Below are 72,089 nucleotides of genomic sequence, written 5' to 3' on the forward strand. Positions count from 1 at the left end.
TGGTGTGGTAAAAGAACACTTAGGCCTGAAGACAAATGAAAAAGTTTAGAAACTTGAGCAGGAAATAAGAAAATGAAGTCAAATCTGGAAAATATGCAGGCTGTTGCATCTAGGCAAAAAATAACCTGAAACAGATATTTAGTAGCAGAGGGATTCAAAACACCTCAGGGTGACACCAGGTAGCAAATTACAAGGGAGCTTGCAAAGGAACGCAGCAATAAAAAATGCCAGTGTAAATTTAGGCTGTGCATGTAGAGGCACAATACTGTGGACTAGGGAGAAGATAGCTCCAGTCTATGTAGTATAAAGAAGACCACACCACAATACTGCTTATGGTTACAAGCACCTCTGTGCCAAAAAATTTCAGCAAGCTGGAGGGAGTTCAGACAAAGCAACAGAAATAAACATGTGGTTGTAGGGGTTAATTTATGAGGAAAGCTCAAATGAAATAAATACTTTGGTTTGGCTAAATAGTTACTAGGAGGGGATATGACTACATTCTTCAAACACTTCAGGACTGTTATCATCAAGGAAGAAGATAAATAGGATGCATAGAAGATCTGGCTCTACATCTACTTTCATAATGTCCATATGCTTGAAAAAACTTTCTGTGTTGTCTTCCAGATGACCTCTTTCATCTTACTTCAAATCCCTCTCAGAAATGGATGTGTATTCAGGTCAAACTGGGAAAAAAAAAAAAAAGAAAAAAAAAGCTTGGATACAATTTAAACATTTTATCCATCTTGAAATATTGTTTTAATTTTACTTCCCTTTCAGCTTGGTTTAGAGAAGACATTAGGACATACGTTAGCTGTTTCACAGAAGAATGCCCTTAGAATGAAGTGAGGAGGTATTCTGTACGAGTCCTTCAATTTCTCCTGATTATGTTGTTCCATTTTGAACAAAATACATATATATATTTATTGACAGCAGGACCGAAACTCAGATGTGTCAGTTCCCAGGGGATTGGTTTAACCTATAAACCATGTCACTCAACAGGGAAATATCTAGAGGCAACGGAATTGAAATCAGGGGTAGAATGGATCTGAATCAGGATTTTCACATCTGAATGGTAGGCTAAATAATGGGCATCAAGAAGAAAAAGTCTGTGGGAAGAACTTGCTTCTTATTAATTCGGAAGATGGGGTTTTGGACCCCTTTCTAAGGCTGGCTTGGAAACCTGAAACCGTATGTTCACAAAAAGTCAAAATGAATTTTCTTGAGATCTCCAAAATAATTCTTCTTTCAGTTCAACCTAAACCATTAACTGAATTAGGGCTCAATTTATAAATACCTTTAATGTGGCAAAGTTGACATTTCTCAGCAAAGATGACTATAAAACAAACCAGGAAACAAAATAGATCTCTACCATAGAACTCATTTAGGCTGTAAATACTTCCTGTGCAGATCTATTTATCCAAGTCATATCCACAGCTTAATTGATGCTCATAAAGTCCAAGCCAATTTTGAATTTGATGGAGTTAAATCATTAATGAAGCTGTTCAGTCATGTGCACAGTTAATTGATTAGTATGAAGTTAATGGGCATTCTGAACTTAGCTTCACCACTGGGGACTTAGGCCTGGAAAAATTAATCTTTCTTAGTGGAAAGATCTTCGATCTGGATGTGAGTCATGCAACTAGCCAGAGTTAATTAAGTAGCCAGAGTCATATCAGTAGGACTCCTAATGACCACAATTGAGACAAAATCTTCAAGGTAACTGGGAAGAACAGGCATTTTAGCCCACTTTTTAGAATTCAAGGACTTCGCTGTATGCACCTCATTTGTGCACTTGCTACACATTTCCAGACACAGAGAATTTAAGGTGTTAGTACCTTTCTGCTAAGATATTGGCAATACTTTCTGCTAAGTAGAAAGTGTAACTGTGATGAGCATGTAGTTTCACATTGCTGTTCAGTGCTTTGGGAAACTGGACCACTTCCTTGACTTGCTAAAAGTGACTTTATTTGCCGAGTTTTAGACAATACAGTTTTAAGCTGTTGAACTTTATTTTAGGACAACTTATTCGAGTCAAAGGTAAAGTCTCACTGAATTCAATAGAAGTACTTAAACTGTATCTCATAATGTTGGAAAGAACATCAATATTCATCTATTTCTATTGACAGAGGAGTCGACCAACCATACAAGAGATTCACATTGAAAAATAATTGATTGTAGCTGCATACTCTTTTGAAAGTACTAGGCTACACACTTTCTGTAGAGAAAACATAATTATGAACTTCACACATAGAAATATCTCCAAAAAGCAGTACAAAAATCTCAAGAACACTGCTATGCCAGATTTTTTAAAAGAGGAGGGTATGATAGTTCTGTTTTCACTTCTTTGGCCAAGCAAATTGTGTTTTGTCTGTCTACGCTGATACAGTTAATGATTATCCTACACTTCTGTGAGATGTTGGCCAAAATATTTCTGTGTTCTTCCACAACGATCTAGAAGCCTTTCCTGTGTAATCAAGATGGAATCCCCTGGAGCCATTTTACTACACAGCTTTTCAGAGTGTAAATTGATGTTTTTTCCCTAATGTGATTACAGACATTCCAGCTCTTGTCAGACTAGATCAGGGCCTTGTAAACATTTAGACAATCCTGAAAGAATTTATGCCAGCCATATTTTTTGCCACAAAGTTATTATCATATTTTGACAAGAATAACTGTCACTGTACTGCTTCTTCTTCTCAGTGAAAGCAACAATCAGGTCAGATAATAATTCAAAGGGTTTTTTTTCTATTGTTGGGCTCCAGTGCCTAAACATAGCAAAGCTTCAAAAGCTCAAACACTTGCATGTGCTTATATGCTTATACCCTGGGGATGCAATCTACTGTAATCATTCTTTTTTCGACAGCCATTGATTCCTTCTGCACTGGTCAATACTTATTTAATTTCACAGCCTATTATACAGGTTTCTTGGTTCTTGCATTCTATTTGGTATAATCCATTAAATGTGATCCAGCCAAACATTGTCTGAATGTCCTTGAGTTTCACAGTGAATCAAATGAGCATTCCCTAAACAATCTTGCATTTCCACTGAAAACAAAATAGATGCAGATTCTGGTAAGCATGAATCACCTTTTTGATTAAAATATTAATTATATTAAAGAAATGAGGATTAAATAGCTGGAACTTTCCTTGCAAGATTGTTTTCCATTAAAATAAAACAATCAATGCATAATAGAAATGGATTTGATCTGTAAATTGAGGGTTTGGGTCTCCTTTCTCTTTTGTAATAAGACTGGCAGCTTCAAGTCTACCAACACCTTCTGGATTTACACTAACTAGGTGCTTATGCTCTCAGATTAAGGTATGATTTCCCCTACCAAGTCTATGATTTTTAGAGGTCACAACACACACACGCAAGGAGAAGATAGCATAACAGGTAGAAAACAATAAATTACACTGGTCACAGTTCGTAAGACTAAGCTTTGGTATACTGTGTGCCATTTATTGTCACACACAAGTCATTCTATCAAAGTCCCCAGGACTATTTAGATAAATAAATCTGAGCAAGTGTGTAGCTATTGACAGAAAGAGAGTTAGTCCTCAAGCATTTTTGAAGGAGGTGGTTCATGCTAGGTTCTTATTCACGTATTTTCATTTTAAATGCCAGCTATTTCTATACATTTCTGCTTCCTCATCCTTAAAAATACCAAGTCTACCTATTTTCTGCTTAAAGGGTCTGTGAGAAAGCATGAATATGATTAGGACACATTTAACTTTTCCTCCTTATTTTCAGAGAAAAAAGGAATCTCCTTTTGTTAATCTATACCGTGCTCCAGAGACACTGTATGAAAAGTCCAATAACATGTCTAAACTTCTTGATCACAAGAAACGTATAGTCCTCCACAGTGATACTGCTTCTCTTGTATATCCCTGACTAGAAGGATACCTTCTGCTGCATTCCTCTACCTTTGTCTGTGATTGATAGTCTCACGAATTCATAGGCTCTTTAGGTCTTTCTCCCATGGCTCCCTAGGAGACAATAAAAAAGATTTTGTTGTTTGTTTTGTGTAGATAGACAACATGGAACTCCAGCAGTAAAAGAAGCATTAGCAAAAAAAAAAAAAAAAAAAAAAAGCTTTTGTCTACAGTCTGACCTAAGTCACTATCAGTTGACAATTCATGGAATGAGGATATCAGCAAAAATATTATAGGGACCTAGTAACAGTATCCATACAGAGCAGTTAGAGAAATACAAAGAAAGAGATTTATCCTTCCTTCTCCTGGTCTCATTTTTCTGGATTTTAATGACACATGTAATGTCTTCAGGCGCAGCACTACAATAGGTTAGCACACAATTCACAGGAGTACATGCTAGCAATGTGTAGGACTGTTCTTCAGTGAAAGAACTGACAAGTGCAGTCTTTACTCAGTATGGTGAAACAGCGTTCCTTATGCTTTTTTAAAAAAAAAAAGAAAAAAAAGAAAGCCTTTGATAGGTCATTTTTTCATGGGCTAATTTGAAGATATCTGGCAAGCTTACAAAGAAATTGGAAGTTGTAAACTTCTTAAGCAGGTGCCATGACATAAAGTAGTACCAATTTAGCTATGGCTGAATGATTAACATTTTCCCCTACTCCTGGCTCGATGCATATTTTCCATTTTTTAAGAAAGACTAACTGAAAACTTGGCCTAGATTATCACACCCCTTAAAACAAGTACTAACTCTTAAAAAAGAAAACTAACTCATACTCTGACTAATAACCCCTCTACTTTTTGACTGAACCCTGGTATGGTCACAATTTCAGTGACAGTGTTATCAGAGAATATTGCTACATGATGATCTCTCCAAAGACTAAGAATAAAACAACGGAAAGTTGAACTATCTTCCAGTAATGATTACAGAGGCATTTCAGAGGCAGTGAAAACAATGAACCATGGATACCAAGTGAAGACCGTTTGGCAAAGTTTCATTTGGAAAGATTCAGTGTCTGCATAGAGTTGGCTCTGCGCAGGCTGAAAGGATAACCGGGAAGATTTAGTTCCTGATTCAGCCAGGCATTTAAGGACATGAATAGTCCCATTGAAGTCAACGAGATTACTCACTCACTTGAAGTTAACTGCATACTTAAGTATCTTTCTGAAACGGACGCCTACGCTTGCAGAATGGTAGTAGGAAACTGGTTTGCCAGAGACTGGCTACAAATCAGCTTCGTAATGTTTGTTTGGAAAGTCTGTCAGAGCTTTCCCATGAAAAGGTACATTTCTCCACCCCATTGAACTGCCAGGATAGCTAGGGGCAAGTAGGTAAAATAGATAAAATAGTCCTTTGCCTTGTTCTTTAAGAACATTATGCTGGGGCATAGAGTAACCTCTTTCCACTTTGCCTTATGTGTCAGGAGACCCAACTTTTTTCTGGACTTGATTTTCTCATATTTGAATCTTAATCAGTGAGGTTATTATTGCAGCAAATCCTCCTCCTGGGAAGCACTTCTAAAATGAAATTAAAGAACAAATGCTGATTGAGTTGCAAGATTTCCAAAATGTTATACTTGTTGGTTGTTTTTCAAAAAGGCCAAAATATCCCAACAGCATTATTCCAGGAGTTTGAAAGGAAGTCCCCTGTCACTGTCAATGATCAGCATTCTCAGCTGAAAAGAAGTTGAAGCTGAAAGGGAAGATGGTACTATTATTCTTATTTAACTTCAATTAGTTAGAGCAACAAAAGAGACAAACTGGTGTCCATGCTTTAGCATTATGAAAACAAGATGCTCCAAAAAAATAGATGAGTCATTAATTTAAAATAATTTTAAGCACCAAAAGGACAATGAGCCTGCACACAGAACTAAAACCTGCCTAATTTCCAAAATGAAGCTGGCTTTCCAAGAAATGACTATGACTTGTTCATCTGAAAAAAAAAAAAAAAAATTAAAATATTCTATACATAAAGGATAAAATACTTAGAAAACATGAAGATTTATACAGTACATCACTTTTTTCCCTTGGAGGTTGAAAGTCATAAGCCATGTTAGAAAATGAGATACCTACAGCAGAGAACAGTACTTTGTCAATAGGAAAAGGTAGTACTTGATAAAGTTATGTGACTTCAGGTACTCTGGACTTTATTCCAAACCATACTTTGAACTTCTCTTATTATCAGGGAAAAGTGACAAACCTTTGTACCTTATTGCTCCATATCAAAACCAGATAATTCCTTTAAAAAAAAAAAAATTATTCATGGCAAAGCCTAGTTTTTCTTACCTGCTATTGTCATGTTTTGACACAATAAAGCCCTATTTTGTATACAAGCTGCTGAAACATAAACAGAATATGGATTGTTGCTGAATTAAGGAATTACCAAACCTATAAACTTTGTCCCCTCACCATTACTTTTTGGCTAATAAAGCTCTGTTTACTGTACTGGCTAACACAAATCAGTGGCTGGCAAAGCCTGCAGTGCAGTTCTGAGAAGGGAAGGTGGGTTGAGTAGTGTGGCCAGTCCTTTCTCTTCCAGGATTCCTTCCCTGAGTGTTAAAAGGTACAGGTTAACATTTCTTCTGGCTCTTTCCAAGGTGAAAAAGGAAAGTAGTTTGGGAAAAGACATAGAAAAGGCAAGCAAGCTGTAGCATTTTAAGGGGTTCATGAAATTATCCCCTGTAAGTGTAGAAACAGCCAATGCAGAGGAATGATAGCTTGTAGTCGCCCTACAAGCATACATAGCCATGAGGTCTGCAATCATGGAAAGGAAATAGACTGGACAAATGAGATTGCAATTCTTTTGCTGGTTCCTGTCTTCCATGACTGATAGTGCTTTGTGCTCTTGGTTCTCAATCACCACCTGGAACCTGCACGACACCAGCATCTTTTGTCATTGGCTGTGTTATAATCCTTTTCCCCCTCTCTTTCCAACTCCTAATCTTTCTTGCTAAACAGTTCTTTTCAATATCATATGCATTCCAACAGCCTCTGAAGATTTGCATCAAATAAACTGGCACTGGTGGAAACGTGTGTTCCTTTTCCAGGCCTGGTTGTGAGAAAATGCAGCAAAGCAAGCTGTGAGTTTATATCTGAGAACATGGCTTCTGTCCAATAACTTGTCAAGTTTGTCAAAAGTGTCTGACTGAAGCCCTTTATTATCACACACTGGTGAAATGATTTGCCTGAAGGGGAAACAGAGCGTTAATAAATTGAATGAATTGCACTTTGTTCATGACAGACTGTAATGGTACAGTCTTCTGTATACTGTACATTCCAGATAGAACCCCAGGTCCGCTCTGATTAATATTCAGCTGTATAAAAGCATAAGAGTCAACTTGGGATTGGTAGCACAAATCAGCCATTCCTAGGATGCCTCACTGAAAGCATTTCCCAGGCTAGATCATATGCCACCTAGTCTTAAACCATGGCAATATATCATGTTTACATTGTCAATGGCTCATCAGCCTGATGACAGGGCAAAACTAACAATTCAGGCTTTAAATATTCCTGTCATAATATCAAGATTAACATCCATTTAGAAATGTGGAGTAAACAAAACTTGAACTTTTTATTGCCCTCATTGCCATGGTAAAAGATCTGAGGACATGGATGTTGCCTTGTAAGTCCTGTACAACTTTTGAACTCCTTGAGAAAAATAGTAAATTTCTCTGTCTTTCTAAATGATTTTTACATCTTTATGAAATAACAAGAGCTTAACAGACTTGCTAGAATTTTATTGGCCCAAATGACAAGGGGAAGGGGAAAAGAGGTCTATAATTTCTTGTATTATGGATTTACTGCATTATGGAAAGGAGAGCTACAAAAATAAAAGAATACACATTGTGCAGAAATGTAAGGAAATAAAAGAATACACATTGTGCAGAAATGTAAGGAAACCTTGGTACAAGAATGACTTCTTCAGTAAATCTGCTTCAAGGTGATTTTCTACTGAGGAAATTCAAATATATACTAAATTATTTCATGTATGTTTAAAGGCACGAAATGTCAGCATTTTAACAGAAATTCCAACTACAGTCGTGGTGTCACAGATTAGCATTATTCAGTAAATGCCTTATTGGCTCTGATAGCCAAGCACTTGAAAATACAGACAGAAAAAGGGAAGGTATTTGATTTCCTAAACCATAGATTGGTAGGAATGTAAGGGTTTTACCTTACTATTCAGTAAGGAAAAAAACCAACCAAAACCAACAGCAACAGAACCAAAAAAACCCCTAACCTGAACCCCAAACCCCACAGCCACCAAACCTTTACCCAGAAGGAAATCTCCGTAAATACTGTATCAAATTCCCCATCCTTTGTAAGGTTCATCTCTGGAAATCCATTCAGATTTTAATTGGCTTCCAGGACCATTTCTAGTGCATACTTCACTAGGATCAGTGACCTACTCTGTTTATTCAAATTATTGTCTCCATATTCACTCACTCCCTCATCTGTGTGTCCCAGATCACCAAGAAACTACACTCCCTGGAGAGCTTATGTTCTTTCTCAAAAAAAAAAAAAAAAAAAAAAAAAAAAAAAAAAATTGCCCTCCAGCAAATCCAAGTGTATATGCTGGATTTGAATTTACTTCAGAGGAAAAAGTATTATGAAAGTATTTTCATAACAATTTTGGTGGTATCTTTCTCTTTTACTTATGCTTCCGCATAAAGGCTCATCGATAAATCACAGTTTTCCTGTTACAATCTGAAAGTCACCCTTCAGCTTTCTTCAGTCGCCAAAGGAATTTAAGCTATAGTATGACAAGTGGACCAATAAGACTGAAATCCCTAGGCTTACATGAATTTTTAAAAAAATATAATTATTATCTAAAAGCCTTTCTCAACTCTACCTTTCCTGATGATGGTGTTCTGAAGAAGCAATCTGTTCTATGTGAAGTTTAAAACAAGTTGGTAGCGTCCCATACAGCACTATGATTCATTTTGGAAACCTCTGTGCTGATATCAGCATGTTGAATACCAGAAAGAAAGTGACCCAGCAATGACTTCGGGTAGCTTCATGGACTGAAGCAAATATTTACATTACTTCAGGCAACGGGGAGGTGGGGTGGCACAATGAAAGCCATATTTGTCCTAAGGATTATGTCACTGTTCCAAACACAGCCTCTCTGTGCAAAAAGCGAGGAGGATTTTAATTACCCTTCTCCTCCCCCATCATCCAAATATTTTTAGGATTACTTGACTGTGCAAAGTGTGTGATAGCCAGTTGTCAGGAAACAAAGGGCACTGTATTCCTGAGCGAAAGAGTTGGTCTTCTGAGCAATCAAAATTCTCAGAGATGCACAAAAGTTGAATTGATTTGATCATTTGTGATATCAACTGGGCAGTTAAAAACTTTGCCTAAAGAATTTGATTGCAAAATATATAAACATTGGGAGAATCCTCTCATGTTCACAGGAAAGATCTGCCGTTTAGAAAAAATGGTACCAACTATGAGTTAGATACAGCTCTCAAAAAATGGATAGGGGAAAAGTAACCATGAAATACTCCTGTTAAATAGCTTTTTATATTCATGTACTACTTTAAGACAACTGTAGCAGTTTGTCTTCAAACATTTGAGCAGTCCCCTGGAAATCAGTGTCTCTTAGGGCTAGAACAAGCAATCTAGGCAGCCAGACTACCAAATGCTGGCTCATAATTTTTTTTTTCCCCTGGTTTAACAAACACTTTTAGGTGGAGTTCAGAAAATGGTTTGCAATGGAGAATGCAGAGGAGGCATTCAGATTTGTTTTCTGTGTGTAAAACATTTAGGTTGCTTCCTGCAAGCTTGGTCATATAGTCATATCTGTCCTTAACATATTGAGATCCACTATCCTTTGGATGCACACAGGACTGTTATTGTTTCTCTTTCTTCCCTTCCTAGAGAAATGTTTTGGTTTGGTTTTTTTTTTGTTTGTTTGGTTGGTTGGGTTTTTTTCCCCTAAAAAGGCAGCACAGACACTTTCTTACAAGTACTACTTTATGTTGTATTGTTTAATTCTGATTGCCTGGTAAGTCATATGTTACTGTTTAGACACTCATCTGGTAAGATGATGGGAACATTTCTGACAGTAAAACTTGAACAAAGAATTAACCAAGTCATTTTCTACAAATACTCTCACATATAGCATTTGTTGTTCTTTTTCTGTAGTGTTGGTTCTTGGAATTTGACTTGGAATGCAAATAAAAAAGGACTTGAGAGTCAAAAGTGGGACTTTTTTTCTTTAAAATGGAATTTGTAGTGATAGCCATACTGCCCAACAATAAATAGCTAGTTTACAGTTAATATTTCTAAAGCTTAAAATCTATTTTTTAACTTAGTATTTTAGTGCATTCTTTTAAATAAGGGACTACAACTGTTTGCTCTGACAACAACTTTGAACAGTTGTGACAAACCCTCACATAATGCCATCTGAAAAAATGTAAACTGCTTTATATTTTCAAGTGGTATAACATTGAAGAGAAACATGTCTCCAACAAAATTGAAGAGAAACAGTTTACTACAAGACAGACCTAACACAGAAGATTTTAAATTTGATTGTATACTTTGTCCTTTGAGTTCATAATTCATAGACCAAAACTTGCGCTGTTCTAACAATAACATTTTCCTTGACAAAATCAAAGCAGTAACCTTTCTAAATTAAAAAGGTTTCAGTGGTCTCACAGGTTTCCAGAAGATGATCAATACAGTGATCATATGAAAGGGTTTTAATGTATTATAATGTTATAACTGTTAGCTGTAAAATTTTGGATGCAGCAGTGCTGACAAGTTTGCACTGAATATTAGTGTGCTCTACAGTCCACAGGTAACAGCATGATTTCAGACCTCTGGGCTCAGTCTGCTGCTTTCTCTCCATATGGATGTCAGACAAAAATGGGGTAAAAATAAAGAATTACTCAGGAACATCAACATAGTTTCTGCAGCCAATTTTGGGGGAAAAAAAAAAAAAAAAAAAAAAAAGAAGTGTTACCGATATTTATTCTCCAACATTTGTATCACATGGTGCCCTAACAGTAACTAAAATACATATCTTTTCAAACATGTTTGTTTTGGGATTGAGCCAACAAAACCAAGCAAGACTATAGGGAAATGTCAGTCCTGAAGACCAGACATGTTTGCTGGAAGAGCATGCTTTTAAAAAGACTTCATGAAGATGTTTATCTTATTAGTTCTATGGCATAGCAAAGAAAATTCCATGGGGGAAAAAAGAAATTGTTTTTTTTCACTCTAGATATACTTACTAGGGAAATTTAATCTCTGACCAATGGAAAGGTCAAGTGCAGGCAGCATTAATCTCTTTTTAATTTATATAAGGGAAAAGCTTCTATTTGTTTCAGGGCAGGATACTCTTATACTGTTTCTATAGTATAGTCATAGCGATTCTGAGAAAGACAAACTTGCTGTAACAGAGCACATTTAAAGTGAAACAAAGCCTCCTTTGCTGTAAGGTGATGGATGATTTCTACTGATCTCATGTTTATTGGGAATATGTTAATTCTTTATATCAAAGACACATCTTTTAGGCTTGGTTCAGAAGTGTTGGCAACATGAAAAATACTAGCACAGGTTTTTTAGACAGCTTAGTAACTGCTTAAGACTACTAAACAACACCCCCCCGCCCCGCCCAGTTTCTCAGTGAATTCTATAGAGTTATATGAGATGCAGCTACATGGTGTAACCAGACATTATTTCAGACTGCACTTCACCCACCTTGACTAACCAGTTCTCTTTTTCAAAGGGATATGCAGAGAAAGATTTTTCAAACTTCAAACTTTCAGACATTTTGACAGTACTTCCAGCAGTCTTCCACTCCCTTCAAAAGTCAGGGCTCATTTTAACAAGATAGACCAGATTTCTGCCTTTATTTATCATCCTGTTTGAATTTGCAGGATAATGGTAGTGCACCTTCCAAAGGCAGAGATGTGTTCTGTTTTCAGTGTCCTAGTACATTTCTGGCCTACTGATGGATCCAAGAGCTCCTGCTTGGTTCCTCAACCTCTCATAGCATTTGTGGAGACACAAAGTCATGCAACCTTGAGATCAATACTGGCAGCGAGATTTCAAAGAATTTTAATTGCTCTTCTGAAAGTGCAACAAAACTTCACAGCTAGACTGTCTTATCAGAATCTTTAAAGCATCACGGTTTTCAGATGTGAAAGTTTGAGCTTTTTTTTTTTTCTCCTTCAATAGTTTATGAACCAGAGCACATGCATTTACTAGCTGGTTCCTATTATTAGCAGGGAATAGTTATTTTAGAACAGAAAGCACACTGAATCTATCTTTTTTGACTGTCCCTTATTATCTCTGAATTACACAGCTTACATAGTGGAATGCCTTTCAAAGACAAAATTTCAGCAGTATGGAAATAAGAATGAACTGGCTGTTGCTCGTTGTCTGTGATTTCACAGATTGTCTTGAAATTGTTTGTCATGCCTGGAAGCATGCTAAGTGACAGAAGAACCAAGATGATAGAAGATGACAGATAATTTATGAATTATGTTTGCTATTTTTCCACTTTTAAAAAAAAATTAATTGTTGCTTTTATCCATTTGAAAGAGACATAACTTTGTAAAGTGCTTTCAGACACTGTGCCTTATACTACTGAATATTGTTTTTTAGTTCTGTAAATCAGAAAAATATTACAAGGAAACCCAAGAGGAAAAAGAACCCAGCTTTGCAAAATGCTAAAGAGGGCATCCAGATTCCTTTTTACCGGACAAACATTTTGCAAGATCAAGGCTGACCAAGTCAAGAGGAAGCTGGAAGGAATATGTAAACTGTTTAAAAGCAGAATTAATTACCCAATGGGAATATTTTTTAAGGAGCATTGAACATTTTCCATTGTCTAAATAGTGAAGTTGCAGTTCAATCGTAAGTTACTGGATTCATTTTAGTATATAATCAAATTTCATGGTCTGTTTTAAGCATGAAGTCAGAGTAAATTATTATCTTTTGGCTACGAAGTCCTACTAATGCAATTAAGGAATCTAAGTCAAATCTAAATCTCTGAAGTTTTTATGCTTCAAAACTAAAGCCCAAGGTGTTTGTGTTCCTGGATATGAGAAACACAACACCTGGAAATTCTTATTTCGTTCTAATAGTCTCCTGGCATCTCTATTTCGTCATTTGTACTCTTTCTCCACTTCCAGTCAAGAGACATACAGGAATAACAGCTTCTAGTCACATATAGTTTTTATTTCACCACTTCTAGTAGTAGGCTTTTTTTCTGCCAGCTTTGATTCCCACTTAAATGAACTTTTTAATCATAATAAGATAAATCTATCACTGATGTAATTACTCTTTATTCAGTATTACAGCTGTGAGTGGGTGGGTGACAGCTACAGCCTCTATTTTCCTCAAAGTAATTTCAGCATAACTCTAGGGGATACTTAAGGAGGTATGTTAACAATATTTTTGAATTTCCTTCATAGTAGAAAAATTTTATGTGCATCTTGGCCTACTGCCCAAGATCTCAGTTGGAGAAGAAAAGGCTGCATATATTGCACATTCATTACATTAGAGGGAGTATACATCCTGATGTTTAGCTTCCACACCAAGCAATAAAGAGAGAAAAACTTTCAAGAGAGTCACAGTTTTACACCAGGGAGTTAGCTTTGTTCCCTAGATTCAAATAATTTAAAGTCAAGTAATAAATCCTATTTTGAATCCACAGTTGATGTCCTATTTAATGGTACACTGAGAAATAATTTTTTCAAGATTTTTTCTTCAAACTTTTTTTTTTTCAAACTATGTCTAGCAGTCATAAGCTGGGGAAGGAATTAAAAAACCTAAAAAAGTTAAGTCAGCACAGCATTGTCATTTGAGGGCTTGCTTCTGATTTCCTACAAGCTATCTGCAATACCCTGGTTGATCTCAGAAGTTGGACTGAGAAACCTCAATCTTGGTAACGACACATTTCTTCACTCTCATTCTGTTTGAATAAATCATGATGTCTGAAGCAAAATATACATATCTTGGTTTTAATTTTGAGGGACACAGACATCTACTGTACTGAGATGATTACACCCATTAGGAGCTAACCACAAAGCACAAATTGCCACTTTCAATTTCTTGAGTTTTTACCTTTTCTCCACATTTGATGTTGATCAAGCCTGGACAAGACAGATCCATGGAAACATGGCTTGGAAGAGCAGAATATTACTGGACTATTACTTCATCTCAAAATGAACCAAACCAACATATGTTGACTGCTGCATATACTAGCTTTATTCCTTCAGAATGTGTAAAATATATTTTAAATAGGGAGCCTGTATTATACTTGGCAAACATGAGTTCCTTCAGTGAGGGAATTTCATGCTTTACTGGCAGTAGGAATACAGACTTGGCAAGACAGGATACTTTTAAATGATATGTAAGTATAGACATCTCTTTCATTACCTGTAAGCTGGAAATACACATTCATTAGTCTGTTAAACTGTTCAGTTCAATTCTATTTCTTTATTCTTATTTTTTCTTTACTGTAGAAGGATAAAATCTTGTTTCTTTATGATTCTGAAGCAATTAAAAGAAAAATCTGCCTCCTAATCTTCTGCATGAAAGCATGGGCCAGAGGAGTCTCAAAGCCAGAGACTTTCCAGATAGCAGTTTGTCCCTTTTTTCCTTCTCAGACGCTTCCAATAGGAATGACTAGCCATAGCTCTCAACAGTACCAGTAGGCACAAAAAGCTTAAAGCAAACTCTTATCTGTAAAACAGGAAACTAAAAGACAGAGGGGGAACTCTTCCTCTTAGTAATAGAATTTGGTAATGACAAAGTAAACTTGTAAAAATGAGGGTGTGCATACAAAAGCAAAACAGGCCGTACCTTCTAGCATGTAGTGTCCTGTAAAATATTTCACCAGTGCCCTCTACATCCCTCAAAATTTCAAGGTAAAAATTGTCAAGACTTTACATTACATTTTTAAAATAACTCTGCTGAAGAATTTTGGCTTAGTATCCAAACTATTAGAATTGGATATTTTTAATGTGGGATGCTTCTTTCATTTTTTTACAGATACAGACTGTGCCTATAAAACAACAGGTTCAATGAAAATGAAAGGTATGAAACACAAAAATGTAATATACTCTTATGCAGAGATTCCAGTATTGGAATGCATCAGCGCAAGACAGCAGTGAAGCCCAGAATTTAAAATCATAATTAGACAAGCAGGATGAGAACATTCAAGAAGAAAGAAACCCCACACAGAAAAGTTCAGGATATTTTATATTCCAAGTGAAGACAGTTTAACAGAATTAAATATCATTTCTTACAAAAGGAAAAATATTTTGTAAAGGTATTTTCAAGATTCAGATCTAAGGCTTAATAAGAATAGTGTCTTTGGAAAGGCCAAACTTGGTAGTCAAGAAAATTTACCACAACGTGTATTTATCAGAAGATATTTTATTGCCAACAAATACAAAATTGTTGCTCCCATTCCCTGATGTCTCATTTTAAAGATAAAGCTCTTAGGAAACTCTTCACCACTTTTAAAGACCTGTAAATACAGCACTGTAAAAAATTAAAACAAAAAAAGAAAAATTGCAACAATAAATTAAGAAGAAGAAAATGTCAGGAGAAGGAAAGCCCAATGACCAAGGAAAAAATGTGTTAGAAGCAACAGAAAAGTTATGAAATGGAATCAAAGTATCATATTATGTTTTCCTTCAAAGAGAAGTTTGGGGGTTTTGCACATGAAATAAAATAGCAGCAAAGAAAAAGAGTAAGTACAAGTGCATTTGCGTCCTACTGGAACTTGTTTTTTATTAACCAAAACAGTAGTACTCATCAGAATCAATTTTGGGATGCTTATGCAGAGGCTGTGAGTCCTCCATAATAGAAGAATCACTGAACTGGTCCACATCTGAAGGGGTCTGGTGACCAGGGACATCATCCACTAAGGTGTCCAAATAACTCCCCACTGATATTCCATCCAGTCCATCACTACAGTCTTGTAAACTGTTACAGCTGCCGTGGAGGGATGTCTCCTGACTTTCCAGCAGGCTGCACAGGCTGCCACTCAAACTGCTACCTCTGCTGGCAATGGCCTTCTCTTCAATCATCCACTTGATTGATTCAATACTTTCATTGATGATGAGTAGCTGGCGCATAAGCTTCACATCAGTGGCTCGGAGATTAACCTACAAGGCAAAAGTGATTAAAAAAATTACTCATTTTCTTCAAAATCAAACTCTAAATAGCAGGCTGGAAGCAATAAATCAGTTAAATAAAACACAGAAAAAATCCACTTTTCACATCTAGGACTAATGTATTTAAATAATTATTTAAAAAAAAAAAAAAGTAGAAGTATTGCTATACTAATACTTTCAATGAAGCTCAAGTGGGAACCTGATCAGGCTCCTACATAAGCAGTCCATTAACAGGAACACTAGTCAATAACAAGATTTGTACACACACTAATACAATGCTATTTAGATGAGAAACACAGCTGCTGTGACAACTTCTGGGGATAGCTTTTCATTATTCAGAGAAGCAAGACTGTCCTGGTTTCAGCTGGGATAGAGTTAATTGTCTTCCTAGTAGCTGGTATGGTGCAAACCCATTTCCATTTACAATTACTGTGAGCTACTTAGCAGATCCAGGCAGCTAAGCATTCACCCCAAATTATCCTTATTATGGCTCCCGGGTAACCTAAAATTTTCAGATATGCATCATTTGGAAAAGGGCTTGTGTACTTCTAACTTTTATTCACACTACACCTGAGTTTATGTTGCAAGCTACTGTATAAATGTCTAAGAGTTGAAATATTGAACTTACTGAAACTGTAAATTTCAAGTTATTTAAACCCATATTAGATGAAGGTAATGAGTTCACAGTCAACAACTTATTATAGATTAACATAAAAAGCAACAATTTGCAAAAAATATCTAAATAAATAATACACATTAAGCACAAAGTCCTACTTTCAAACTTAGTTGTGGTGGTTGATGCATACACACGAAGTGCTAATGGTAAAGCACTGGAATATTACAGTGCTGCATTTCACAGATATATTTAGGTTAACGGACTTCATGTTTTCCATAACAAATTAACTTTACAAGCCACTGTTTTACTCAAATTTCCACAATGAGATAACACATAAAGGTGAGGCCTAAGGGTCTTATGTGTTGATTTGTTGCTCCTTTCTTTTAATCTGAGACACCACAAGTGTTGGCAAAAAAAATCTATGTGACTGTCTATTCACCACATGAAACAAGTAAAAATACTGAAAAGGCAATCTGAAAAACTGAAGATGATTCCAGGTTTGACCATAACATCAAGTGTGGAGAGCCAAAAGCTACTTCCATTCATACTGCAAGAAGATAATGCTAGTTTGTGACCTAATCAACTATCTAGCTTTTTCCAACAGCACCTCAGCACTACCAAATGTTTGACATCACAACAGACACACTTCAGTCTCATCACTTCCACAGTAAGACCTCCACCTAGATGAACTTTTGCCATAGTGCCAACACAGGGCATGCATGCTTAAAACCATTGGAAAAAACATGCCATTCATTTCCAATTAACTCATAGGGATACCATGTCTAGCATGTAATTTGTCTCATATTTTATCACATGTTCTTACATCCTTTAATTGTACTAATCAAGCATACTACATGCAGATATGTCACTGCTTTAATACATGCATTTGGAAAATACTTTCCCTTGTATATAATTTGAGTGTACTTCTCTACAGAATTGTGTGTGCTGTAATGTCTGATATATACACATATACTACATGGTTTTCTTCCACAAGGCACTAACATCTTAACTTTCAGGTTATTAACTCAAAAAAGACTATACAGTATATTGAAAATTTGAATGTCTTCACTCAACTGAGAAATAAGGAAGAAAACAAGTAAGATCTGTTATGCAAGACAACAGACATGTTATGCTATTCTCCAAGTCCACAATCATTATACAGAAATATAGCACCTGTATTGTTCACCCACAATGGACTGGAATGGAATCAGTATTCTCAGGAAGCAAAGACTGTTTGTTTTGCCACGAGTACAGTCTGGACATGGTTCTTTCCATACTTAGATGCCAACTTCTCAACATCCTAAATAACACTGACCCGGTACAGTTGTTCAAAAAGTTATTTTAATGTATTTTTATTCTGTTAAGATACTGCAGAAGATTGTACTGGCTCTGGTGAGGGTGCTTCGTAGCAGCCAGTATGATGCTGTGTTCTATACCTGTGACTAAAACAGTGCTGATAGCATACCAGTGTTTCAGCTGTTGCCGAACAGTGATTGCACAGCATGAAGGCCTTTTCTGTTTTTCACTTTGCACCCTCAGCGAGTAGGCTGGGCCTGGGAAAGATGTTTGGAGAGGACAGAGCTGGGACAGTTGACCAGACCTGACCAAAGGGATATTCCCTGCCATGTAATGTGCCCAGCAATAAAACCTGTGGGTTTGGTCTTTCCAATGTAGCCATTGCTTGCAGACTGGCTGGGCATCGGTCTACTGGTGGAAGATGGTGAGTGACTGACCTTGCATCACTTGTTTTTTTCTTTCTTTCCTTTACTTATTAAACTGTCTTTATTACAACCCATGAGTTTTTCTCACTTTTTTTCTTCCAGTTCTCTCCCCCTTCCCACTGGTGGGGGAGAGGGAAGTGAGTGAGCAGCTGGTGGGTGCTTAGTTATCCAACACAAAGATATTTCAAGTTTTGTTAGTAACAGATTGTCTATGTAACTCTCATATGTATTCCCAGAATCCTTCCCCAGTCCCCACATTGACTTCTAAATTATCCTCAATCCAATATCACAGGATTTAACATAGCTAACCCAGTACCGTGCAAAATAGCTTTAACATTCACAGTTTTAACAATACCGCCCATCTATCATTGTTTCAGATGTGAGGTTCTGAAAACAGATTGACCATTTCGTAGCCCTCCTGCTCAAGCCAGTTCCTCTACTCAACTAGGTTGTCATGAAAGCAGTAAATTACCCAACTTCTCAAATGCAACTACAAACTTCAGCAACTTGCTGAATATAAGCAAGCCTGGAGACAGCAAATTTCCCAAAAGGCTGATTAAGGAAATGTTTAACAGAGCTAGCACCAATACACCTCTAATAAAACAGCCCCTTTTAGATAAAGTAGACATCTCATATATTTCAGATTCAGTTCACAGGAAATAATTTTTTGCTCTAAATGCACCCACAGCTTCAGCATTTCTGTGGAACAGCCTTACTGGGAGTAATACTTTGCATTCCTGCATACTTGAGTCCTCCTCCTCCAAGCTACCATATTGTCCCAAGTCTCCCATATTAAGAGTGTGCTTTTCCTAAAGCAAAGATTAAAAAGTAGTCAACCAAGTGTCATCTTTCTTTAATATGGTTTACTTCATCATCTGCTTGATAACACAAAAATGTCACTACGGCATTTCTTGCTTCTTATCTGCTTTAGCCTGGACACAATCACATTAGTTTGTACTCACTTATGTAACTGCAAGCCAAGTAACTGTTGGAGTAAACAAGTCAGTTCCAAGATGGTTCAACTAAAGGGACTAAACACAATAAAATCTCATCATGTTTGACAGCTCCATTTGTTATGCACAGTAACAGGTGCATAGCTAATATAGGTATTTCAGAACAGGTTCTACAGCTGCTCTTTCAGTTAAAGGTAGAGCACAGCACTACCATAGGGAAGGTGTGTGTGAGTATGTATGAGTCCTCACCACAAACTTGTGGTGTTCAGAGGAAACGAATTCTGTCAAAAGAGCAAAAAAGAAATTCTGGTTACAGGCTTTCGTATCTTTTTGCTTAGTTTGTATAATCACAATAGTGCAGACCCCAAGGAAGGATCTTAAATGTTTAACAAACAGCTAGTCATGGCAAGAGAAAACAGTGAAATTAAAGTGACAGCATCTTTCAAGTAATGCAGTCTGGTAGCATAGGTGGACAGAACAGATTAGCATTCAGACACAACCAGATCTCCAGTCTGGAACGGATAACTGGCCTAAGCACCTGTCTGTGCCTCCCTTCCTCTCATACCGGTTGTTCTAACAAGATACTTCTTCCTTAAACAACTAGCCTTGCTTATGCTCTTCCATAATAACATGTGCAACATTGTCATAATTTATTCAACAGAATTTGTGTATACGCAAACATATGGTCATCTGTGTACATATACGTATACACAGATATATATACAAATATTCATCTTATTTTTATATATAAAGTGTTTTTAAAAAATGACTTGACTAGGTTATTGGTTTTAGAATAAAACTCTTAATGACCAGGGCTGTTAACAAAGACAATTATTGCTTCCTGGCAGTCACCCAAAATAGTGCATTAGCTGTCCCTAACCTGATCACCTTGCTTTTGGATCAAAGTTGCACTTGCATTCAGCCTTGTGTTCTCCTGCTCCATGTTCTGCAGACATAGCTTCCAGTTGGCTCCAAACACAGTGGGTCTCCTTCCCCTCCAAAAATGACAAAGCTAAAAATTCTGTTCAATATATCCTTTTAATCTGTCAAAGCTGGCTGCAACTCGAGTTCCTTTCTCCAGATTACTTTTAGATTCCTGGGGTCACATGCTGCTGCTGCTGCTCCTTTTAACTACAGGAAGTCTGCAGGGATATTAATGGTAACCATAAACCGTGGTCTGAGGAAAAGATACTCCTAAGTTTATTTAAAAGATATTAGTTTCATTTTTTCCTCCACACCTTTATGTTGTGTGCTGTAAAGAGCCCACTAGTAAAAGGAAAAGAAATGAGTTAGCCTGAATAACAAAGTATTTCCTTCAAGACAAATCTTTTAGCCAGAGCAGAAGACAAAATCTTAAACGAAGAAGATAATGGATTCAGGGAGCTATTTAAGTCACTCAGCTCAGAAGCTCTGCTCTGCACAGGATCTCAAGCAGGACTCAAGCACTGATCTAGGGTTGGCTACTATGCAATCTGTGTTTCTAAAGCAGTATAATTTTAGACTGATATTCCACAATAAATGGAAGCTGGACAGAAACAGTAGCAAAATACAGTACCTCACTGAAAGCCGCTCAGCGGTTCAGCCTGTGAGCAGTCTTGCAGAAGAGAGTTAGTATGTGAAAAGTTTAGATGAATGAAATGGGCACTGGAGCCAATCCCATCTGTTGTTAAACACTGCCATACCCATCTCTATTGCCCATTTTACAAACAGAATTTCAAAACAGTAGAATCTTTCCATGCCAAACAGGTGTGTGTGACCACCACGGTTTAGGAGTATTAACGCTACTGCTGTTTTCATTTTTCTAGGGTGTGTCAGAGACAGCCTTCCACTTTCCCATTCAATTTCTTCTATTTCCCGTGTCATTCAGGATAAACAGCTTCATGGTTACCCAGCTATGCACCTCCCCTTTATTTTTTTAAAGGCAGATTACCTCAGTTTTCCATGGAATAATGAATTCCATTAATTCATCTGAGATGTAACAAAACAAAACAAAACCAAATCTAACAATCAATGTCCAAATAATAATAATGTTTTGAATTCTGAGAAGTCTCTTGATTCACAAAAGCTAACCTTATTCCACTTTCTCCTGGTGTTACTTTTGCTATTACAAACATTGAGTGACAATTTTTAAAGTGACTAAGAAAATTAATTCCCAAGGAGAAAGGTTAGAGTGTGAAAAATAAAATAAACATTTGCTGGCAATGTTGAATTATTGAGTCTTGTGAAGATACAAATTTAGTAAGCAGTTATAAAAGGATGTAAAACTCATCAGTAAACCCTCATTAACCAATTCTGTGAGAGAATATACATAACAAGCAAAAAAGACCATAAGCAACCTATTCAAAGTCCAAAATTCATAATATGTGAATGCAAGCATCATTTATTTGGAGTCAAGTTTACAACAGGGATGAGCGTGGTCACACACACAGGCTTTGTTTATTAAGCAACCACCATTAAGCATCAAACATGCCACCTGAAGGTTAGCAAGCTCAGAATGGTATTACAATAGCTTCTAAACACGAGTGAGTGAAAGAAATGCTTTTTTTCCATTTAACATGTTTAAAATAAAACCACAAATGACAGATAGGGGACAAATGTCTGCTCCTTAAACACACAAGATGATTAATAGGCTGTGCATGAGCTCCATCTTACTTTAGTTAGTACATATGCATGTGAATGACTTTAAGCCTCTTGCCTCCTTCAAAATTGTCCCACTGAGTCAGGATGTTTGTATTGGTTGCGTCACAGAATTAAGCCACTTTGGGCAATGGTATTTCAGCATCAAGATGAAAAAGCAGAATGCCTAGACTGACTTCTGAATTTGAACGCAACCTCCAGCATCACCTGTCAAAAAGCCAGCGAGCTTTTATGTGACAGAGTGTAAGAACCAGGTTTACTATTCTTAGCTGGAAGGGATCATCAACCCATAGCTGGAACTGCAACTGCTTGTGGGAATGCTCCACATCCACTCTGCCACAAAGTTAACTAGCTTGGATTAATTCAGGAACTACAATAATTCAAGCTAACCCAATCAACCTAACCTGACATTGTATGTGAGCTCTCTCATTTCTTCAATTTCTTCACATGCATAAACAATGGAGGTGGTGACCAAAGTCTGCAGCGATGAGACTGTCAGTGAGTCAAGGTAGGTGTGCCAGTGTTCATCATTATGTCGTGTGTGTCTGACTATGATTTACCTCACACTGATTTTGTTAAATTAAATTTCAGTCAACAGTGACATATGTAGATCAACAGCTTTTTGGGCATCTGATTTCTTTCAGCATGGACTTGTGTTATAATGTATCGCTGGAACATTTTTCCACTTCTTTCCTCATGTTTTTTAGGCTTGTGGTAATCTTCAGTCAATGAGGGAGCACATACAAAAGCTATGTATACAAAAGCTAAATTTACGTAACCCATCATTGATTTGGAGTTGTACTTTGCTGATCTACTTTATTTCTGCCAATTAAGCAAGTTACACTGACTGTTCTCAGCTATACTTCCATAACGAGTCAGAATAAAAACATTGTGGCAGGTTACAGAACAGTCATGATTGCTTAATTTTTGCCTTCTTTTGCAAAAGAGATTATTTATACTCTTGTCTCTCTTGAAGACTCCAAAATTGTTAAAATCCTCATCGTAGATTTTCAGGCAGCATTCATTACAACCACTGAAGTCCTAGCTGTTCAGAAAGTGAGCAGTCATTCAGTCTTCAGTTTCTGTCTGTGCTCTCTACCTTGCTAGTTTAAAAATAAGCTCTAGCCTAGTCATGATCTTGTTTCAACCTGCTGCAGTTCAGTGCAATCCTGCACTAAATGCTTACAATAAATATTTCCAGAGGTCCTTCTGTAAAATTTGGCAGCAACATAACATAGCTTTGTGAACACTGTTTTTTAACTAGGAAGGAGAAAGAGAGTGTGATTCGACCTCAGCCAGAAGAGGATTCTCCTTCTGTAAGCAGAGTTTTCCAAACACCCATTAGCTAAAGCAAGGAAGTAGGCATGTCAGATCTGAGCCACCACCAGCACAATCAGGAGGCAGAGCAACTTCACAAGGGAGCAAGTTAGCTCAGTAAGCAATGAGTGCAAATAATTTAATGAAGAGGTTTCAAGGACATTTCTTGCAAATATATGAACAAAATATTATGCTAGTATTGTTATCATCTGGTATAGGAAATCACAGTATTGGTGATTTACATTTCTTTTACAACACCCTATTTTAATATGTTAATTTTATACATACTAATTGATCTCCTTTAGACTTGATGGGAAAAAACATACCACCAAGTTGTGCAATAGTTTAATTACATTATCTCTATAATAAAAAAGTGGATCTCAAGGCCTTTTTCCACCTCCCTGAAATGTGCATGATCCTTTTCTGTGGAGTATCTGTAGGCAGCCTGCCATTTGCTTTAATACCTAATAAAATCTCAATGATTTGGATGAATCATTCACTCAGTAGGGTACAATTTTTATTCCTTTTTTCAGCATTATACTATTTGAGGCATCTTGTATGCTTAAGCATAACACAAAATTCTCAGGGGAAGAATCTTTTTTTGTTTGTTTGTTTTAGTTTTTTGGCCATCTTTTTATTTTACTGTGAAAAAGAAGAAACAATTTAAATACCTACAAAGTAGCTATGACAAAGATTATCAGAGAGAAACATGCTATACATCACAGAGCAAATAGCAGGGAAAAAAATAAAGGTTAGTTACTTAAGTGCCTATTTCATCACCTCCTGGTCAAATAAAATAAATGCTAAATCAGCTCTTTAAATATGGAAGCACCACAGAATTCAGAGAGAAACATCCAGCCTCAGAAGGATGAATGAATATAAAAGGAAGGTCCTGATTATTTTAAAGCTTAGTTGAATGAACATGAAAGGGAGCAGTGAGGAATTGTAGGGGTTTCAGAAAAGCAAAAAGCTTCTAATGCTATGGGAAGTTTTTACTAAATATTTCCAAATATCCCATACTGCTGTCATAAAAGCAGCGTCTGACCTTAGAAATGTATCTACTATGACAGAGGTGAAAATGTCCAGAAAAATCCATACTATGGACCCACATATGTTGACAGACAAGATAATACCACTGCAAACATTCAGGTCAATATGCAGCAGTAACAATCAGCTGTGGGTGTCAGAAAGTGTTACAGCAGATGGACGATCACAGCATCATTATAACATCTTCTGGACACCAGCTATAACACAGGACTTCATGTGTCTTCCGCACAAACATGAGACAGAACTGGGGCTCAATATAATATCTAGATTTTTTTCCATTGCATTTCACTCTCTGCCTTATTTATGCTTGTCTTGACCAAAACATGCTCTTAAAAATACAGTGCAAAGAACAGACAAAATATCTGTTCATTTCTGAATTACATTTGGTTAAGAAGCACTCCAGACCTGCTTATCCCTTTAAAATTAATTAGTTTTAATACTGGCCTGCGTAAGTATGCTCGAAAGCATAGAACTAAAATTAATTTCACTAAAGTGAAAGAAGATCATGGGTTTTGCTTACAGGTATATCCAAAGTTTGAAAATGTTGCTTTTACGGAGACAACAGTGTTCCTCACTACTATTTTGAAAAAAAAAAAAAAAAAAAAAAAAAAAAAAAAATCAGGATCCCCTCTCCCCCCCAACTTGTTTCATTAAGTCAGAACTGAGACACAACAATATTACTACTGGAGACAAATCTGAACTTTCTTGAAATTCAAGTCTGCTTTCACAACACCACTGCAGAGACACATAAGATTAAAAAAAACCTCAAACCTTTGTCTGAATGTCCCCAGAATTCAACATGGGATTCCATTAGTAATAATTCTCTGGCCCTGGAGATGGGGTAGGTCCTTTTAAAAGCATACTTTTAATCTAACAACCAAATCTTTACTAACGGCAAACTCCCATCCTATTTACTGAAGGTTTATCTGAATAAGAATAAAAAGGAAGTTTAAGATAGCCTTGTAATTATAAGTGATCACATTTCCTCTTAGAACTGCTTTAATAGATTTAGAAAGTAATATGCTAATCACTGGTTTTTTTCCCTATGAAAAAGTTATGAACATCATGTTTCAGTGCTAAATCTTTTCGAACTTATTGAATAAAAATGAGTCAACACCGTATCAAATAAGGTTTGGGTTTTTTTTCCTGGAGTTCAATCTGTTCACTATTTGAAGTTGTGTGTTTTTCAGATTCAGCCTTATTTTTTCTTTTAAATGAAAAACTTCATCCAAATCTCGCCATCAGTGTAATCACCATCCTGCTAAAATACAGTTCATGTACAGGCTTTGTGCCTATCTGAATGTACTAGCAAATTTAAGATCTTTCAGATAAAATGAAACAAAGTTGTCTATTTTGAGTCTTTCAACCAAAAATACCATTCCAAACTTCCAGATATCTATAAATAGTTAACTACTTTAGTTTTTTCTCACCCACTAAGAAGGTATCAAACACCTAGCAGCCAACCTGCATCTGGGATCTCCAAGTTAAAAAGGTAGAAGCGAACAGGAAGCTAGAACCATTTTTAGCAAGCTGAAACACTGAATATGGCCAACACAACTAGCCAAGCAGGCTGCTGCAGGCTGTCCTAGCTGCAGCTTTTGAGCCCTTTTGGCTCAAAAAGCCAAAAGCCCCTTTGGCTCCTACAGAACACACTGCAGTAATCTGTTCTGGATGTCACAAGGCATGATTATCCAGGTAATAAATTGAAAGCATATATTAAATAAACAGAAATCCTATGCTTCTAGCCAAGGACATCTCATGAGAAGGAAGCAGCAGTAATCAGTCATTAACTGTAAACTTTAGGGCAAAACCAGTCACTCTAGGCACCAGTCTTTCCATATTATTCGATCCTGTGTCTGACCAATAACCATCATCCACACCATGTGGTGCCAACCTCAGCTTCTCTTACACCACTCTAGCTGATGTCATATTGCTTTTTTTATATCTAAACCTGCTCTTAGCCAGGATTTCTACATAGCAGACTACTGAGGCAGTGTGGCTTGATCCTAGTTCAGCAAAGAATATTAATCATAACTATCAATGCAGTTACCAGAGGTATGAATAGAGCGGGAAGGAATCACAGTCATTGGTTGTATTTCCCATTTCTCCTTCTACTGAGGGAATATTAGCTACTAAGCTAGTTGGGGAGCAGAAATAAGGTGCAAGACTTGCACCAGATGGCTAGGAAAAGACAAATATGGCTTTGCCAATAATCAAGAGTGACCTCAGAAGTGGGAGAACTAGGCAAGGAAATCTGGGACTCAACAGAGTTGGACTAGACAAGTACAGCTGTATTTGAAAAGGGCTGGTTAGGGCTCTTCTGAAGTAATTTTGTCATTTAACTTCAACAGAGTATAAATTAATAGAAATTAAGGAGAGAAATGACAAAAGCTTAAACATCATATTGTTGTTTGGGTTCCATTTCTTTTTCCTCTGAAATGGGAGGACTGCTGGTCTGCACTGGTGAATGCATAACCAGCTCTATGAATTGATGGTCACTGTGAGCTACCTCATCTGCCTACGGGGAAAAAAGCAACTGTGCCTCCACTCCACTGCTCCAGTCACAGCAACTAGTGCTAGGTGCTAATGAAGGAGTATGTAAATTCCATGGGCATTTGAAGAAAATTACTGTTGCTTTGGCATGCTAGTAGTGCTGCTCTACTCTTGCAAAAAGGCTTTCTCCTCTACTTTTGCAGGATTTGCAGTTTTCTCCCACAAATCCTGTAATACTAGGAACCCGCCACAGGCCACCACTTGAGACTAAAATATTTCAGTGTACAGCACAATTCTTCCACAGCATACGGATAGCCCATTAACGGTTACAGTGGTTGAAGTGGCCCTGTGAATCCCCAATGCACTTGCATCCACAGATCAGGAGAAGTCCTCTAAAAATTACTCCTCTGGCTTCATGTTCGCTCCTCTCATAACTGTATAGTTTTGAGAAGACTAGAACAATAGTCTAAAGTCAGGGTTTACAATGACTCCTTGAATGACATCTCGAAGTTGTCATGTTTTTGCACAGATCCATCCAAATTCTGTTAGTCAGAAAACCTTCCTGCCCATGGAAAGGATTCTTCAGTACCAAACTACACAAAACCACTACATTGCTACTGTTTTATCATCATGTACTTTGTTCTAAACACACATCGTTTGGCTTTGCCCATCAGAGAAAACGGTCTGTATTAGCAGCCAAACTTAGAGACCAAATTCAGGCTTGCAATGTGGCTGGACAGGCTTTCCCCAGGCACCCTTCCAAACTTACCTGTTAGCCTCATCCCAGGAAGGACGCTAGATACTCACTTCACTGGTTTTCTGAAGAGGTGGCAAACCAATGCAGATCCTATTTCTGCCTACACAGAAATGCTTCACAGTTTCCTCCTTGCTCTCAGGACTGTTTTTCCTAGTCATTTATAATTATTGGAAGGGTCAAGGTCAGAATCTGAAGCTTTGTAAATTAAAAAATCTTTTCAGCAAACACTCAGTATTAAGAGACTCATGTCCAATGTTTACTATGTCTCATAAGCACATATCTGAGTTACAAAAAGAAGTACAACCATTTTCAGATAGAACATTTCTTTAAACCAGTGGAAATTCTGTAGGAAGACAGAAAAAATTAACACTCAGAAAAATGCAAAGCAACAGAGCTGTTCTAACTTTGATTCTACCTTGGGGTAAAAATGTGGGAGCTTGGAAACACTCAACACATTTCTTACATTATAATTCCTGTATGTATGCTTCCTTCTGTATCTAGAGAGAGGTAGGTTTCATGGCCAAAGCAGCAATGCAGTAAAATGGCTCTCCTTCTGGAAGCATTTTAGTCATGAATGCAGCTGGTATCTAACAACAGTGAACAAAATTACAAAATAAGCCAGTAAAGTATTTATAAAATCTGAAACTCCCAGTAGTTAAATAGCAATTTAACATTGCTTTACAGGCACTAAATGTTTTCACTTCACCTGGCACTGCACCCAGCAGGGCCATACAGTCTTGCGAGTTTATTTTACAGCATGGCAAACAAAATCTTCAGATAACTTCTCCTAGCAGCTTAGCTAGTTTGTTTCCTGTTAATTAAAAAATGTGCCATACCATTCCCTTGACAAAAGTACTTATTAAGAAATGCCAGGTTGGTGGGGAAGAAGGAGAAGGATTAGATGGCTGAGAGCAGGGTTGCATAGCTATGCCAGTATTGCTCTTCTCCATGTTTATGGAAGCTCTGGGAGAGGTTGCATATTCTGACAAAACAGAGCAGTTAACTTTAACACCTGACATATATACTCTCTAGTGTCCTCTCATCTCCTCTTATGGAAGGAGGGAAACCTCCTTTGGAGCAACTTTGAATGGGAAATCCTCAGGCACATTTTATTTCACATGCTTATCTGCAGGCAGGCAGCCAGAGGGACTTGCCGCTGGAACACATCACAAGATATTTCTGAAATAACTGACCATCCGAATATGCTTCTAGATTTGAAAAAAAATGAGCTGTGTTGTTTATACCTTTCAAAGCTGTAATGCAAGGTGGCTTACAGACCCTCTGGATGTATTTTGGTCACTTATTTTGGTCACCCTCCAGACTAGGGTTCCTTCCGGTTGGTTATCATGAATACCTCCCCAACACAGTCAGGCATCTCTTGAAGCTTGCAAACTGCTCAGGCACGTAGCTGAACAGCTTTGCAGAACTGTTGATGAGAACACCTCAGGATGTACCTACTGGGCCCACTCACTTTGGACACAACCCAGCTCTCACTAGAGACAGACATGGAAAGACATCCATTGACACCTAAGCTGTAAATGACTGACAACAAAGAGAAAGCATGTTAAAAGCTGTGAAAAAGAAGGAAGATGACTTCTGTAAGTATAGTTAAAATCTTTCTCCAAACCACATCCTCCAATACTGGTTACTTTACAAAACAATCTCGACATGTTGCAGGCACAATCCTTAGTAATGTTTTAATTTGACAGAAGCCACTACATAGCTGTGAATTCAACAACTACTGAATTAAGTATCCTAGCCAGACACGTATCTACTACAGGAAAACAAATAGCAATACCATGTGGATTACAATGCAACTGTTTCAACGGACACAGAAAAATATTGTCTCTGTCATTCTAGGTTTTACTCCTAGCACAGCTACAGCTTGCTATAGACTCAAAATAAGAGCATAGGTGGGTCTAGGGATACTAAGGCCATTTGTATACTCACATGGCTCTGTACATCAGGTTACAGAGTAAAATCAAGTTCAGAAAGCAGCTTACCCTTGGGGCGAGGCTTACCAATTCATAATCAGCATTACTACGGTGAGTGCAGGCACAGAAGGCTTCCCAGCCAGATCTGGTTTGTAGCCATTCACCTGATAAAGGAAGAGCCCCTCACAGTCATATCCTTAACTACGAAGTACAGATGTGCAGGAATGTTTTGCCTTCTACATCAAAGAAACTTCATTACTTTAGTTATTATTCTCTTCCTTGGCTTTCATTGCAGCCATATATTTCACAACAAATATTTCAACCTCTTCCTCAAACTCTGTAGCAATCACTCCTATTCAGTTCTCTCTCCAATCCTTCTCTGGTCCTTGAACAACTTATCCCATCTGCAACAAAAAAGTTAATGTTTTCCTAAGTGTCTGAAAAGATCAAGATTCACAGGTTTAAAATTCTTAGTACTGTGATTCCCTTTTGGCATTAACTGAAGTTATCCAATGACAAAGGTGATATTTCAAAACTGTGCTTGTACACAACTACAGAATGTACAAGGCCACAGGACAGCAAAACAGAACAGCTTAAGTGACCAAAATACATCCAGACTTTCCTAGCAAGAAAACCAGATATATGAAAGTCTTACAGTGTTTAGTTTGTTCCCCCACCAACACCGCCCCAAGCATTCAGTAAACTAATCGGGCAAAACTGGGTAATCTTGCTCTTCAGAACTTCTGTGTTGATGGACACCCTCACACTTCAGTCCAAATTCAAGTTTCTCCTGCCTCCTTGTTTAGTTGCTTTAAACAGCTGCAATTAACAGTTTCTTCAGCATTGTAAATAATGTAATAGCTTTCTGAAAAGCCTGCAAAAAGCCATTTTTGTTGCAGTTATTTTAGAGCAGTATTTGGTCAAGCTACTTCTGAGTCACCACAGCTTATAAAGTCATCACTTTCCCATATATCTCCAGTACAGAAGGTTTGCATACACAAAAACTGCTAAAGTTTCAAGCACTGCCTCTTACCTGTGTTTCAATAAGAATTTAAAAATATCTGTACAGAAGTTCACAGACTGTGTAGGGGACAGATCCTCTGATCTGAGGTGGCCTTAGCATTCCTATCCAAATAGTTACAGACTTCTCAAATTAAGAAACTAAATGATACACTGATGCCATCTCAGGCTCCAGTTGCCCTACTAGATACTAGCTCCCATTTCACACCAGTAAGGATAAGTGGGTGGCCGAAGCCAAAATTCAACACAGAGAACTGGCAGGAAGGCAAAAAGTAATCCACCACAGGTAAATGCTTATAACTACCAGGCCCACTTAAGAGAGTGAGGGCTGGAAAACAAAGTCTACAAGTCTGCCTTCGTAACAAAATGTTCCCCTTTTATTATGAGATTACCCATAATTTTCTGTTCAGAGCTCTTAATCTTTACAACAGTAATCTGAGAACCATCTTTTGGAACTGCTTGCATGAAAGGTGCCCAACTTCCATGGTTGTAAATGCAGGTGAAAATCCAAGAGAGAAACTGCGCCCTAATTAAATTCCAATTGTTTTTCAACAGCTCAGATCCTCTGTCTTTTTACTCCTACAACTTCATCCTCATTTGCTCCAGATTCCAGTATCCAGCCTCTCTTCCAGAACATGGACAGAAATTAAACACGCAGGAATTAAACATGTCCACTGTGGAAAGTTTACTAGGTTTTGAGCTTGAAGGCAGAGAACAAAGGACCTTGTAACCTTTAAAAAATTAACTGAAAATGTATTCTTTTTCTTTAACTATTTACTGTTGGAAAAATAAAAGCATCAAAGAGCAGAAATGCACTTGTTGGCCATCACCTCTGCTCAATCTAAGTATTTGGTATTGTGCATTTCAAGTTTTTCCTGCTCACACACAAAAGGTAGTTTTTAATTGTTGTTAGCCATAAGTATCCACAAAAAACAAAGTATCCACACAAAATTATGATGATCAAAAGGCTGGAGAACCTGTCTTATGAGGAAAGGCTGAAGGATTTTGGTCTTTTCTCCCTGGAGAAGAGAAATATCAGGGGGAACCTCATCACAGTATTCAGTACTTAAAAGGCTGCTACACAGAGGATGGAGGCTCTCCCTGCATGAGGAGCCATGTGAAGAAGACAAGAGGCAACAGATAAGTTGTACCATGATAGGTTTCATCTTGATATAAGAAATAACTTTTTTACAGTGAGGACAATCATCCCCTGGAACAACCTCTCCACGGATGTGGTGACGTCCCCATCACTGGAAGTTTTCAAGATGCGATTGGACAGGGTGCTCAATAATCTCATTCAGGCTCCCTTTCCCATGAAAGGTTGAACCAGATGATCTTCTGAGGTCCCTTCCATCCCAGGCTATTCTATGAAAATCATGCTGTTCTGCTGATTTCATCAGAAAGTTTGTAATCTAATTGCTAAAAGCTATTATAAGTCACTAAAACTGTAGAGCTCCACGCAGAAGGGGTTTAGTCTTCATGTCTTTTCATTACAAGTTGTCAGCAATCAGACTTTAAAAAGCAACTTCTAAACCAAAATGCTTCTTCACCCCTTGAAGCAGAGTAATCAGGAAAGAAACACCATGAAATGATAATAAATATTCTTTGAAATAAGGGCTGGCAAGGTCTCACTGTACACAGGCAGTCTAACTGGAAATCTTGAGTGAAGTATCCCTGACACTGCTGTGACGATCCATACATAAGACAGAAGCATGTGTACTGAAGAATTTCACACTGATGCTCCTAGGTAAGGTATCAGCAGTGTTTCACAGACACATATTCATCTGTACTTCCTGGGTACTTAAACCCTACAGCAGCTGCTATAGCTGAATGAGAATGGCCATAAGCACTGACTGAGTGCAACGTGGAGATGTTCTACAATTCAATTCCTTTTGCCAGGCACTGGGTGAGATTTACCAGTCAAAAGATGTGTTTAAATATGCATTAATTTAAATATCCTTGCTCACCTCATCCTTCCAAAGATGGCCTGAAAAGATGGAAAACTTGGCAAAGTTCTGGTACTATAATTAGGTTGCAATTTTTTCTCACTAGATTTGATCATTTTCCCTAAGGATCAATCTACAAATCCCTTTTAACTCGAGTATCATGATATCACTGCCCAAACTTACATTATATGTAAGAATGACAAACTCCTCCACATCACGCAAATTGCAGGGTATAAAGGAGAGAACTCATTAGCAAGAACCAAGATGACCAGCTCTTTCAGTGAACTTCAGGAGGACTTGGGGAAGTAAGTTAATTTCTATTTCTGTATGCCTTCTTTCTACTTCTAAGAGCCTCACTTTAGGGATTCACTGAACAACTTCTCAGTAAGAAACCAAGGTTAATCAAACCCTCCTACACAGACTTGAGGCTTACCCACTAGTAATTTTATATTTAAGATTTTATCTTCAGTCAAGTTTTTAAGCAAAAATTCCCATTAATCTAATAGAAAACCAGCATCTGATACACAGCTTTGCACTGCTGACTAGACACACTGCACCAGAACCTGGCTTCAATTAAGTCAATTGATGTTATCATACAAAACAGAGAATGTAGCAGCCTGTACGTACAGCATGTGTTAAAGCCATGTTTCAAGTCATAGTTGTTGACTTTTTAAAAAAGGTCCTTTCAAGAAACTAATAAAGGCAGAACCCCCACAACTGTGGATCTAGTAAATCTAAGAAAATTTGAAGTTGTTAAAACACTTAAGAGCTGGTAGAATAGAGTTACAGCAGCTCACCCCTCCAACCTGCACCTTCATTTACAGGCTAAGGATATGTTAAAAAACCCTGAAAATAATAAGAGAAGGACTGGCATTGTAATGGTCATATTTGTCCTAATTCCAATCAGTAAAAGTTCTTTCACTTCTGCTTCATTTTGTCAGGGCTCCATGTTAATTAGCCTTTTAAAAATAGTTATACTAAAATAGAACTAGGAGAGCAAAGGGGTAGAAAACTCAACTAATGAGAGAGCATAGGAATATGTCTCTATCTCAAATAGCTTTAGCCTAAATCTGACACATTCCGCTTCTTGGCAATAGGATTGTTTCCATTTCTTTATCTCTTCACCCTAAAAACTGCTGCAGTCAGACTACCCAGTTTGGCCTTCAGACTCATTAACAATATTTGATCCTCAACAGCGTTCACTGGAAGGAATTGCATCTAAAAGTACAAGCACTGCCATTTACCCCTCACTTGCAAGACACAGTTTACCTTTACTGCCTGAAATATTTTTATGCAAAGCATGCTAATTTTTTTATTGCATGTAATGCAGACTATATTCTGTTTAACTTTTTTAGCTTTCAAAGAGGCAATAAAGAGTTGATCTGGGAAATTTTTTAATTAAAAGAAAAAAAAAAACCCCACACTCTTTTTCTTCAGGTGTTAAGAAAATCTCCCTTTGAGTAACCTGAGAACTTATGAAGGAGAAATGAGGCTTTGAAGCAGTATCATTTCAGGCTGCAGAACGAACCTCACTGATTATTTATTGCAGTGTGTAGCTGTTGAAGTCATATGTATTGAATTGTGACCTCAGGAGAAGGACACACCAGAAACAGGGCTGCAGCTATAAAGGGTTATTATTAATCCCCCAATGGAAGATTCCACCTAAAACACCACAGGAGGAAAGGGTTTAACATTAACACTGTGACAAATTTCACGCTGAATCAAGGGCCAACTGGCTACTAGGAAGTACTTATCACATCCTAGAGTGACCAGAGCACAGCATTTTGACCCACACTGGCAATTACGTCTTGCTTCTCCTGTTACTTCATGGCCTTATGCCTCAGAGGTTTTCAGGATCCAACACAGTCTCCAACATGGCCTTGGCGGGGAAAAATGAAGGTAAAGAATGGGAAGGAGGTCTGGCCAAGCAGGTCCGTATTTCAAGAAAGATACTCCATGGTGCTTTGTGTGTGATTCCAGTAACCACCAGCAAAACCAGGCTTGAGGGGAAAAGAACCATACACTACAAACAGCAAAAGGATCTGAAGAAGCAAGAAGCAAGCCTCAAGGCCTTTAGCCAGCAGATGTACAGTTGCCAGACACACACAGCACCCATCTGCCAGGTGCTTTTAACTCACAGTCAAACCCAGCATTTCCAAGTCAAATATTGACATGATAATATGCTTATCTCTTAACATTCCCCTGCAGTAGATGACACAGGAGAAGTAATCACTTCCACCATTTCATTCACGCTCTTCCAGCCCAAGGACATGGCAACTCGATGACAGAGAGTTCTCAAAGTTTCCACCACCTCTCTCTTCCTCAGAACTATGTAGTCCATCAGATATTGCTACTTTGTTCTGAAGCAAGATAAGTACTAGCTTCTCATATATAAGATGGATGGAAGAACAGAAGATCAGCTCCTTTGGAAAGACAAAGTGTGCATTGACAGGAAAGGAGATGGCCCTCCAGTTTTAAATGAATGAAAACTTCCATCTGCTTCCACTCTGTACGTTTGAATTTACTCTGGTCACTGGAAGGATTATATGCTGCCTGAGCTAAGGTCTGGTGTCTATGCCCAAGCATTACAAACAGGTTCAGGTATGCTTCCCTTGTTCTTTACCATCAGGGGACAAACAATAGGATGTCTGGGGAACACAGAGGTATTTTATAGTAGCTATGAACTGGAAAGTGAGACGAAAATATACTTAACAGTAAAATGCATCCTTAGCACAGTCAAGAGCTTTGGGATCAGCATGATTTAAACACAATGGTAAGTCAAAACATATGAAGGCAGTATCTATAAAATTGTTTTGTTTGTCATATTTAGTTGAAATTTGTCAGCACAGGCACAGTAATTGTGACAAACAATAGCTGTGGGAAAGGACAGAGATTGAGCTGCATAATTGCACAATTTATATAAAGCAAAGTTTAAAAAAAAAACCCAACAAACTGAAAATAGCTACATCTGTCCAAAATATCTTCATTTACAGAAACAAGAATACAAGAAGATGAGACAGTACTGCTCAGCATCAAAGATCAAGAGGTCACCAGAGTAACCAGTGTCAAGCTTTTCATACGTGACTAGAAAAGAAGAGCCTGAATAACCTTGTTTTGTAAATGCTTACAAAAAGTTTGTCTCAAGTCTGAAGAAAGCAAGCAAAAAAAGCACAGATGTGTCTGTCCAAAGTTCAGTGAGTGGGCTGCAGAAGCTGCCATCACAGCACAACTAGAAAAAGATAGCTTGACGGATGACACTTGGTTTTCTAAACTTCTAATCTTTTCCATTTTTTGCATCTGTTTACTACTGCAGCAGCTATAAACTACTTTTCTACATGCTCAAGGCTTCTTAGGTCTTGCAACGAAGCCAAAGAATGTTACAAAGAGGTGTGAAATAAGAAGCTAGATAGAAGTTTTGGCTTCATTTTAGGAATGATGTGCATTAAAAAAGAGAAACAAATATAGAAATAGTGCGATTTTTACCTGTTATTGTTCTTAAATTTATCAGATCTGTAAAATGTCACAAAGAAAATTGCAGAGGGGAAAGTGACAGAGTAAGAACCTGAAGAAACCTTACGGATAGAGGAAAATCCTTAAGTCACTAAAGAAAGTAGAGAAAAACCCCAGGAAGATGGTTTACTTTCATACTCTGGATTACAGAAGACAGCTGAGAGCATGAAAAAGATATAGACAGAGTACCAATACTTCACCTTTTACAAATAGTTATATTCGTGGTTTAATGGGCATAAACAGACTAGAAGTCAAATGAGAAGAGGTACGTAACAGAACTCCCCTTACTAGCATGAGCAATGAGTTCAGATGCGAAAGTCAGTTGGTCAGTCATTGAAGTGACAAAGAACAGGAGAGGTCAAGGATGTTGGGACTAAAACATGCTCATGCTGAGGTTGGGGAAGAAAAAGAGGGAAACTGGGTGGCAGGGGGAAGAAGAGACAAACTGAAGATTGTGACATGAAACTTGCAAGTGTAAAGTAGGTGAAGAGACCAACTTGAAAGGAAAAGGTAATGAGGGCAAGTCACTCTCCCCCTCCTACCCCCCTTAATAGGCCTAACTGTCATGACACTTCTAGACAGTCGTCCCAAGAACTCTGGCTACCTTATTTGTTTCCTTTGCAGTCCAACATCCCTAACAGTTTTACATTATAAGCTACCTGCAGGTCACTCTACAACCCTTGTGCAAGCTTAAAATTGAAAAATAAACATGAGATATGCTCACAATGCGGAACTTAGTGTTAAAACTGAAATTCACAGTGGTCATTACACTAAAATACCTTGATAGTTTGACTTGTGAAGATCTCTTAAATCACATGAAGTCATACAATAGCAAGTGTAATTTCTAAATTACCTCTCAAGATTAAGGTCATCATCTTGGCTATTAACTCTCAGAATATCCATTCTTGATTTCCATTTTCCCCTAGCAAGCTTATTCTTTACAAACTCTTAAAAACCCACCCACCTTTTGCATATAGATATATATATATATATGTAAGGTTGCACAGGGACTGATGGCATGGCATTATACTTGTTCACATAGGATGAGACTGCTTTGTTTGCTGAGAATGGCTGAGTTCCAAGATAGTTGCATAAAGTCATCTCAACACGTTGCCAGCAAAATACTCATCCCAACAAGATCAAATTCCATATTGTTTTCAAATAAGCTTAGTGGCAAGAGCTATGGAAAGAACTGCTACCCAAAAGAGTCTTTTGGGACCTCACATAACAATTACACCCTAATAAAAATGGAAGCCAACTATGCTTACACATCTGAAGTACTCTGCATTGTCAGAGTCATATCTGCTGAGTGTTCACTAGTTGCTTGCTCACTTGCTTGCAAAGGGCATTTTTTTGGTTTGCCTTAAAAAAGTGAAGCCAGTTTTACGGCATCATCAAAAAATAAATTTACTGAGATGGTGACATACAAAGTAGGACAAGCACCTGCATTAAGGCTGTAAACAAGTTAGAAGTTCTGAACTAAATACAGCACAGTCCCACCAGAGATGACTGGCAAAAAAACCCCTCTCAGCCAAATAGTTGTTCAAGAACTACTGTGCATCTTCTGCACAGTCTGTTTGGAACTACATAAGTCTCTGAAGACCAATGTCCAGAAATTGAGTCACCGACACCAGGCCAATTTTCAGCCTGAAAACATCCAGCGTCTCTTTAGGTGTTAGTCAACAGCAGGAAACAGGTGTGATGCAGAAAACGCACTTACAACAGAGAGAAAGAGATTCGTGCATTATTTTGTTTATTGATACACCAGCTTTCAGCGCTTTCAACGAGCTGTCGGAGGAAGAGAAGCCAACGGCGAGCGGCCGCTCTGCGAGACAGAGCCCACACGTTACACGCCCCCCACGCCGTTCAGCGGAACGGCCACCACCGCCTCCTCCTCCTCCTCCTCACCGGGGCAGCGGCCTCCCTGCCGCCGCCCCGGCGGCACCGGCCCGCGGCGTGGCCGGACCGGAGGGACGCCAGGCCGCGTCGGCTTCCCGGGGGCGGGCAGCACCACCTGCCTGCGGCGCGGACGGCTCGCAGGGCACTGGGGAAAGCCGCCCCCGTCCCGCTCCGACCCTGCCGGGAGCGCTGCCCACGGAGGGCCGGTGCCGCCGGGAGGGAGGCGGCGGTGCGGGAGGGCTGCGAACGCCCCGAGCGCTGCCGCAGGGCCCCTCGGCCGGCGCCCGGCTACTCACCATCTCCTGCCTCAGGAGGTGAAGCTTCGTCTCCAGCCTGGCCAGAGCGGCGGCGCGGCGGCGGCGGGGGCCGGGGGCCGCGGCGGGGCCGCGGGCGGGCGCGCCGGCGGCGGGGCGTCCCGGGAGCTCCTCCCCGCGCAACGGCCGCGCCAGGCTCTCCGGCACTTTGCGCCCCAGCTTTTGCTCGACGTCGCGGAGGTCTGGCGGGGCGCCGGGCTCCATGGCTTGCCCCGGAGGAGCCCGAGGTGGCGGCGCCGGCTCTACCCGCAGCCGTCCGGCCGCTGCAGAGGCGCGGAGGGGCGGTAATCCGCGGCAGCGCCGGGGCCGGCGGCCCAGCCGCGCAGGTGACCCGCCGCAGACATGGGGATTTCCTGGGCGAACCAGTACCCCCCGCCCCACCCGCGCCCTTCCCCGGCCCTCCTTTGCCACCGGGTGGAAAGACAAAAGCAGGCAGGCGGGGGCGACGGAGAAAAACTCCCCCTAAGCCGAAGGGGGGCGACCCCCGGCCTCGCTCCGGCGGCGGGACCGCGACGCGATGCGCACCGGCAGCAGCTGCCGCCCGCCCCCGGCACCAGGACCCGAGTCATCGCGCGTCTCGGCCGGCTGCAACTTTAAAGTCCGCTGGCAGGTGGAAGAGGCGCGGCGCGGCCCTCCTACCGTAATGCCTGGAGAAGAGGCGCGGCCGGGCGGCGGCGGCGGGGCGCCCCCGCACGGCGGGGAGTGCGCCCCCCGCCCGGGAACTGCCGGGCAGGACTGCGGAACAGCGTGTTCCTTCGCGGGGCGGGGGGGGGGGGGGGCGGAGGAGAGGGAGGGGGAGAGGAGGGAAAGGGGAGAAAAAGAGAAAAGAAAAAGTGAAAAAAAGGGAAAAGAAAAATAGGCTCCAGAGCCCTGTGACCCTAGATCACTTTCTAACAGGGGTAGAATGTTATTCCCACTCGTCAAAAAGGTTTTATCGCAGGCAGGCTGATTCCCCCCCCCCCCCAAATTTTTTATTTTTGTACCCTCTTCCTCCTCTTTAAAAAGCAAAGCTTGCTAGCTGAGCCAGTTGCTGTAACTCTGATAGCAAGGCACGTGCTGGCCGCGCAGATAGCAGTGCTGGAAGTGCCCTGTTGCTCCTTGGCCCGGGGTGTTGCTGCATACACCTGTCGCATTGCTGAAAAACCTTTTAGGCATTAGACTTGGGGTATGGATAGCCCCATCCATGGCGCTGCAGCTGGCACATGTTGGGGGGGGGGGGGGGGGGGGTTGAGAAGCTGAGGCCAGCCACTCAGTTCGGGTGCCAGGTCCTTTATAGGAACTAGAATCACAAAAAATGGTGTGGTGAACTTGGGAAAATAAAATACGGTTACAGCAAACTGGATGTTCTCTGTGAAATAATTTCATCAGTGTTTTAAAATTTGAAAGCTGTTGATCAGAGAACTTTGCAAGGGTTTCATACAGTCAAGCAAAAATCCCACAGACATGTGGTAATCTTATAGGTGCATTGATTTTAGGCCAGGACCCTTACTGCATCAATATAATCAGACCATCTGGAAATCCTTTGCTGGAGACATATGCAAAGACATTTATGTCCCTCATATTTGCTGGGACTGTTTAGTTCAGATGACAAAAAACCCATCAATATTCATGTCAGAAAAGAAAGCCAAAAGCAGCCACACACTCAAAATCAGAAACCTTCTTCTTACTGCCGCCACCCCCAAATGTGTCCTACAGTTCTATTTTAATCTATGGATATTTGGGGAACAGCTTCTATGTAACCTCAAATTAATACTGATTTGTGCCATTCTGTAAATTAGCAAGGATCATCCTGAAGTTCTTACTATGTGAACTATGAACATATTGTTAAGTAAAAGTTTAAGTTATATTACTGTTGCTACAATATTGAACTGTAAAAGGAGGGTTCTTTTTTATACAAGAAGCATCTTGTAAAAAAGGTCATGATTCAACTGTAGTCAAACTTCCTTTTTGAAGGGACTTTTTAAAAAGAAAATCTGAAAGATTAATTTTTTTTAGAGATTTCAGTTTACTTGAATTATCAAGCTTTTTAAAATGAAAATGTAAGAAGAAATAATCCAAAGTTTCATGTTAGTTTAAAATAAGTGTTCCTATTAATAAAAAAGTTCCCTGAACACTACTGTAAATAATCTTAAAATAATGAAAATAAGTTCTTTCTGTTGTTTCAGATGAGCAACATTCAGAAAGTAAACTATATAATGTACCATGTGCATTCATGAATTTATGCTTTACTATCTGATGGCCTGATTCTCACCTCCCACGGGCTTTTTGCATCAGTATAACAGCATGCAAGTCAATGGGTTTACCTTGAATTACAAAGATAAAAAGATATGCCTATATTAAAGCCACCCTGTTAGATCTTCAGGCTTACCAGGTTTGGTAGACTAATCTGCATTTCATGGAAATAGGTTTCTTTTTAAGTAAGCAAAAACATACACATCAAACAGTATCTAAATTGTATTTTCATCCTGTGGGACACATCCTTATCTTCATTTTAGAATCATAGAATATCTCAAGTTGGAAGGGATCCATAAGGATCATCGAGTGCAACTCCCTGCTCCTCACAGGACTACCTAAAAATAAACCATATAACTAAAAGCATCATACAGATGCTTCTTGAACTCTGGCAGGCTTCGTGCTGTGACCACTTCGCTGGGAAGCCTGTTCCAGCGACTGACCACCCTCTCGGTGAAGAACCTTTTCCTAATGTCCAGTCTGAACTTCCCCTGATGGAGCTTCATTCCATTTCCTCATGTCCTGTCGCTGGTCACCAGAAAGAGGAGATTAGCACCTCCACCTCTGCTGCCTTTCTTGAGGAAGCTGTAGGCTGCAATGGGGTCATCCTTCAGCCTTCTCTTCTCCAAGGTGAACAAGCCAAGTGACCTCAGCTGCTCCTTGTAAGCCTTGCCCTTGAGGCATTTCACTGTCTTGGTCACCTTCCTCTGGACACACTCTAATAGTTTGATGTCCTTCTTATGTTGAAACGCCCAAAACTGCCCATAGTACTCAAGGTAGGGCTGCACCAGTGCAGAGGAGAGTGGGACAATCACCTCCCTCGACCGGCTAGCGATGCTGTGCTTGATGCACCCCAGGACATGGTTGGCCTTTTTGGCTGCCAGGGCACACTGTTGACTCATATTGAACTTGCCATCAACCCAAACCCCCAGACCTCTTTCCTTGGCACTTCTCTCCAGCCTGTCATCCCCCAGTTTGCCTGTATAACTAGGATTACCCCATCCCAGGTGGAGAATCAGGCACTTGCTCTTGTTAAATTTCATATGTTTGGTGATTGCCTATCTCTCTAGTCTATGCAGATCTCTCTGTAAGGTCTCTCTACCCTCAAGGGAGTCCACGGCTCCTCCTAGTTTATCATCATTGGCAAACTTATTTAATGTACATTTGATTCTTGTGTCCAGATAATTTATAAAAGCAGTAAAGAACACTAGGCCTAAAATTGAGCCCTGTGGAACCCCACTGGTGACTGGCTGCCAGCCTGATGTATCCCCATTTACCGTAACCCTTTGAGCCTGACCCATGAGCCAATTGCTCACCCAACATATTATGGGCTTGTCTAGCTGTATGCTGGACATTTTGTCCAGAAGGATACAGTGAGAGACAGTATCAAATGCTTTGCTAAAATCAACCCCCCCCACATCTACTGCCTTCCCTTGGTCAACTAGATGGGTGACCTTGTCATAAAAGGAAACTAAGTTAGTTAAGCAGGACTTTCTCCTCATGAGCCCATGCTGGCTATGACCAATGACTGCGTTGTCTCTCAAATGTTTTTCAATAACTCCCAGAATAACCTTCTCCATAATTTTAGCAGGCACTGAAGTGAGACTGACAGGCCTGTAATTACCAGGGTCTTCCTTCTTACCCTTCTTGAAAATTGGGACATTTGCCATGCTTCCTGTTGACTGTGACCTCTCCAGACTCCCAAGACCGTTGAAAAACAATGGGGAGATGTCCTGTGATGATATTGGCCAGCTCTTTCAGTACCCTGGGATGAATCCCATCGGGCCCCATAGGTTTATGTGCATCCAGCTGGAGCAGCAAGTCTCAAAGAAGTTCAGAGTTGGCTGGTAGTTTACCAGTCCTCCAGTCACGGTCTTCCAACACAGGGCTCTGAGGGTCCCAGGGCCCATCACTGGTGTTAAAGACAGAGGTGAAAAAGGCATTAAACCTCTCTGCTTTGTCTATGTCCCTATTTGTGAGGTGACTGACCTCATCGAGTAACGGACCAATGTTATCTCTGGTCCCCCCTTTGCTGTTAACATATTTAAAAAAGCCCTTTTTGTTGTCCTTCACAGTGCTGGCCATCTTGAACTCTGATCGAGCTTTGGCCACACAAATTTGCTCCCTGCAGTGGTGAACAGCATCTCTGTAGTCCTCCCATGTCCCCCTGTTCTCTTCTGCCCTTTGCTGTCCACACTTCGGGTGAGATTCACAGCTTTTTGAAGATCTTACTTTGAATCTCTAAATAAGGCCATTTAAATCAGCCTTTGCTAGCATTTTTTTTTTTTTTTATGTCCAGATAGACATATTCAGTGATTTTAATGCCCTATTAAATCCTCCTGTCAACCACTTCATTCTTTCTGTAGCTGGAAGTCCTGATAGTTCAGACCAGCAAAGTCCAGCAAAGTGTCGATGCTTGTGTAGACAAGAAATGAGGCTATTCAGCCTCTTGTTGGATAGGCTTTTTGTTGTCATACCATCTCATTTGCGTCTCCTACTGGGTATAAGAGCCAAGGAATAAAAGTTTTTCATGTGACTCTACTGAGCACTGCCCTAGACTTGCCTTAAGTTAAACCATGATTTTACATAAGAATTTGGAGAGTGGATGTTATGCTAAACATCTTGACAGTAAACTGGTGATCCTAAAATTATTCCAATGTGTAGTTTTTCTTGACATCCTAAACCTATGAGGTCTGAAACATGGTACTGTCTTTGTCCAGAGTGTGAAAACACTGTAAACAAAACCATAGTGCCATCACGCAACACACCTGCACTTTCCAAAGATCACATTGTCAACTTGATTTTATGAACTTCAGGCATGTAGTTTAACCAGGTAACTACTTTCTAGCCTGTAAGGTCGCATCCTTATTTTAATGGTAGTTCTTTGCAGATTTAGCTCTTGAATGATTGCTGAGGCTAATCACATGGGAGATCAGAGGACAAAAGTCATTAAACAGGACAACAATGGGCAGCTTGAGAACGAAGAGACTTGTTTTCAGTCTATGCTTTCTTTTGCTTTCCATAAAAGATGGTGCTTATCGAGGAGTGCTAGAATTCAAAATGGAAAGGAACAGCAAAGCAAAAGCAAATTTTTTTATAGGGATGTTATACTTAAGGGCTGAGACACAGCAGGTCAGATTATTTATATCATTGATTTTAATAATAATGTATCTCTTTATAATACATTTCTTTAATTTCTATTAAATAAAGTCTTTAAGATGTCTTAGAGGTCAAAAGTAGCTGTAATACGATCCTGCACTGTAGGAATTTTCCTGAAGCCAGATCCAAAGGGGGCACATATAGTCAGGCCCTCCCTCAGCTAGAGTGCAGTCCAAGATGAATTTGACTCAGTGATGTTGGATATATTAGCCCAATCCAGAAACTGCTCAAATTTTCCACTTAACTGGGTGGGCAATCAGACAGATCTTGACCTTTGGCCAACATAAAATGCTTAGCCATAATAAGCCCAGTGCTCAGAGATTGTCATCACTAGTTCCCCTTTATAAAAATTATGCCAGAAGAATATCTTGGAAAGTAGCCAGCAAGTACCTAGGTCCATACAAGTTTTCTATTTCCTTAATCTGTTGACAGTGTCAGACAGGTTCCTACAGTACAGCAAAAAGTTTCGTTGATATTTAACCTGGAGTTATGTCATATCAGACTGTGGATGAGTAAGGGTTTAAAAAAAAGAATTTCCTGGAGGACAGCCAGTTTTGTGAAGGTTATTTTCATGATGTAATAAAATAGCCTTTTTTTAATGAGGAAACTATTCCCAATAATAAAGTATACTTCTTCTTAAGTGTTGGACAAAGACAATACCATATATAATGAAGGGAAAATATTCTTTGCATCACTTATGCCAAGAAGCTGGGGGGTCTGATGAATAAACTGTAAGAGATGAAGTTTTAGTAATCTGGGTCCTGAAGGAATCCCACAGTCTCACTGAAGTAAATAAGCCTTACATAAATAATTGCTGTAAGTGGAGCTTCCCTTGGAAGTACGGGCTACAGAAGTGGGACCTTCGTCTTGTCTTCAAAGGTTACAGGAGCATTAAAAGAGTTCCAGGTACATGACAACACAGGGTGTGAGAGACAGGAGTCCTGCCTTTCCTGCTTTCAACTAGTTACCTTGCTAATGCCAATATTCTTTGTCAGAAGCTTCTAGGAAGCAATCATTATTTGTTTATTCAAACCAACACCCAGATGAGGGTGAGGCGCTTTGAACTGGGTGTTCATTGGTCATGCTTCAGTGTCACATTGCGTGACTCCTACTCGGGCAGGATAATGCTGAACTTCTTAAGTAGGTCCCTTAGGAGTAATGAAGATACTCCAGAACTGAAGAACTACTGCAGATAAGTAAGGCCAGGTGGACTAACAGAAGCCATTAATAATCATCATGAGGGTGACTGTTACTCAAATCCACTAACAAAATAAAGCCTGGTGCATGCTTACAGAGCAGGAGAAGTTTGGGTCATATTAACCAAACTCAGAACTTTCATCTGGGGCAATGCAGTGTGTAGGTAGTTCACCCCAAAACAGGTTTTCCCCAAATTAAGACCGTATCCAGCTATAAGAAAAAGAACTGTGAAAGTCTGAAATGGCTATCAAGGGCACTTTGCACTGACAAACTGTTACCTCAGCAGCAGCAGGAATACTGCTGCGATGCATTGTCCTGTGTCTAAAGGCCCATGAATAGTCGAACATGAACATGATGGTGGGGAAAGGAGCAGAGCATTTTATTTCTGTCAGTTTTGACACTTTGTCTCAGCGATGGCTTCTAGAAGTGATTAATCTCCTTTCCTGAGCTCCTTGCCATGGGTTGGGAAAAGACAGCAGAAAAAGGAACACAGGAACAGCATTTAGGAAAACAGGTTAGTATTTTCTTGGCTTTGTTTAATGGGAGGAGATGATACTGCTGCACTTGCCGTTTCACAGGCTTGTACAAGACCCAGATGAATCAGAACTGAAGGCATACAGAGAAGGACCAGTTTTTCAGTGTGTTCACAGCAACTTTTACTAATGCACCCTACTGACTTCAGAGGCATTAATCACTGCATGTAGAGAACATAGAAGCATAACCAAAGCATTATTATTCTTTCTCTGCTGCTTTGCCCATGTACATACATGATTTCATTAGCCATTACTGCCACTGGGCAAAGATTGTAGATACCAGTTATACAACCCAGCCATTACTTTAAAAAAACAGGGAACAATGAACTGCACCTATGGGTCAAGCTTAATATAAAACCCTTAAAAGTTGTGGTAAGCATCTTTCTCAGAGTTACAGTGGTAACTATACTGATTTATATAAGCTGTAAGCAACACTGGAAACTGTGTGTAGATTTCTGGGCAGCACCCAAGAGCATGCAGCCATCTCAGGAACCCCCAAGTCCAGTGGTTTAACCATTTTTCCCAATTGCAAACTTCATAATACTTTTCTGTAAAAAGATACATCGCTGTACAGTAGCTTTAAATCTACTGACAGTAGTTTTTACAGTCTCCTTAGCAAAACAAGCCTAACAAAGAAACAGTCCACAGATGTCCCAAGGTTTGTGAGCCACTGACTGAAAAATTACTCCAATGAACTGTGTTCCCATTGCACCAACAGAAGAGTTCTTTAGCTGCTGTAGAATTCATAATGTGTATCAATTTTACCGATAAAATAAACAAAAAAACTCTAGTCATTTCAACAGTCTAGATTGAAGCCTTTTTTCACACAGACAAAAAACTTCTAACCATCCAGTTTCCCCTAGAGTTGTGCCAAAACCCTCACATCAGGCCCAAGCATTGGGTTACACCACATGTACAGCAAAGAGCAAACTAAACTTCTAGAAGCAGTCAGATCTGACACATAAGTAAGCAGCAGAATAAAATCCTATGAATCATGCTCATCCTTTGCTGTTTTGACACGTTACAGGAGGAAATGTGAGAGTTGCCTAGGGGAATTTCTAAATCCTTTGATTGTCTTCCCTTCTAATATCACAAATGCATCATAACAAAGCTTGACTATGGGGATTGCTTTTGCTGTGAAATTGAATATTATTATTTTATTGCAACACCATTTCCAGATACCATCACTTTGCTGGAGCCATTTTCATTTTTACTGCTTACAGAGTTGGACATACACACAAGCACCAGTAGTTTTATTCTGTTAAAAATCCCCGCTGGTGCAGTAAGTTGAAAAAACTGCATCCAACATCTACAGTGGAAAGATCAGGTGAAAGATATCTAACACATTAGCTGGAGAAAATCTGTGCGAAAAATTTTTAGTTTGTGCCATACTGGTGTAGAAATGTTAGCTGATGATTACTTCTTGTCCTGAAGAGGGGGAAAAAAACTCAGGGGAAAAAGCTGGGTGCATCAGCATAGCACATACAGTCAAATAATACTGAATTAGCATTCAGGAGACCTTAGTTCAGTGTTCAGGCATTCTGAGGCCTTCAGAAAAATCATTTCAGGTCTGTATATATCATGTCCCTATCTGTAGAGTGCATTAAACTTGGCCTCTGCGTTAGAAACTTTTCAAATTGCATAGTAAGACCTAAGGACATAAATAAATCTTCCATAAGAAATAAGGGTTTCAGAGGAGCCTTATTCTAATTGTGATAGTCCTTGCTTATCTAGATGCAGAATAATGAAGCATCTTATTATTGTCAGAGGTTATCACTACTTCAGTTTCTGGTGCTTTGCTTCCAAAATATAATCTAATTTGTCTATCTCTGTCTACAGAGGTAAGGAGTTTCCATGCTACTGAAAACTCAATCACCTTTGTGAGGCCCAGAACACCAACGTCTTTCCTCACATAATCCTCATGTATCCTCATGAAAGCATAAAATGTATCCCACCACAATGCCAAAAAATACTTTTGTATACAGCAACAGTTGTTGTTCAGTTTTATGAGTACAACTTTCAGTCCTTCTAGCAAGCTATATTGAAGCAATGAAATCCAGCAGGTTTCTCAGAAATCTCCTTAGTAACTTGCAAAGAAGAGGAACAGGTGAGTTGGCTGGCAGTATAGTAGGGTAGGCTCAGAAAGCATACACTTTTTTGTTTACTGCTTACTCTAAAACCCCAAATGAACAAAACAGAAAACATATTGGAGAACTTGTCCTGAGCACTTAGGAACATGCAACCCTTCCACCTTCTCAGACTTTTTCACAATTCCTTTCTTGTCAGAGGTGTGTCAGCAACATTCCATCCTCAAATGCAGCCTTGCTCAGTTGAGTCTTGGCCATGTGAAGTCCTGTGCTTTAACATGTTGTGAAGAACAGCTGCTTTGATTTAACTTTCCTTTCTACATTATCAACTTTCTCCATTATCATGGCTGACAGTGCAATTGCATCTCTTCCTACTATGTATATAAAAAATATTCTCTGTAAAAAGATTTGGGAAGGTAGGTCACGACATAAACATACTCTTGCAAATGATTCCTTCAAGCTTCTCTTACCGTCTCCAAAACTAACATACATGACAAAATGGTAGAACCTTGTAGCATACAATGAAAACATTGAAACCACCCGGACTGTAACAGTGGAACTCAGTGTCTTTACAACTTCCTTCAAGTCTTTGGAGAAAATGTACATTTTCTGCTATAACAACTGCAATTAAAGGGCAGTCACTAGGCAGCATGAGTTTTCAGTTAAGACTTAGCCCTGCTACCTCTTTCCTTGTTAACAAAATTACCTCTTCCTGCAAACAGTATGTATCCACTTCAGTAATGGTCCCAGAAATTAAGCACTTAGAAGTTCAGAAAGTGTTGCAAGAATATATATAACTGTGCAGCTCAACTCAAACTGTCTTGCTGTATACTCTCAATATTACCTTTAATTATGTGATCACAGGCTTTATTTTCACCCACATCTTACCTCTTCCTATTCAATTGCTTCCTGACTCAACATCATTTCTCTCACCCATGTCTTTCAGTTGCTTCCTTCTTCTCAGCTTTCTCATTTCAGTCTTACACTTCTTGCTCTGTTAGTTCTGAGCTCACTGCTGAATGTCTAATTTCCCTTCAGCCAATCAAGTCCCAGTCCAAGTCCAACAATATCGCATTTCTCCTTCTTTATCCTTGTCCACTTACAGCCCAGCCAGCTGTTGTACTCCCCATTATACCTACCAGCCGTTAGGAACTGTCATGTAAGACCAGAAAGCCGTCCATTTCTCTTTGCTTAAACCCAGCTCCTTACCAGATCAGTTTCCAGCACTCATTTTCTTCAGAATCTCCTTCATGTTTTATCTGATAACACTTTCACCCCTCATCTTCCACCTGCCTGCTTCCCTTCCTGTCAGTCTCTCCCAGTCCTTAATCTACACCTGAATTCCAGGTTTGGGTTTTTTTGTTTGTTTGTTTGTTTGTTTTCCTTTTGCAGCATACAGTAGACATTCTTTTCCCTTACTTCCTGAAGATGGGTTCAGTGAAAATGAAGGAGAGAGTAGTTTTCTGCTTTCAGATCTGGCACCTGACTCCACATTTGGACTTGCTGAGAGGGAACATCAGGGTCTGTCCTAGCAGTCAGTGACTGACTTAATGTATGTGCCTTCTCACTGCATTTGGTTGTAAGGGGATAGAGCAAAGCCCCTCTGCTCATTCAGGGAGCATGTCACATGAGGCAGTATAAATCATTGAGGGGTTTAGGAGTTCAGGGTGGAGAAAGCCAGCTGACCTTAGGTAAGGTACCATTTTTAACAACAGGCAGGTCTACAAGCTTTGTGGGTATAATACGTACATTTTACTTGGAAAGCAAAGAGGTGCTAGAAGAGAAGCAACACTTTCTGAGAGGAAAAATTAGTGGACGTATCCAAACATAAAAAAATGGACTTATCAGTTCCTTGATTTTTTTTTTTTTTCCTAGTCCTTCCCCCATTTTGTTCTGTCTGATGAAAAGTGTTGGATAGTTTCTTATACCTCTTCTGTGAATTTTCACATCTCTTCTACCTCTCCTCTGTTAAGGAGAAAAAAACAACCTCACAACTACCCTTATCTTATTTCAGTAGCTGCCTTGAAAATCTACTATTTTACTAGATGTTAGGCTACATAAACTTGCCCAAGGTTGCTGCAGGTGTATTGTGCTCAGCAGGCCAAAAGGGCATGTCAGTGCCATGACTGACTTTCATTGGACGGCCCAGAAGACCCATCAGATTACCTCTTGCAGCTTGCCTCCTTTTTTACTGATGCCAATATTATTCCAGGTTTCAGCCTTGCTATTGGAAATGGCCAGACATCTGGTTATCTCATTGTTTTAGTAATGTGAAACAGTTTAGAGTTTGTAATAGATTTATAGAAATAAAAACCATTCTGTGGCTTTAGGATTCATGGTTTGACCCTGGAAAGAATTACAAATAAAAGGCTGAAGTTATGCTTCTGGGATACAGTGGATTACTGAGAAGTTGAACCAACTAGTTTTCGTAAGAGCTGGCCATTTTTACCAAATTTAAGTGTTGCATATTAATTTCCAGGTATTTGTCCAAGATGGACAGAGGTGAAGAAAGGCTGTATTTTAAGAAAGGGCTATCACTACTGCTAGGCACAGAATTGGACTGCAGACAATGTGAAGCTACTCAGGGCTTCAAGAATTGCTAGAAGGAGCTCATATGCTCAGTAAACTACTCCTGGAAGCACAGCCATTCTAATGTTGTTGAGAAATGCCAAAGGAGCTAGATAGTCTTATGTTTAAGCAGAGGCCAGTTAGGTCCAATTTACTGGGTAAGCTATAGAAACCACACCCTGCTTTCCATCTGAGAGACCTGAATGGAAGCATCTTTTCATATTATATTGAAATGAAGTCTGTTTTCATGGAAAATGGTAGCAAAATAGTTAAATCCTGCCTGAAGCAAGAGATGAAAAGAGAAAGCATGAGAAGCGAGATCACTAATGCGAAGAAGACCCACAATAATAGCACATACAGTTGTACCAATCTAACAAATAAACAGAGAGTAGTGTAAGATTCTTTTTATTAGGCTGATTCATAAGGAACACATGACTTGCAAAGCCATTCAAATTTCTTTTTGTTCAGCTTGGCTGGACAGAGAAGACTTTGTGGCTTTGTAAGCCAATTGTGATGTTTTACTACTCTCTGGCACCATGAAGACATTCAGGATCCTGAGACTTTTGTATCACATGAAACTGAGTAATGTGAAGGTGCATATTCTCAGTTTCAGCAAAAGCACAGGTAACAAACTATTCATTCCTATTTTTGTTGTTGCAGCAGCATAGGTGTAAGGTATTCCACACATTTGTCATGCTAAGAAGTGGAAGATAAGATTGTTCTTAATTTCTAGACTTCAAAATAAAAAGATTCAGGTTAGCTATATTCCTAACAGTAGAAGCTGGTCATGTATTCAAGGCAAAAATAACTCAAAGAAAAAGAATCACAGTTATAAGGGACAAAACTACATCACCAGAGCTTACACAGTCTCAACAGGAGCTAAGGCATATTATACCCAGCCTCCATCAACTCAGTCTCCAGGGAAGGTACTCTTCAATTCTTTTTATATGAACAAACTATTGAGGTCCATGCAGTAAAACTCCTAGCGCAGAGAAACCACAAGAATGTAACTTGATACTGAGACACCCATTAAGACTGTCTAAATACAATCTTAATCAGATTGTTTCCCATCATGCAAAGATCCATGTAAAGTCTTCTACACTCCATAATTTAGGTATTGTCCCCTTGCTTCTTGTTACTTCTCTCTCTACTCCAGGAAACTGCTGATCATTTGCAACACTACTTCCTTCTGCCACTCAGTCCTTCCTCCGGAGTGCCTCCATGCAGTACGATTCAATAGATCTCTTCATTCGTCATCGTACATCCTCAGAACATTTGATTGCTCTTGCAGGGCCATGGGTCCTAGGTAATAGCTGAAAAGTTTGAGAGTTTGTTCTGTTCCAAGTTTAATTTAACTAAAAAGAATTTGTGTATTCTTGGCCATCAGCAAGAAACTGTCTTGCAGGTCAGATTTTCAACAAAAACATTCCTGTGTCCATCCACTGTGCGTGGACTGAGAGGTAGAGGGAGGAAGGAAGACTCAGAAGGGACAAAATGGTTTTGACAGCACCAGAATTTGTACAGCTTCTAAAGGTGTGGTTACTTTTCAATCTGTCTCCAAAAATTTGTATTAAAAAAAATTATTTTAAATTCAAGTACAAAGGATTTTTCCCCTTTGCATTAGAAATGCAAGTGAATGAAAGTGTTTTATTTTTGAGCCACTATATTGGATTCTTTTTTGGTTAAATCATCTGCATTCTGGTATTATATAAGTTCACCTCAGGAACTAAATAGATTTGGGTTGGTAAGTAAGCTAAAATTGTTTCTTGGATATACAGGATTTCATAATGTGTATTAACTGGTGTGGCATGCTGCTAAGACAAACCTTACTTCCTAAGAAATTTCAAGATGATAGCAGAAGGGTTCTGTCATCTGAACTAGGACAGCAGTACTCTTGTTGAGAGCATATTACTAGCTCTTCCACCAGTTCCGAGTTTTGCAAATAAATAGAGTCTCGCAGGGAGATGATAGCAACACAAACCCAGACCTGGCACAAATCTTCTGGGCCCTCCTAGCAAAGGTACCACACTCATTATTCAAAGCACAAGGCTTCTCATCCTCCCCAGGCAGATAGTGGAAGAGCACGGGAGGTCAGGAAGTGCATGCAAAGGAGGTCATGATTGCTGTCCTACCTTTTATCTTGCTGTTGAAAGATTCACTTTTGACATTTTATTGAAGACAGCCCTTGTGCAACCTCTCCCCTTTTTTCCTTTGCACACCACTTGATGTCAGCTAGTCTTTGCTTATTAGATAAAGGGGTCAGATGTTTATTCACTACAGTAGCAGCTATGCAGACAGGCTCAAGACCTGTCACAAACACAGTAAGGTCTGTGTTTAACCTTGCACTGGTAGAAAACATAGTGTAACAAGATAAATGTCAATGAAAGTGGTGCTGAAGGCTGATCCTATTTATTATGGGAAGTGAACAGTGTTATCAAAGCTGCCAGGTGTAGAAGAGTCATTTAGTACGGACAACTTCAGTATCTTTGAAAGGAATAAAATGAAAAGAACCCATTCAATTATTGCCAGGAATGACCCTTTACCCTCCCCCAAGACAATTATTTTAAGTGCTGGAAGGAGAGGAAATAGCTTATTATTTTAAGTGGCTTGAATTCCTTTCCATCCCTCCCAGTTCCACTGGGAAAATATTTAACATGGAATAAATACAGTGGAATCAATAGTCTTCCTGTTGTCAGCTTTTAACAGTAACTTCACTAACATTTATGGGCAGGGATCAAGGGGTAAAAAAAATTCCTAGGCTGATTTATTTCCTGCCTAGATAGGTCAAGCACACCAAAACTCTAGCACATTCCCAACTTGGTTACATGCAATTTTCAGCTGAAGATCTTCATTTTATACCCTTGTTAAGTATAAACAAACTAATGCCAAACACCAGTGTCTATTAACATCAACCAAAATAACCTTCTCCGTCAGTGATGGTCTTTGGTTTCATGTGAAGTGGAGATCTATTCCAACTGTAGTAAGCATGCAGCATGCCTCCAACCTCATTTCAGCCTCAGCACAGTGACTCTGTGACACCATCCAGCCAGCAAGTTCAACCAGGGTAGTCTGTAGGTCTGTCCCAATGACCCCATCAACCTAATTTTGCCTGTTTGTCTCAACCTCAGTCCTTGACTGAACCCTAGCCCCAATAGTCAGCCCTAAAATGCTCTCAGCCATTCTGTTTGCCATTTTGGATGCAGCTCTAGCAGCATGATTTGCTCTGAACCCAAACACATCCAAAAATGTAGATTTAGCTTGTGGGATGTTTTCAGCTGCTAAACCAATTTCTGCTAATCCAAATTCTGCCTGCGCAAACCAGCAGATCAGTCATTGCTGGTTTGAGCCCTAATCTCATAATAAACTAGCGACTCCTGGCAGTCCCTATGGCTTTTATAATTTGATTTATTTCTTTTAATATTGATTTGATTTAATATTTTTTCTTTAGACAGACAACCTTAATCCAGATTAGCAAACCTGTTCCAGACATTATCTATACCCTAGCACCCACTTTTCTACAAAGCATCCCTTAAAGCCATGCACTTTAACAAGTACTCAGCAATCCCAGTCAGGACCACAGTCGCCTATATTTAAATGCCTCTTGATGACCATAGCTACCTACCCTTCCACGTCACCTTCACTAACAGTTATAATACTGTACACAATTACTCGAGTCTGAGCAAAGTCTCTAGTTACAGCACTGGCTGCAGATGTACAGCTCAGGCAAGTAATCCTCATTTCTTGCAGTCCATTACCAGTGTCCACCCCCATACCCTGAGCAGGTGTGACCCTGCTAGACTTAGCCTATCAACAGTAATCTGGAATTACATACACATGCACTGTGAAACCTCCATTGCTTTACGTTAGCTGATGGTGCTTGCATAGCCTAGACCTGGAATTAGGTAGTTAAAACAAGCCACAGTTAGCATTAAACTTATCTAAGCAGCCCCTATGAAGCCTAACTTTCTAATTCCAGCTGATCCCCTCCTACTGGCTTGAATTGGTTAATCCATAGCTTGCCTTAGTAAGGCAAATAAGAAGATTAATAACCTCTGATGACAGCAGTTATCTAGCAGGGACTGTAGCCTAAATCACCTCTCCTGGTGTTTCCTGATCCTAATTAAACTCTGCCTGCTTCCAGAGAAGAGCCAGATTGCAGCCTGATGAGGTGACTAAGCCTAAAGATCAGGTGATCACATTTAGGTTTGATTTCAGGCTAAGGTTAATTGCATCCAGCTGATTGTTATCACCACAGACAGAAATTTTGCGAGGTGACTCTGGGTGGGTCTATGAAATCTTAAATATGGCCAGATATGTTAAGCCTACTTTTCTTATCTTCATGAACCCTAACTGCAGTTCTTGAGAATCTCCTAGCACTAATCTTTCCCCTAGCAGATCTGTTCTATCTTATGCTTGTTTCTCTGATAACCTGTATCTAGCAAGGTGATGTCTGAAAACACTGATTTTAGATGGAAGAACACCATGCCTAGCCGTAGTTGAAGAATGTGTCAGCCCAAATTCTAACCCTAAAATAGATTTAAGAATTTAAATTATCTTTCTGCTTTGTATGGATGCTACCCTCTGTGCTTCATGAAAAGAGGTCCGGAAGCATGGTCTATGCCAATTAATAGCCTGGGGCAGAGAGATGTGGAGGTTATACAGGCTGACTCTATGTGCTGTTTAGACATACAGAAAGTCTTTTGACTTAGGCAGTAATGGCATTTTCCTTATACAATGATAAATTCATTCAAAACCCAGGACCTTTAGGGAAGTATGTCTTCACTTAAAAATACATGGTGTTGTCAAGTAAATAGTTATGCAAGCATTTGGCTTTTGAGGCCACAAAGTATGATTCTGAAATTCTGTTTTATTTTTAACATACAGTCTTTGGTCTATAAACTCTTTTCACTGAAGTAAGTACAAGTCCGGAAGGAAATACAATACCCCATTGACTAGTTTTATGGCATCACAGATATCCTTTCAGACCCTCATTGCTATGGAGGAAGCAAAGCTGCAGTCAAAATGCAGTCATGATCTCGCCCTTTCCCTGCTATCTTGGTCTCATTCCCCAGGCATCAGAATCATGTCTGCGCATATCAGTAGTGTACCCATCTCTCAGGGACTATCAGCAGCGTATCCCCTAAGTAGCTTCAAGTGAAAATGCAGCGTCACCAACACCAAGTGGTAGATCACAAAAATTTCCTTCTTGTCTTCCAGATGATGCATACCTGGCACAGCAAGGCAATTTTACTTGAGAGCTACCGGACTCCAGTTGCTTCTCTGGGGTGGAAACGCAACGCAAGGCAGTTGAGACACCAGAAGCTGCACCTGGAAGTGCCTGAACACAGGAGCTGAAGAGTTAATCCTCTTGTTAAAAGCGGGAAGCCGAATACGCCTCAGAAAGGGTTGGAGGGCTGCACTGGTGCCTGCAAAGCTGAGGATGCAAGGCACCGGCAGCACAGCCCTTCCCCGGCCGCAGGAGCACTCGCTCTGTGATACTGATACCTCACGGCACGGCGGGCCCCGGCCCCAGCCCCGGCCCCGGGCTCGGGCACCCTCGGCCCCTCTCGGCCCCTCCGCAGCCCCGACCCTGAGGGAAGCCCTGGAAACAAGAGCTGCGCTGGCTGCTACGTCCAGCTGCCAGGGGAGGCCCGTGAACATCCACCCAGTGCTGCGCTGTTCTCCTCCTGGGATTTTAGAAGAGGCTATTGCCCACAGAAAGGGGCGATTGGAAGAGGCTGTTTCAGTTAGGGTTTGGAGCTTTTGAGAAAGTTATTAGTAGGCACGGCACACTATTTTTTGCACAAAACACGTGGATGTCAAACAACAGACAAGATTGTTTGCCATCCTGAAAAGAAGGCTGTGCTAGGGTGATAGAGTAAAAGCTACTGAACAGAAAGACCCATGCAGGAGGGAAACTGAAGCTGTTTAAATACAGGCAAATATTTCCATGATGGACTTACTCATTACTCCTTTTTTAAGCGTCTTCCCAAAACTTCATTAAAGCAAGCAAAACTCATTTATGTCTTAGCTCTCATTTCCCTCTCTTTCTTATTATTCTTTTTTTCTTCTTTCTTCCTTTTTTTTTTTTTTTTTTTCCCTTTTTCTTTTGTCAGCAAAGCAATTAATTATCCTACTTTGGATGGAAATTTTCAAGTCAAAACTTTCGATGAAAATATTTTTCCAGAAGGCAAAGTTTCCCCTCAAATAAGTGAAGTTCATCCACATGCAGAGGGCCTGCTTTCAGCAAGACATGATGCCAACCATCACAAGTCCTTTGAAAACTCAGATAGTGAACTGACATGATGCACAAAGGTAAATTTCCCCCTGAATGAACCAGCAATAATTACCGTCTTCCTCTGTCCCCTGTTTATGGAGTTCTCCTCTCCAGCTCTGCAATACTGGCACCACCAGTAACTCTTTGCAGGTTTCCAACCTTCAGGCTGATAACATATTTGAAAAGCAAACTCTCCCTTTTCCTGACCCATTAGCCTCCGTGCTGCTGGGCTGAATCTGAATAAGGGCTGAGAGAGGAGGCAGAACAAGAGAAGTCTTCACTGTAAAAGAGGGTGAACCACTGGACACCAGCCAGTCAGGCCTGGGGATCTCCTACAGCCTCACATGACTTGAGCAAATGTCAGAGCTGAGGCTGCTGCTTCGCAGGATGCAAAATGCAACCCCTGAGGATGATACAGGACATGACCTTGAGATGTCAAGCTTCACAGCATTCGTGCCAGATATCCACTATTGGTTGATTACCAAGAACAATGTTTGAACTTTGCTTTCCATGTCGTTATCCTTCATTGTCCCTCATTTCACTTCATCTCATAGCTAAGAGAACAGACTTTATTTTTCCTGCCACTTCACTAACATCTGAAGGGTAAGAGCTATAATGAACATGTATGGCTATTTGCCTCTAGATCAGAAATAGTTTTGAGGTAATTCTGTGCAGAAACAACACTTGCTGTCTGTGATGACACTGAAATGTGAAGTACTCTTGTCTGACCCCAAATCTTCAGTCCTAGAAAAGACATTTTAAAAAGTCCGTTAAAGGTAATTATAACAAGCCTCAGACTGATGACAGAACATGTAGAAAAGTTACTCAAAAAGGAAACGCCATCAATGAAATACTGTTTCAGCCTCTTTTCTGTAGTTCATGGCCTAATTTTAGCCTGTTTCCAAATTATCATTGATTAATAATTAGCATACAAGTTTTCAAGAATGGGTGAACAGGTCTGTCATGTGGTGCGACTGCAATCTCTTTTGCTCATCCTTGCAGAGAATATCACAGGGGAAAGGCACAGTGGCAAGAGCTGCACAGTGGTCCACAGGGAACCTCATGGAACAGATGTGCTCCAGAGCATTGGGGTTACTCTAGGTTACCGCCAGCACCTACACCCAAACCAAACTGAGGTAAAAATCCAGGGCGGTGTCTGCCCTTGAGTGATGGTGTCCAGCTGAAAAAATTGTATCTGGCCAGTTTTATGCCAGCTTGATCGTTATCAGCATCACTTTTCTGAATTCTTATTCACTTGAAGAAGTGATGTTCTTTTTGCATGCCCTGCTGCTGCAGCTGCTGAGTTATCTTCCCAGACTGCCAGAAGAAAAAACATTAGCAGTGCTAAAAGGACAAATTCTGATCATAAATTGCTACAGTAAAATAACATCAGTGTTTGGTAGGCCCTCATTTTCTTCTTGCTGGTAGATGCAGGGATAAAAAAAGACAATACTACAATCACTTCTCTGTCCCTGCTAAAAATAAATAAATAAATAAATAAATAAATAAATAAATAAATAAATAAATAAATTACCTTCCCCAATGGACAGCATTCACTTGCTGTTGTGAACCAGTAATTGCAGATACGAGACAGTTAGGCATGTATTGTTTCTGTTAAGGATTTGTTTTCAAAATAATGAGCCTGCAACAATTTAAATAGCGTCCCAAAGAAAAAAAGAAGCTAGACTTGTCTTGGAATAGGAAGCTGAGGGAGACAAATTAAAATACCTTTTTTAGAAAACTGCGTTTAGGATTTGAAGTGACTTTTTAGTTAAGCCGTTTTCTATGCCACGTCAGAAAAGAAGCGGGATTGTTGGGTGAAGAGACACCTTGTGGCAAGCAGCAGACCTTGCTTGCGGCAGAAGGCCTTTGTGCACTCCCTGCTTGGGTGTGGGTGCAGCACAAGGCAATTTTACTGCCAGCAATCTTGAAGCCACGGTATAAGTAAAAATATGGTTCCTAAGGAGATGTAAAATGGAAATTTCACCTAATTTTACACGTGAGACTTTTGCTTTATGCTCATATTAAAGGCAATTGCTTAGTAGGTGCTAGCAAGGGTGGTTTTTGTTTTTTTTTTTTTTTTTTCATATAAATTAATAAATAAGAAGTACAGATGATCCCTGTCATCCAAAGTCCAGTTGAAATCAGCATCTTCACTTTTGATTCATGCATGACATAATAATACAATCACTCAATACTATTTAATCTTATTTCTTTCTTTGTCTTTAACTATGCTGCTCATACTAAGAATCTTTCCTACATATTGATTTGTAGAAGGTGTTAAAAAGAGACAAAATTCCACTTGCAGGCCTTAGGTGCAATGATATTGTTTGGAGCTATTTTTTTTCTGGTATATTATCTGGTAATCTGGGGAGAAATATTGTTTTTCCTACAAACTTCGAGCTTAATAGCCTGAGACCATTTCAGTTACAACACAACTTTCAGCTTCTAAACATTTTCTCCCCCTCCTCTCTTCTCCTTTGAGATATTTTCTTCAGAAAAATTTTCTTCAGCACAAGGCCTTTTATCTATATCAGTAGTTTTCTCTCAACCTTTCTAAACTGAAGCAAAATAAAACCTAACACCAGTAGTAAAGAGACAGGTTGTGTGGACAGCTTAAAATCCTCTTAGGCAGTCATTCTATCACCAGTTCAGCCTCAAATTAAGGTTGTTTAATTCTGCAGCATTGCTTCTGCCTTCCTTTGCTTCAAGCAAAGGACCATGGGTCCCTGTTGTACTGAACAGGGGCACTGACTTCATCAAGATACCAGTCCTATTCCTTGAAGAGCTCTTACTAGTTATAAAATCCAAATCCATGTTGGCTGATTGCCAAAGGTCTTAAAGTCAGTTTCTGTGTACATGAAAACCTAACTTACTGTAAAATTACTGTTTACATCCCCTCCTTTGCCCCCAGCATTTGAGGGGTGAAAGGGGAAAACAGAACCACATAACTGGAATTTGCAGTGGCTTACCTTAGATACCTCTGGGCATTAATGGTGGGATTTGCAGGATGACAGAAAACAATGCACACTGTGGTCTATATTTTAAAATCTACACAGAATTCAATCCAAGGTTTATTTTAGTTGGAATTGTGCTATTTTTATTCCCTCCAATGAGCAGCAAGAAGCAAATATTGTGAATGCCGTTTCCCTTTCCCTTTACCATAAACCAGCACCTGAACAAAGCATCTGCTAAAGCGAGCACTTTCGTTCTAAATTGCAGGTTAAATGAGATTTCAAGTTACAGTTCAGTTTTGAGACAGGAGATCCATACATTTTGCTCCAAGTTAGTATTTTGAAAATAAACGTCTCAGTTTCAATCAGGCTTCCTTGCCAAATTATTCTTTTGGTAGTCAAATGTTTAGATGGGAGTCATTTTTTGGACAATAAAAAATATTAAGATGACAAACTGAATACACCTCAGCAATAAATCTTTTTTTAGGAGTCATTCCAATTCTATGTCAAGACAAAGCCATCATTAACCAGTGTTGCTTAGCCCTTGCACACATAAGAGAGGTGAAACTTCTGGGCTTACAAATGCTTCTCTAAGTTACACAAATAGTTCAGCTTTGTGTTCATGCAAGTTATGATTCTACTATCCACCATTAAGAGGAAGTTAACTGGACAGCCTAATTGCCCACCAGCTTCCACTAAGTTCTCCAATCTGGCTTTGAAAATCTTTACTTTCATGTAGAAATACCAGTTTGTAAGGGAAATTTTTCCCTTGATGCTGCCTTTTTTGTAGGCAGCAAACTTACAGAGTCTTTTAAACTTCCAGGATATATAGTACATTTATTGAACAAACTATGCTACATCATATAACCAACTGCCTTTGCTGTTTTCACACTAGTATTCCATTGGTGGCATAAGGTTTTCTGTTATAACCTTGTTTGCAATGCTTTTTTATTCCTTACTGGAAAATTTTGCATGTGGGAATAGAAATTCATGTTATTGGAATGTAGGGGAAGAGGGGAGCTATCATTACTGTGCTGTTTCACTTCCTCTCACCTTTCTTCAAATCTTAAAGTTCACAAGGTATTTCTCCAGGTTATCTTTATCCCTCTGTAGGTTCTCTTCCAGTACTGTCCTAGGGGTGATGACTATCCACGCAGTGTGGTTTTGTGCATCAGCAGCTCTCTTGAAAGAACTATATAAGGCTGATTCAGTCTTCATAATTCTGCTAGTAAAGGCCTACAGGGACCATATAGCCCTGGTACTTCCTTCAATACTGTAGCATCATCTCTCCTCTAGTTAAGTTGCTTCCCAGTCTGCAGATCCTATTCCAATTCCTAACTTTTCAGGCTTAAGCACATGGCACTATATCAAAGGCTTCAGCATCAATATAATTCCTAAATAAAATCTTTGAATTATCTTATCATAGACAGCTATTAAGCTAGCTAGCATGGTCTAACTTTGATAAATCTGTGCCATATATGATTCCAATTGTATTTTCATGGTTTGTTTTGGAGACTGTCATGCTATTGAGTCTAAATTAATAAGCTTGTAGTTGCACAGAACATTTTTACTTTCCCTTCCCCATAAAATATTGCTGCTTTCAATTGCAAAATACTTCAGCTGACCTGATAAAATTATTCAAACACATTACAGATGGACTTACAGTTTTGTATGTAATTTTTAGGTTCTTGGATGGAAATTACCTGCTGTCTTGATGCAGATATATTGTTCAGTTTCTGTCTTGTAAGGCAATTTCTGTCTCATTCCACAAGCCTTTAACCCTTTCTGTACAAGATTAGTGTAGTTCATCTTCCTGAAAATGGAGGTTGACTATCACTGACATAGAAAAATGTGTCTGGATCATGCTAATCTTGACTCTGCATTTGTTGCATTTGCATTTATATGGTCAAAGAACCTTTTCAATATTTCCTTTCCAAGGTCAAATGCAGCTTTGGCAGCTTTCTTTTTATTTCTAAAATTCCTGACCTTAGTTCCATTTCTCTCTTGCATATTCTCAAAGCCTCTATTAATTTAATATTGTCTGGAGAGAACCTGAGTTACTGTTTCATTATTTAAATTCACTAGTTACTGTCTACTAATTTGTTTTTTATAAGAGAAATAAATTTCAAAAGCCAAACTCAGATACTGTTAGAGAACTAAGGCAAATAAACATAAAAAATCATTAACAACACCAGTTGTAGGGCATACCTAAGAGGCCTAATTTTTTTTTTTTTTTTTTTTTTGTGATACAGTAACTGCAATCTAAATCAAAACGATAACAATATGACATTTCATTAGACCAATAACTATTTGTGGAAAAAGGGTCTATCACCAATTACATCCATGCATTTTTGTTCCCTTAGCATCATTATCAATATTTATTCCGCATTCTCCAAATTTTACATAAATTACACAGCTCTAATTTGTGTGAGAGTTTCTGTCTGACAACACTTTAGAGATTTCTGCTCATATTCCAATATGAGGCTCCTTTCAGTTTTTCCTTAATGATGCCAACCCTTTGCTACCTATGCCACAGTTTCTTTTGGCATGGTCATCAGTTCAACATAAACTTAGCTCTATTTTCTCATCATTTCCAGATACCCTTTACAGCTGCCTTATACAACCCTTGTATGAATAAAACTTCATGAGAAGAACAGGGAGGAAAAGTCATAGTGAGAAGTGACATCACATGCTTCATAACTGCTGCACCTAGGACTTCTCAGTGAGCACTTTTTTTCCAGCTTTTCACTTTCTTTCTTCTCCTCGTGACTTCTGCTACCTTTTCTTGCCTCCACATAACAAGTGAAAGCCTGTAGTTATTACACACGCAATTTTCTGGTGTTCATTTATTTTTCCTAATTTTCTCATATGCTGGCCATTTCAGATTTCAAACCTAAAACAGTTTTTCCCCATCAAATAAGCTCAGGAACAGACACCAGGCAGTTTCAATGAATGGCAGGAACTTTTTCTCCACACCCAGACATAGTTCGGAGTACTGCAAATAGTGACCAAAGAAAGAAGGACCTGTGAAACTCTTATCAAGAATGGGTCACACACAGAGTTCTCCACTTTCCCTCCCCCTCTAATTCCTATGCTTCCTGTTCCTTTTCTTTTAATTCTGCTATAAAAATCTACCTTGCTTCCTTCATTTATTTGTGGCAGCTGTAACTAGCAGGCAGTTCTCCTTATTCTCTGACCCACAAGACTTATGGCCTGTTCAAACTTGAGTATGTGCTTTTGCTTTAAGGATTTACTGGCTTTAATGGCTAACGTCCTCTGCTCAAGATCTGGTCTTGTCATGCAGTTTTCCTTCTGCTATCAAGCTTCTGGATGCTACTTTTCATCCACTGAAGTAAAAACACTTAATAAAGGAAGCTCTATTATCTTAATTTTATAAATGAGTTGAATGAGTCACAGAGGTAAAAATATGATAGCTAAGAATATTCAGCAGGTCAGTAACAGAGCTAAGAATAAAATACAGGTCTCTTGACCCCAGTCCAAAGTATACTGGATCACCCTGCTTTAATCCATTGAAATCACTAAAGTGGATGACTTGTTAAGTTGCTACTCAGTACAAGCAAGAATGGCAGAAATAGGCATTTAAGTTGAAATCCAAGCTGCTGCTTGTGTACCTGAAATACTGATTGGCTAGACTGTAAAACCAAAAGTGCAACCCAAAAGACCTTTGTCTAATTTACTTTTGTGCCATGGGTGCCACAGGTGAAAGTTTTCTTTATAAATATCAGTTATGTGTGTAAATTTTTGTTGTTGTCCATGCCCCATGCTTGGTAAGATGGGTTAAGATCATAACCCATCTTCCACTCACCTAGCCAAGAGTACCTGTCTTCCTATTTACATCATTCTCAATGTTTAAATTCCATACCTCCTTGCAACTGAGTAAGTGTGCTTTGAGTACACCTGGTACTCACTGAGACCACTGAGGTTAACGCAACACATAGAAGGCATGACCCTTGCTTTTGCCTAATAACTTAATATCTAGGAGAGCTGCCTCAGACCGAAGGAGCTCAATACAGATTACTGCCATTTCTGTTGAAGCTAGGGTCAGACAGAAAGAGACAAGAGAGAGCTTGACTTTATAGTCTGATAATTAGAGGGTTGAGTACATGATGTGGGATTCATTAGTCTGAACCCATGAACATCTCTGTATGTCAGCTAATGACTGCTAAATTAGATTCACTAAGCCATCATAGGAAAACAATCAGATGATTTATTGGTACCCAGTTATGATGAGAGAGAGGTGAGGCCTGAAGCCAGATTCCTTAAGCCCTACCTCAGGCTGTAAAGGCAGGTGTCAGTTTGTTGCCCTCCTACTTGCTCATGTTGAATAAATTCAACAGCAGTTGCATATGACTATTTTTCCAAGTCTATTCCACAGCCTAATGCCTAGGGCCTTCTCTCAAAGTACAAGAGATGTGGGTTTAAATTCCCACAACAGAGAATTGAAACCAGGTCTCATTGCTGGGGAGGATGCCCTGCCACAGATAGTGGGAGAGAGAAAGGGAGTGAGAGAGTGAAAAATAAAAATAAAATAAAAAAAATAATAATAATAAAAAAAAAAAAATTAAAAAAAAGAAGGCAGCTGCCAGCTGTCCTTTCAAATAGATGTCCCTTCAGGCAGCTGTGTTTGAACATACAGCTGAAGCGTCCAAATGCTGGAGTGGCTTCTCAGTGGTGAATCTCTTTTCACAGATCCACCTAAAAGCAGCAATAAGATCAAAACTATGTTCTGTGAATAAAGTTGGATTTCAAACACTGTTTGCCTCAGAATTCCCTTGTAGCTCACTGCCTGGCATGCTGGCTATTTTGAAACACATTTCTACTCACCTAGCCAAGGTGTCTATTTGTATTTTGTATTCTGCTTCTGTCCCATTCTAGACTTGAGCTTTTCACAAAAGTACCTTGTAAAAGAATTCTGGGTATAAAGGCTAGATGAAGTCAGATGACGTTGGCTGTCAGCAAATTAACTAAATTTTACCAGATTTTACAGAAATATGCATGAAAGAGGCTTGCAGGTGAGCCCTGAAGAATTAATGGAATTCTGTTAAAATCAACACAGAATTAACATTGCAAAGGTGACTTATTGATGGCTAGGTGTATGAAAGAGGTGAAGCCTGAAGCAAACATATCAAGACAGCTGACAGTTTATGCTCTTTATTTTAAAGCAGATGGATGACCACCATTTATAAAATACAGCAAAATAAACAGTTTCAGTCAGATGCAAAAAAGTGCTGTCTCTTCAAACAACAGACTGGCTTGGTGCTGATATGCCATCATAATCATCCGAGTAGTGCTGATACTGGTCAGTAAGAAGAGGCTGGTGCAACTCATCCTTATTTTTCTTGACACGTACGATACATGCAGCAGCAGCAAAGATAATTGCAACAAGAACCAGTGCAGTCACTATTGCGATAGTTATCATCTCTGTGACACGGAGAGCCCGACCTATGGGAAGGAAAGCAAAAGGGAAAGTTATTAAAAGTAAATATCAATTGTATAGATAAACATCAGAGGGACAGACCAAAGCTCAGTATCTGTCATATTCAATGAGATGTGAAGTAGAACTAGTTTAAATTTTCGTTGGTAATATTTGTTCCAAAATCTGAGAAAATTTCAGTCTCTCTTGTTACACTGTAAAAACACTCCTGTACCTTTCTTCTGCTATCTGGTTTGTGAGAGATTTGCATCCTCTGCAGTGATTTAATGGAGGCATATTATACAGGAACAATGACCTTCTGCAAGGTTTGGATCCAAATGAGAACTTCTCCAAAAATTGAAGTGGATAGTGGGAGCTTCATGGAGGAACTATCTATCATCAGTAGCTATTTAGCTGTACTAAATCCCAAACACAACTGATTTGGAAGGCCAGGCAAGAAAAGAGAAAAAGGCTTTTAGAAAGGCATCAAATATTGTTTGTGAAATTTGAACCAACTTTGTTACATGATACATAAACTTAAAGGGAGAAAGACATAATGAGGAAAAAAGAAGAAGCATCTAGGTTGGACAGTTTACCTGGCCACTCGACTTCGTAGCTGTATCCCAGGTTTTCTGGTGCAGTAACAAACATTTCATCATTGGTAACTGGAGGCCAGAAAGGCACCATATTGTATTGGCGGTTATGTCCAATAGGGGCATTCTCCAGTGGATATGTTGAGATATCTAAATTTGAAAGTCAAATCACACTTCTGTAAATAAAACCAAAATAATTTGCACTACTGCATTTTTTCCCAGCAGTGACTCAGGGTTTTGAGCACCTCAATTTTTTTGTTCCTAACCTAAGTTGATCTAGAAGGATTGTTTTTCCAGTGTGACAGATCCAGAATGTAGGGCTCTGCTCTGTCCAAACCCAAGACCACTAAAGATATCTCTGTTTTTTAACAGAAACCACCAGTAAATTGTAAAACTTTCTGCCTGCGTTGGGCTTTTCATTTCTTCTCACATGGAAAAGGAGAAATATGTATACATGGGGGACTTGGAAAACCTTTTTGCTACAATCTGACTTTGATTGTAACAGTGACGAGCTCTCTCATGCAGTTCAGGAGGGCAGCTGATATGGACTCCAGTGGAATTTTTTTGCAATGTTATGGTAAATTAGGAGAAAGTCAGCTGAAGAAAAAAAAAAAAACGAAAACCAAAAAAAACCAAAAAAAGGCATCTGGTAAGATGATGTAAAAGCTTGTGATATGTCATAGGTCATGTAAGTACCACAAGGGATACAATTGCTCTCTGATAGTTGATGTGGGAAAAATATGTGAGGCAGGTTGTGGAAGCTGCACAAAGAAGTCTCAGTTGTGCAACAGCAGCTGCCTTCTGTAGAAGAAGGAAAAGGTGGCTGGATTATCCTAAAAGGAATACAGTTGCTGCTTTGTGCAGACTAATGCACAGACATTAGGATTACACAGAATTCTCCCTCCCCAGTTCACTGATGCCAATCTCCTTCCTTCTTTATTTCTTTTTTTCTTCCCTCTTTGCAGTTCCTTCCTTCTGTCCTTCCTTCCTCCTTCTCCTTCATTTCCGCCCTTATTCCTTTTCTCTCTTCTTTTTGGAGTTAAAGAAGCAAGGGAAGCAACAGTGACCATCCTTTGAAAGGATATGGAAATGGTTATGGAATGCTGGTAGTAAATCACAAAGGTGGTCAAAATGAATTGTAAGGGTGTGCATGGCATCTGATCTTGTTTGAAGAGAAAAAAGATATTTAGTTCACACAACAATGGAATGTCCATGAAGTATTTGAACCTTCCATGGTTACACTATCTTTGCTCTAGGGAGACAATGTATTTGCACATTTTGTTTTCTTGAATTGTGCATGGTGTCTCTGGCCAAGTCCCTTGACAGACAATGATTTGAAAATGGATGTCAGTGGGGTGAGGAAGGGAGCTTGCCTGTTATTACTCTGTCTTTGTTAACTATACGAGCTGTTGAAACTCCAGTCCTCTCTCCTAAGCATAGGGGCATCTTGCTGTCCCACAAGAAGCAGCTGAGCTCCTGTAATGACAAAGACTGACAACCACCCATCTTGCTTCTGTCCATGAATACATCTTACCTGCAGAATACCTTCTCAGCCACTCATCAAAAACAGCATCTGTAAATGTGTGCAGGAGGACAAAAATGGGATCATTTGGTGACAAATAAGTTTGCCCTCCTGTCCCATTCAAAAATAGATGAGCCAAGTTGTGAAGACTTCGAACTGCTGGGTCGTATTTCCCTGAAGGATCACTGTACCCTGAATATGCAAACAAAGAGGAACACAAAAAGTCCCAGTGAACATTTTGTTTGGAAGCTGCAGTCCCAGCTGGATACTTTTTTCTCTGAAAGGCTGTCATGTTGTGTTGACTTGTTTAACATAAATGACTAGCTAATTCGGTACTTACCAGCATTTGAGAAATTTCCCTAGCATACATAATTTTCAGATTAAAATAGCCCTTACAAAAGAATGCTGAGAATGTGGAGTGCAAGGCTGCTGGGATCTAATTAAAAATTGGCCAAAATAAACCACATCATAGCATGAAAATAAAGGTATATATTTGGGACCTACATATCTTTCAGCATAATGGAAACAGTTACATGTATTTTCTAACTGCTGACTTAAGTGTGTATATTTTGCCATCTATCCTAATGAGCCAGCTGTTATGTTTCCACACATCATTTCCATGCTTACTGCGAACACATCTCAAAAAACTTCACATGCTCTTTTTTTTTTCAGTGAAGACACCCCATGTAACTCTGTTAGTGCCCAACACCTTGTAACCTCCATGTCAGATGTCAGGATCTGAAGCATCATGAAAACTTCTCCTGTTTTCAAGCTTTGTCCAAACTCTCCAGAGAGGGGTCCATACAGCTAATTGGCTAAAGCCATGTTTAGAGACCTAGATACTGATAGCCCATTTGTCAGATGTGGTAAGCACCCAAAACTTTCATATATACTTAAAAGGTTAGTGCACATTCTTGATTTTGTTCTCCAAGAGAAATAAAATGGAGCAGATCCTCCCTGTTGTAGGAGTTACGCCTCTTTGAAAGAGCCAGAGGATCTACAGGCCTGGCAGGGATCTGAACTGTCACTTGGTAATCTTTTTTCATGAATCCTGGTCTTTCCTATTAAAAACTCTGGATTATTAAAGTGCAGAAGCAGTTGGCAGGATACTGGCTGAAAAGCATGAGTCAAATCTTTAGGCTGGTTTTTGTGTTTGGGAGTGTGTGTTCACATGCCAGTGACTGAAAATTTTGTTTTAAATGTGTAGAGCTTAGAGAAGTACAGAGTTACATGGTCCAGAGAGAAGGACTAACATGTTTAGCAGGAAGTCCTGTACCCAGACCTCAATTACTACTTCAATAAGATTTCATTAAGTTCTACCAAGGCTTACAATTTGTTTTGCTTTCTTTTGTTTGTTTTAATTCAGACAAAAGGCTAACTGCTATGAGCAATTGTTTGCTTCGTTTAAGGATGCAGCTGCATCAATCCACAGGCAAGGGCTGTCTGTTTTCAGCAGTGGCAACCTATTACTAGGTTGCAAGGATGTGATTTGAGCTAGTTCCTACTTAGTATGCCAGTGACAGACTTTTGAGGCTTTTATACATTTAAAGAACTGACATAAGCTATAAAGTAATTTACGCAGAGCTTATTTCCACTTAAGACTAAGCTAATAATGCTAAGAACAATGTGTTCTTAGTGTCCAATAGACTGTCTCCAAACTCATACTTCCAACAGGAAAAATGGCAAGCCTACACCCTTGACTTATTTGTAGTTGTTCCAGGTCCTTTTATTTGCCATGCTTACCTTCTACTGTGTTACGGAAACTGTCTGTTGAATTGGAATAGAAAGGAGGAGTGTCAAATACACCAACTTCCAAACACTGAGCAACATCCTCGGGCTCTGGGAGACGCTGTACCATAGGTCGTGCAACATTTCCAGCAGGATTTCTTCGGATGGGACCACCTTCAGTGCCTGGGCGTGGAGAGAAGAGAGAAAACAATACTGATACAAAACAGTAGGCCACAGAATGCATCCTTCTGACTGAACCATGGGAAAAAAAAAAAAATATCCCTTGCAAATGACACTTAAACTGAATGTATGGGCCAGTTCTTCATGTCAGGCAAAGAATCTGAATTTTCATGGGATCCTGTGTGCTGGATCCTTTGCACCAGGATTTAAAAAAGCATCTAGAAGCCTCTTACTGAATTTTGTGGTTCTGTAAGTGCTTTGGGAAAATTTTCTATAGTTTTTCAGTGTGATTTATTGATGAGACTTAGGACAAAAGTTTTGAGGATGTCCTGGTACAGTAGCTGGGGAAAGGACTATAGTTGATTATGTAGGTGACTGACCCAATATTGTGTTTTTTCTGTTTTTTCTCCCTATTTCCATGATGATGCAGAGTTGTGGCTTGAAGGTGATGAATAAACAACAATCTTGCTGGGTTTTTTTAGCTCTTGTAGCTGAGGTAGATGTGTTGCGATTCAATATTCTTCACATTCAAAACATGCTCTACAGTTAACACGGGGATTTGTTAGATGTTCTCCTTTTATGAGCAGAACGCCGTGAAGGTGATTAGTGGAGCAGTCAGAAGAAAACTTAAGCTTCAGTTAAGAAATGACACTGCCAGATTTAATTATTAATGGCACAGGAGATGAATAGATACTGCATAAGAAGGGAAGTCAAAGCATTTAGCTCTTCCTCTGCCACAAGCTCCTGATCAAATTTTGAAGTGCTCGGTGCCTCAGTGCAAGACAGATAATCAGTGTATAGTATCTCAGTATCTGATAAATATCTCAGAAGACTGATGAAACTTGTATCAAGAATATTCAAAAACCACTTTAAGGCTTTTTGGCTGGGAAAAGCCATTGCAATGTAAAGTATTATATTTATTTATTATTAAAAGGATTTTTCTCTCCAAATATTTGCCAGCAGTCATACTTACTGTTACAGATGGTTCCCAGAGTCTCATAGTCTTCTATATTTTCACACAGCACTCGCCACTGAGAGAAGATTGAGTTCTGGCTGATAAGAGAGACATCAAAATTGCTTCTAGCTCCCATCAAGTCATCTGAGCAGATATCACAGGTGTTTTGTCCTGTTGCAAAGTTCCAGTAGGGCAGTCCAAAACTGGGGTCCTGCAGCATGTTCTAAACCACGTAAATACGGTGTTAATACATGTGTGCCCCATACAGGTATAATATTTACTGCTAGAAGGATGATAAAAAAGTTAAATACATCTTAGTAAGAGTCAGAGTACTGCCTCATGGAGGAGACGAAATCTATGGAAAATCTATGAAATCTATGTAATAGCTTTCTGTAGTTTTTCACATTGATGGCTGTGTTCAACAGAACATATAGTTGGACTATTGAATTAAGTTATGGCTCTCCCTCATTAATAAGACAGTACCTCTTCCATGAAACCATATTGTGAGTAGTAAGAAACAACACTTAATACTGATACCCCATTTTTCCAAATATTTTTAATGGCCTGTGAACAGCAGCAGTGTTTGTAGCACATGGAATAACTAAGCCAACTGTGGAACGACTGAGCAGATGGAAAAGTAAGGAAAAGGGATACTGGCTCTTCAAATTGTCATTGTTTGGTTCTAGTTTGGGTTGGAGTTGAAAAGTTCTGGAGTGTGTCCTGGCTTCCAATATTTATATACCAGGATGTGTTGGCCAGGAAAATTAGCTTAACTGATGATCAAGTTTACTAACATAAATAGGAATATATATTAAATCACCAAGAGCTAGAACTCCTCAAGGCTTCCACACAATGAAATGCCACTGATGTCAAATGTAAGATTTTGAAGGGAGTTTGTGCCTCAGCCTGATGCGGAGCCATTGAAGCTAGTGGAAACACTTGAAATGATTTCAAAAACCATTTAATCCTGACCTTGAAAACTTAATTCTCTCTTCTTTAAGAAGGATGGTGGTCCATAAAATAATATATTTCTTTTATGGATAGGTCCACGCAAGAAAAGGGAAACAGGAGAATCACTGATTTATGGAACAGAGTATAACAAAACACTAATTTCTCTAACCAGTTACACTAATTATACAAATAAAATGTGATTCTGAATCCCCAAGCCATTTCTGTAATACTTTTATTTAGACTTTCTGCTGCTTTGATTAGTCTAACTTAGTCAAGAATCAGAGCCTTGATATTAAAAATAACACTGTCAATAACTTCTGTTGGTCCAATAAAATGCCTTCTATGGATATATCTAGAATTTGTATCTATTTTTACAGGAGATTTTAATGTAACTTTTATGTTTTCCATTACTCTGATTGAAATATTATTTTTAACATCTCTATAACAATGACAGTCTAAAACCTAAATGCACTCTATTAGGTTTGGTGTACCTAATGAATTACTGAATTGAAGCAGAGTTATTTCAATTTATAGACAGAGCTGCTATCATTTTTGCCTTTTGGAATGTGGGGAGAAGTTCTTTAACTGTAGAAAACATAGCATGAACACATGGCCTAACATTAACATGAACTTTACCTGCATGTCTCTTTCAAGCTGCAGTAGATGGTACCTATGCCACGTGACAAAAGCTGGTCCCTCATGAGAGAAATCAATTCCTCCAAAACTCTGCTGCCCTGCACCAAGGAAAGTCTTTCTGACAGAATAATAATGAGACCACACAAAGTAGTTATAAATGGAGATATTCTCGAATTGTGGTGTGTTGCCATCTGGTCCAAATATTTCCTCACGTCTTCGTGTGGCAATAACAATGTCAGGATGGATTGTCACCTTGGCTTGGTGTAAGGCATTCACAAAACGCCTCCTTTCTTCTGCACTCAGATCCAAAAGATTCCTCCTGACTGTGAGGGTACAGAGAAAGCAAGTTACCAAAGTAATAGACACTCAAGCTTGATCTTACAGGACTAACTTATTTTGCTTCTAATAATTCTGGGCAAGTCCCTTTTTCTTCAAGCATTCATCCATTTTTTTATTGGGGCAATTCAGAGAATATTGAGCATAAATAGAAAATGTTATTTATTACCGGAAAGGTTGAGCTGAATAGAAATAAAGCCCCAAACCTTGTGGGTTTAGTCCTTTTAGAAGTATTGTTACAGATTACCCTTCCATCCTGTCAGAGAAATGACAGAGAGTTCTTTGTCACACAAACCTTTCAGAACTTCATCCAATATATGTAAGGTTTCCTGTGGTAATACTTTACAAGAAGAGAATACTGTATAGAAATTTATAATAATCAGAAGCTCTACTGCTCGACAATTAACTGAAGAAGTACATTGTTTACAGTTTAACCATTGTAGGAAAAATGGCAGATTCACCAGTGAATTGTGAATTGTGAATTTCATGCAGTACAACACCTCTCTT

The 72,089-nt window shown here is 39.3% G+C and overlaps 2 protein-coding genes across 5 annotated transcripts in view; both read right to left on the minus strand.

Moving 5' to 3' along the window:
- Nucleotides 1-15,312: 15,312 nt before the first annotated feature.
- Nucleotides 15,313-38,879, minus strand: LURAP1L (leucine rich adaptor protein 1 like). Its single transcript, XM_030005516.2, has 2 exons — nucleotides 38,223-38,879; nucleotides 15,313-16,067 (listed from the first exon to the last, which is right to left on the minus strand). The coding sequence occupies exons 1-2, from the start codon at nucleotides 38,442-38,444 to the stop codon at nucleotides 15,693-15,695; spliced, it is 597 nt and encodes a 198-aa protein (XP_029861376.1). The 5' UTR covers nucleotides 38,445-38,879; the 3' UTR covers nucleotides 15,313-15,692.
- A 25,527-nt stretch (nucleotides 38,880-64,406) lies between these two features.
- TYRP1 (tyrosinase related protein 1) overlaps nucleotides 64,407-72,089 on the minus strand; it is an 11,153-nt gene continuing 3,470 nt past the window's right edge. For 3 of the 4 annotated variants that reach the window (XM_030005742.1, XM_030005744.1, XM_030005743.1), the window contains exons 3-8: nucleotides 71,247-71,569; nucleotides 69,678-69,882; nucleotides 68,540-68,707; nucleotides 66,809-66,988; nucleotides 65,278-65,424; nucleotides 64,413-64,710 (exon numbers count right to left, since the gene is read on the minus strand). In XM_030005742.1, the coding sequence (XP_029861602.1) occupies nucleotides 64,505-64,710; nucleotides 65,278-65,424; nucleotides 66,809-66,988; nucleotides 68,540-68,707; nucleotides 69,678-69,882; nucleotides 71,247-71,569 (1,229 nt within the window). In that variant the 3' untranslated portion in view covers nucleotides 64,413-64,504. Of the gene's footprint in view, nucleotides 64,711-65,277; nucleotides 65,425-66,808; nucleotides 66,989-68,539; nucleotides 68,708-69,677; nucleotides 69,883-71,246; nucleotides 71,570-72,089 lie in introns of all 4 variants that reach the window. The other variant, XM_030005741.2, reaches the window with a different exon arrangement.

The sequence above is a fragment of the Aquila chrysaetos genome, chromosome Z (genome assembly GCF_900496995.4).
Source record: "Aquila chrysaetos chrysaetos chromosome Z, bAquChr1.4, whole genome shotgun sequence".
Classification (NCBI taxonomy): Eukaryota; Metazoa; Chordata; class Aves; order Accipitriformes; family Accipitridae; genus Aquila; species Aquila chrysaetos.

Bases quoted from the DNA above. Each gene is read 5' to 3' on its own strand.
- LURAP1L (XM_030005516.2), bottom strand. From the start codon at position 38,444: ATGGAGCCCGGCGCCCCGCCAGACCTCCGCGACGTCGAGCAAAAGCTG. The intron at 16,068-38,222 runs GTGAGTAGCCGG...TTTGCCTTGTAG, and splicing joins ACCTCCTGAGGCAGGAGATG to GTTAATCTCCGAGCCACTGA.